Raw genomic sequence first — 72089 nt, forward strand, 5'->3', positions numbered from 1 at the left:
TGCACGTTGTTGGCGGCGTACCACTCCATGGCCTTTTTACCGTAATGGCAAGATGCCAAATCCGGCCAAAACAGTACGGAACAACCGTGTTTCTTCAGGAAAGGCAGCAGACGTATATTCAAACACTCTTTCACGTAAATTTCTTGATTGACAGTCCCGGAAGCTATGAAAATGCTGCTTTTCAAGCCACAGGTAAAGATGGCTTGCCAAACCAGATATTTCTTTGCGAACTTTGACAGTTTTATGTGCTTGAAAATATCCGCTACCTTTCCCCTTCCTTTTGCCGTATAAAACTCCTGTCCCGGAAGCTGCTTATAGTCGGCTTTGACGTAGGTTTCGTCGTCCATTACCACGCAGTCAAACTTCGTCAGCATCGTCGTGTACAGCCTCCGGGATCGCGCTTTGGCCGTCGTATTTTGTTTATCATCGCGATTTGGAGTCACTACCTTCTTATAAGTCGATAGTCCGACTCGTTTTTTGGCTCGATGCACGGTTGTAGACGATACACCCAGCTTATTTGCGCCATCTCGGAGAGAGAGGTTAGGGTTTCGCTTGAAACTACCGACAACTCTCTTTGTCGTCTCAGCGGCTTCCGGTTTTCGATTTCCCCCCGATCCAGACTTCCTGGCTGTCGACAAACGTTCCCCAAACAGTTTAATTGCATTTGTAACGGTTGATTTAGCAACTTTTAGCGATTTTGCAAGCTTTGCGTGCGGGTAGCTCGGATTTTCGCGATGCGCGAGCAAAATTTTGATACGCTGCTCTTCTTGCTTGGACGGCATTTTGACAACTGAAGAGTGAATTCCAAAATCAAAATAGGAGCAACATTTTACACACACACCTTCAAAATGAGGTATGTTCAGGTTTTTTAAATGCAAAATTGAAAGAAATACGTCAATTTTATATTCACCAAATTTTGACAGTATCACCCCTTTGTACTGCATGAATTGGTTGCAATAACGTAAACGAATGATCATAAACTAGTTTGGTTACACGTTTACGTTATTGCCACCGATTCATGCAGTGTGTATGCACTGCCTATTTTATTGTATACCAAAAAGCGCAACTAAACTCTTACTGCTGAAGTATTTTTTGCTGGGATATAATTTTGAGTTTCCTATTTTATAGCATTGTTGGTAAGAAGGAAAACTGCCTTACCTTTCATGCATCAATACTGCATGAATTGGTTCACAAACTAGTTTGATTACTCGTTTGCGTTATTGCCACTGATACATGCAGTGTGGTTGCACTGCCTACTTTATTTTATACCAAAAGCGCTGCTAAACTCTTATTGGGTTTAGTCACCATTCTATGTGGTGGGTATAAAAATATATGAAGGCTCTATCTAAATCGGAATTAAATATATTCTCTGTGTAAACTATCGAGTCAATTGTAGGAAACTCCCATTGAAAATGGGTCTAAAATATGCAACATTCTACCATATATCCCCAACTCTGGCGTATAATAAGTTTGTCATTCCGTTTATAACACATTGAAATGTCGATTTCCGTCTATATAAAGTATGTTAACATATATTCTTGATCAGCGAGAAATTCTAAGGCGATATAACCATGTCCGTCTGTCTGTCTGTCTGTTGTAATCACGCTACAGTCTTCAATAATGAAGCAATCGTGCTGAAATTTTGCACAAACTCGTCCTTTATCTGCAGGCAGATCAAGTTCGAAGATGATATAGATTTGATATGGTCCCCATATAAACCGACCTCCCGATTTGGGGCCTTGGGCTTATAGAAACCGTATTTTTATCCGATTTGTCTAAAATTTGAAATCTAGATGTATTTTAGAACCATAAAGAGGTGTGCAGAAAAAGGTGAGTATCGGTCCATGTTTTGGTATAGCCCCCATATAGACCGATCTGCCGATTTTACTTCTTGGGCTTCTAGAATCTGTAGTTTTTATACAATTTGCCTGAAATTGGAAATCTAGAGGTATTTTAGAACCATAAAGAAGTATGGTGAGTATCGGTCCATGTTTTGGTATAGCCCCCACATAGACCGATCTCCCGATCTTGGGCTTCCAGAATCCGTAGTTTTTATCCACTTTGCCTGAAATTGGAAATTTAGAGGTATTTTAGGACCATGAAAAGGTATGCCGAAAATGGTGAGTATAGGTGCATGTTTTGATACAGCCCTCATATAGACCGATCTCCAGATTTTACTTCTTCGGCTTATAGAAACCGTAGTTTTTACCCAATTTGCCTAAAATTGGAAATGTAGAGATATATTAGGACATGAAGAGGTGCGACGAGAATGGTGAGTATCGGTCAATGTTTTAGTATATCCCCATATAGACCGATCTCCCTATATTACTTTTCCATGTTTTGGTATATCTCCCAAATAGATCGATCTCCCGATTTTATTTCTTGGGCTTTTAGAAACCGTTGTTTTTATCCAGTTTGCATGAAATTTGAAATCTAGAAGTATTTTAGGGACATAAAGAGATGAGCCGACATTAGTGAGTATCGGCCCATGTACACTGATAATGAAAATTGCTTGAAACTGAATGTATAATTTCCAGATTTTACTTCTGGTAATCATTTAAATAATGGGGGTAAAAATCTACAGATTTTAGATTTCAAATACAGGCGTTATTTCATCGTTTTCTGGCACCCTTGTAAACGATGTTTATGGTTTCCATAAAACTCAAACAAATATGGTTCTTGTAAATCCCGGCCCGGCCGAACTAACTGCTGTATATACTTGTTTTTACTAACATTGTGTTTCATCCCAGGGAGATTTTGTAGAAGTACAAAAAATTGTCTCTAAATCGGTTAAGATATAAATATTTGTATATGGGAATATAAACCTTCATAATAACTCCCAACCAATTTTAAAGAGTTGAGATGGTAACACAAACAACCCGCCCTACTTTTGACTTTCCTTACTTGTTTTATTTATTTCTTGAAAATAAAAGTACAAAAAATATAAAAAGAATATGTGGACTGGTTGTCAGGATCCTGGTCTATTGAATCTGATATTTTGCTTACTTAAAATAATGAAACCTTTAAGGGTTGTACGAAATCCAATTTTTGGATTGAACGAAAACAGAAGTAATGTAATTTTACATGTACCTACACTGTTAGAAAAATATGTTTTTCATATGTTCCGATATAAACAAAATGTGTTTCGGGTACAATTTTTAAACACAATATATTTAAGTGCAAACATGTAATGTTCCTAAACTAACACTAAATGTTTGGGACACATACGTTAATATGTTAGAATATATTATGTTTGGGGCATGAATGTTTCATAAAAATAATATGAGTGAATTTAAATATATATAAACTTACAAATTTCGAGTAAACATATATATGTTATGATATTTTATTCAGAGAGCGACAGAGGAAACACGGCGAGAGAATCAAAAGAGAGCAATTTCTGTGAAAACGCTTGTATGTTGTTTCGGAAAAATGTTTAATGATAAGGTCAAAAATTTGATTTGCTTAAGTCTAAATATTATTTAAATTGAATATTAGAATGAGTATTCGGAGTAAAGAGAATAGACAGTCGGAACCAAGAAAATGAATTATTAAAGAAAATTAAGAGGCAAAACAAGGTCATTTTAGAGCGATAATACCAACTTAATACCGGCTTTAAAGGTAAAAATGAAATTAAGTACGTTAAAATGCATATATGTTTTAAATGCATTTAAAATGGTGTCAAATACTCGACTCCACGTTCTTTTTGTTAGAGTTTTTGAATTCCTTCCAAAATTTCAAACTTTTTTACCAAAAACAGTTTCTTGTTATTTTTGCAATAAAAAATTTTATCCAAAAGCTCAGTCCATTTCGTTTATACCAAGCACAGTTTCTGACTGTAAATCTTTAATAACCCACATTTCGAAGTTTCATTATAAAAATTTAATATAGTATAAATATAAATGTGTAAATTAAAAAAAATGGTGTTCCGTCGGAGCAGGGATTGAATCCACGACCCTTTGCATGCAAGGCAGACATGCTAACCACTGCTCCACGTGGCCAACAAATGTATGTTTCTGTTAAATCATGTTATGTTTGCATGGACTCGTGGGCGCTGCAAACTATGCTATATAAATGTAACTTATAACGATAATTGTCTACAGGTTACTATAACAACTACGTAGCCCAGGGGATAGTGTGTTGGCTTACAAATTGTATGGTCCTCGGTTCGATTCTCCTTCCAGGCGAAAGGTAAAATTTCAAAAAATTATAAAATTGAATAATTTCTTCAACATTATTTGTATTACAAAAAAAGGTGCCAAGAACTAAAAAATTTCATGGAAGTGAAAATTATGTGAGGGAATGAGCACAATCTTCTTTGGGGAAAATTCTTCCAAGCATATAATATTTTTAGGCTCAAAATGCTTCCAAACATATAATATGTTCACATAAAACAAACATATTAATGTTTCGGCAGTATCCAATAATATATGTACTTCCTGCAAAATATGTTTGGAACATATGTTAGAGAAGCGATTTTTTTGAGGGTGTATATAGTATTCTAAAAATGTTTTTTTTTTTTTGAGATTCTCCCTCGTAGCAGCCATTTATATTTGTTAGTTTTTCACAAATGACTAAGTGTAGTTGATAATACTTTGTGATTACTATGTGCAAGTAAGTAAGTACAGCATGCATTTATACTCCTCCACAGGATATACCACTGACATAGTAGCGAAGAACATTGTAGACTGTAGAAGAACATTGTACACAGAAAAGGTAAAGAAGAGGAATGTTATTGAAAATTTTTACTCTCATTGTTACTTCGAACACTGTGCAATGGGAGCATTGATTTTCTCTGTGATGTTTCTTTGGTTAATCCCGTAATCACATTTGTGACATTTAATTTGGTTTAATATTTGTAAGTGGCGTTGTTGTTGACGTCTTTGTGATATCTCTGTGGTTCACTCCTATGCTACAAAAGAGACATTCTCATGGCTTGTAATTCGATGGAGCAATGTTCTATGTCAAATTCTGCGACGCCAAGGTCCAACTTTGAATAAAGTCTTTCTTAACACAATGCAGATTTAAGAATGACAATATTTAATGCTTGCTGAAGGTTACCAGCGGCGTAAGTCGAGAGCACTTACGATTTAAAGCATTAACGGAGCCCTTATTTTAGTGTCAATACTCATACAATTGGCAATACTCTGAAAGACCTCTTCCTTCTTTACAAAAACAGTTGATACTCATTCATCATTCATTGCACAAACAGGCCTTAAAACAGGTCTTTATTTGATCTTTATTTTGCAGAATTTGAAGCAACGCCTGTTTCTTCATTCAGGTCTGTTAATTAATTGTGCCAAATTTGTTGTATATAATATAATTTTATATAGTAAAAAATAAAAAGAATTCTGAACAAATTGAGGGTTTCTTTTTATACCCTGCGCCACACTGTAGAACAGGGTATTATAAGTTAGTGCATATGTTTGTAACACCCAGAAGGAGACGAGATAGACACATGGTGTCTTTGGCAATAATGCTCAGGGTGGGTCACTGAGTCGATATAACCATGTCCGTCTGTCCGTCTGTTTGTGAACACATTTTTGTGATCAAAGTCTAGGTCGCAATTTAAGTCTAATCGCCAGCAAATTTGGCATATGTTCCTAATTTGGGTCAGAATAGAACCCTATTGATTTTGGAAGAAATCGGTTCAGATTTAGATATAGCTCCCATATATATCTTTCGCCCGATATGCACTAATATGGACCCAGCAGCCAGAGTTTTATACCTATTTGCTTGAAATTTTGTACAAACATAACAATTAGTCGTATAGTCAAGTGTGCAAAATTTGATTGAAATCGGTTCAGATTTAGATATATCTCCCATATATATCTTTCGCCCGATATGGACTACTCATATGACCACAGAGGCCAATTTTTAACTCAGATTTAGTTGAAATTTTGCACAGAGAGTAGAATTAGCATTGTAGCTATGCGTGCCAAATTTGGTTGAAATCGGTTCAGATTTAGATATAGCTCCCATATATATGTTTTTCTGATTTCGAAAAAAAATTTCTCAAACATTTTCTTTGTAAAATCGCCACTGCTTAATCGAAAAGTTGTACAAATGACTCTAATTTTCCTAAACTTCTAATACATATATTTCGAGCGATAAATCATAAATAAACTTTTGCGAAGTTTCCTTAAAATTGCTTCAGATTTAAATGTTTCCCATATTTTTTTTTTACTAACATTGTGTTCCACCCTAGTGCATTAGCTGATTTAAATTTTGAGTCTATAAATTTTGTAGAAGTCTATCAAATTCTGTCCAGATCGAGTGATATTTAAATGTAAGTATTTGGGACAAACCTTTATATATAGCCCCTAACACATTTGACGAATGTGATATGGTATCGAAAATTTAGATCTACAAAGTGGTGCAGGGTATAATATAGTCGGCCCCGCGCGACTTTAGACTTTCCTTACTTGTTTATATATGAAATTTGGAATAGGCCCTATAAAAGGTATGTAAAGAAGGCTTTTTTAAACTACCTTCATAAAAAAGGCATTAAATTGGCATTATTATAAACTCCTTTTAAGAAGTCGGAGCCCTAGGTCGGCAATGACATCCTGTGAAAAAAAAAAAAAATCAATGAAAATGTAATGGGTCGTCAAAATTTTGTAACAATCTTGGCGGCTTTTAAGTATAATGTACATATTTGACAGCCTTCCCCGGAAATAAAGCAAGGTCAATAAATTGGAAAGATTTCTCAAAGCAGTGAAGGGTGTGTAGTAGCACGAGTATCAATCTTTCATATTTCAATAATTTTTATATATTTCTCGGTTTGAATGTTTGGGATAGAACAAGGAAAACTATAGCTAGTTTTCCCTTTACAACATTGTAAGCCAAAATGTTTGATTAAATCCTTTAAATTTGTTGGACGCTATACCCACAGAAAAAATTTCCGTAGTTAAACTAACGCTAAATTTAAGGTATTTTTATTTGTTTGAAGTTAAATATTATTATTTTCTTCGAAATTTCCCACAGCTCAATGAAGTTTTCCTTTTGTTAAGTATGTCTCATATATTTGATGAACTAAACGTGGGTATAAAGTTAAGTGACCATACACATAAGTTCAATATGAACTAACGCAAAAGAAAATTTTCTTATGATTCCCAAAAATAGTAAGAATGAACTACTGCGTGGTTAAAATAACCATGATTTGGCGCCAATGATTTTTTTCTTTATTTTTAGTAAATTTTTTTCTTCTGCGAGAGGATGTAATTTCGTGAACTGCAGTTAAAAAGTACAACAAATCATTAAATTTTCATGGTTTAAACAACGCTTTGTGAAAATGTCAAAATGTGGGATATTATTTTGTTCAATTTTCGCACGAGGTAGTTCATTCTTCCTATTCTTACTTTTTTTCTGTGCACAGAAAAAAAGTCCGTACACTCAAAAAAAGTGAACTCTCTATTTCACTAAAGCCAATTTAACTATATTTTAGTTCATGGAATTATTATGTTTGGAAAAAGTTTATTTTACTCTTATAATTTTGTGTGTACGTTAGTTAAATTAACTAAAACCGAGGAAAAAATATACTCAAATGAAGCATAAAGATTAACTAAATTCGTGTCTTCCACAAAATATTTCACAATTTCTTTAAATTTGTAAATTTTACCGAAAATGCGTCCATCATGAACTTCGTATGTCACTAAAGACATTCTTGCAATTTTAAACTCCATGGTTTTCCTTCAAACTACAAAATTTTCTTTAACAAGTGAAAAAACTTAGTTATGTCGAATAAATTTTCTTGAATTTGTCGAAAAATATTTACTTTTTTTATGACATCGGCGTGATGACAACGTTTGTAATACTGCTTAGTTAACATTTTCTACAAATATTCAATTTTTTTAAAATTAACCGAAAGTTTTCTTTCTGGTGGGTTCATTGTTTTTTCAGTGTAGATAAACTAACGATCAATTTAAGTTTTTTTTTACACTGCAAATAATTATTTGTTTGTAGTTCAATTTTATTAACTTTTCAATTTTTTTGTTTTTGAAAAGTTCCTTTTGTAAGTATTTCTCAAACATTTTATAAAGTGCAATGACCGTACACACAAGTTCAGTATGAACTAAAGCAACAGAAAACAAGTAAGTAAAGTCTAAAGTCGGGCGGGGCCGACTATATTATACCCTTCACCCCTATGTAGGCCAAAATTTGTGTTACCATCTCAACTATTTTACATTTGCTGGAAGCTATATAACATAAAGGAGACAATTTTTTTACTTCTACAAAATCTCTAGAACTAAAATTTAAATCGGCTAACGCTATCCAGTTAATTGGAGGACACTTCCATTGAAAATGGGTCTAAAATGTGTAACAGTCTACCATATTTCCCCAACTCTGGTGTACGTATATATGGGAGCTATATATAATCTGAACCAAGTTTGACTAAATTTGACATGTATAGTTAGAAAAATAATTCTGCTATCTATGCGAAATTTCACGTAAATGGCAGTATAACTTTGGCCCCCTGGTCATATGAGTGCAAATCGGACGGAAGATATATATGGAGGCCATATCTAAATCTGAACCGATTTCAACCAAATTTGGCACAATTACCGATACTACTAAACGTGCTCCTTGTGCGAAATTTTAAGCAAATCACGGCAAAACCCTGAATTTTGAGGCCATATAAGTTAAAATCGGACGAAAGATATATATGGTAGCTATATCTAAATCTGAATCGATTTTGACCATATGTGGCACTTACAATAGAATCTTTAAAAGTACCACTTGTGCAAAATTTGAAGTAAGTCAGGGCAAAACTCTGGCTTTTGAGACCATATGAGTGCAAATCGGGCTAAAGATATATATGTGAGATATATCTAAATCTGAACCGATTTTAACAAAATTTGACACACTTAACGATACTATTAAACGTACCCCTTGTGCAAAATTTGAAGCAAATCAAAATTTGAAGCAAAACTCTGGCATTTGTGGCCATATAAGCTCAAATCGGACGAAAGATATATATGGGAGCTATATCTAAAATTGAACCGATTTTAATCAAATTTACCAAGCATTGGTAGAATCTCAATTGTACCCTCTGTGCAAAATTTCACGAAGATCGGTAGTAAACTTTGGCCTCTATGGTCATATGAGTCTAAATCGGACGAAAGATATATATGGGAGCTATATCTAAATCTGAACCGATTTAGCTGATATTTTGCAAGATTTTCGAGATTCATAAAATATTTGGATGTACGGTATTTCAAGAAAATCGGTTGATAAACACGCTAACTATGACCAAATCGGGGATAAATATATATGACAGCTATATCTAAATCTGAACCGATTTTTTCCAAAACCAATAGCGATTGTCTCTGTCCCAAGAAGCGGCCCTATGCCAAATTTGAGGACGATCGGACTTAAATTGCGAGCTGTACTTTGTGCACAAAATTACATATACAGACAGACGGACGGACAGACAGACAGACAGGCGGACATCGCTAAATCGACTCAGAATTTAATTCTAAGCCGATCGGTATACTAAAAGATGGGTCTGTGACCACTATTTCTTGGCGTTACATACAAATGCACAAACTTATTATACCCTGGACCACAGTAGGGGTGAAGGGTATAATGATTCCCAAAAGTAGTAAAAATGAACTACAGTATGGTTAAAATTGTCATGATTTTGCGCCAATGATTTCGTTCATTATTTTTAGTTCACTTTTTCTTCTATGAGGTGTATGGGGTGCAATTTCGTGAATTGCAGTTAAAAAGTACACCTCGTGCACGTTTTTCTTGTATTAACAACGCTTTTTCAAAATCTCAAGATGCGGCCAAAAATTTATTATTTTAATATACGAATGCGTTAGCATAGAAAATATATGGATCTGAAATAAAGTTGTTATCCTTGTCCAAAAGTCCTTCGCCTCTATAATTACACTATTCACTGGGCTAAGTAGCTGTTATTGTCACCAATAGATAATTATCCATATAAGTTATATTTATATACCATAGCTTGCGGCGCCTAGGAGCCGATTAAACAAACTTTATTTAACAGAAACATACATTTTGTTGGGCACCGAGGAGCAGTAGTTGTTACGTCCGCCTTGTATATCAAGGGTCCTGGGTTCGAGCCCTGCTTCGACCGAACACCAAAAAGTTTTTTTTGTTCTTTTTTTTACATATATTCCAGATATGTTCGGAAGACTCCGAAAAGGTGTTCAACATTACATACTACTATATTAAATTTATGATATGAAACTGTAAACTGTGTCTTATTAAAGACGTGAAGTCAGAAAAGAACAGTGCTTGATATAAACGAAATGGACTGTGTTGTTGGTTCAAAAATAATTTTTTATTGAAAAAAAAATGTAACAACCGATTTTTTTTGACAAAAGTTTAAAATTTTCGAAGAAATTCAAAAAAATTCTAACAAAAGAAACACGTTTTCGGTACACGTTTTCCAAACGTTTTTTTTTTTCTTTGCGTGTATAAAGCCTTATCTTGGATCGCAGCCTATTTCCACAGATAAAACCAATATTGACAAAATTTCGTTTACACTATTTCACGAATTAAATGAAGAAGTAGGTTTAGAAAAAGTTTCCGATAAATTAAAACTTAAACATATTTTGTTATATTTTAGAGATTTTGCTGTAAATAAGAAGACATCCAGACAGAATTATTTTAGACAGGAAAGCTTAAAGGCTTTCGTATTCTTTGTAGATACATAAATACAACCAAAACTCTAGGAGGGAAAGCGCATTTGAACGCTTGTTCAGTGTTTAGGACAAGTTGTGTTAACTTGTTTAACATGTTTCAACTTAAGTACAATTTTGTATTTTTAACAGTTTTTATTTCAAAGGAAGCATTCTCCATCAAAATACACTCAACTTAATGGAAACTACAAGCATTACTACCCAGCAAAAAAGAGCTTCCAAAAAAGTAGTTTGGATCCCCAATCTGTGATCCGGAAGTAGTGCAAATTTGGATCATCTCCAATGAATTTTACATGGGCTTGTCATAGTATGGAAGTACTCCCTTTTTGGATCCTTTGCATTGCGTTAGAAGTTGTGCCTTGGAAGTTCATTTGAATGAAGAAATTTAAAAAGCGAAAAAAAAAATTTTTCAACAAATTTCACTTTTTTTCATCCGTATTTTTTATTACATTACATTATTATTTTCCTATTATCTAATTTTTATAATTTGAAAAACTTTTTCGACCCGACCAAGGGTTAAGTCATATTGTCCTTTTAATTAAGTGATTTGACTTAAAAATGGGTATCTTAACACGAAAGAAAAAATTTATAGGCCAAGGTCAACTTGACTTTAATAATTCAGAAAAATTCTTTAAATTTAATGAAATTGTCTTTAAATTTGTTGTCTTTTTGCATCTTGACTACAAAGCAAAAAATCGTTCAAATATAGGACATGTTTTTCAAAACTTTATTTTAAAGAAGTTTTTTACTTCAAACATAGCATAAATTCTACTGGAAGTCGAGTCCTAATTTGGAAAATAACGTTGCCGTTAACTCGTTTTTAAAGGACTTTGATAGCATATGAAGAAAAAAGCTGAGAAAGCGAAAAATTAAAATTTGCTTCCTAGAAGCAAGTACACAAAACCTAAATTTAAAAGAGAATTGTGTCTTAAAAGTATCCTTACTTGTATTCTCCGCTTCTTTGGCTCGGAATCAATACCAAATTGTTTAAAGTAAAGACAAAATCTTTGGAACCGAGTATGCTTTTTTTCAGTGTAGGATGGAGGGGTATATTAACTTTGTCATTCCGTTTGTAACCGATCCCCAGATTTGAACTCCGGAGCATTTTGGAGGAGGATCCGATACGGTTGAAATTCGGTTTGTGGTGTTAGTATAGGGTCTCTAACAACCATGCAAAAATTGGTTCATATCGGTCCATAATTATATATAGCCGATCCCCAATCACACACTCACAAGGTTGCCACTCGAGCCAAAAATAATCTACCAAGATTTCATTTCTACTGAAAATTTCGTCAACATTTTATTTCTATAGAAAATTTTATCAACATTTTATTTCTATAGAACATTTTGTCAAAACTTTATTTCTATATAAAATTTTATTTCTTATCACTTAATTACAAGGACAATACGACTTCATCGAAAACTTTGTCGACTTTTGGACAAGGAAAAAACTTTATATCAGAGAAATGCGTCTTCTATGCTAAGCGAAATTTGCATTCGTATGTTAAGGACATGAATGAGGATGAGGAATGTGGTAATTCCGAAACAGCTGTACATCCAACTATCTTGCAGTCTATATGCCTTTGCCCAAATAAATTTGACAAGCATACTTTTCCTCTGTTGGTTAAGCTACACTTGTAGTTTAGTCAATGCATGGTTTTAAGCTGAGATCAAGAACAACAATAATGATTCAAGTGAAACCAACAATAACAAACAATACGAATTTTCTTCAAAATAAATTTCCTTAAGCGAAAAAGCAAATGGTAAACGATGGTCCAAATGATTTGTCCAAAATTTCTTTTGGGAATAATGAATTATTTGTTGCGTGTATAATCACACTGACTTAATGCAACAAAGGGTTCACAAAATATAGAGCCTCCATAGAAGCAACGATGTTGTCATAGTACCATAAAATCAATTGCCAATATATTCGATATGCATTTCATTGTATTGGTGATGTTCACATCAAAATCAACACTTTTGGATTGTTAATATCAGTTATATTATCCATCTATATATCTTCTCTATAAACATTCCTATCTTCAAAATATTAGCTTCGTATGACTTTTCATTGCCAATTCAACATAAACTTGCTACTGCTATGAAATAACACCACATGCACAAGCCTAATATTCCCACTCCAACATCCTTAAATAACACCTTTGGCATGTTCTATGTCGTTTTTGTTTTCAATGTAGTTGTCATTCTTAAGCTTTTTCATTGTCGCTATGTGGATTAAATAGTATTTTCCACTACAAACACCCGGCATAAGGACAGCAGGCAGACAGGCAAACAGTCTGGTAATCGAGGTGACAGCAAAAGCGGCATATACCAGAGCCTTGCGCCGACAGTTGCAAAGGTTGAAAATGTTATGCCATGACACTTTACTTAGCTCTTGTTCACAAGTTGTTCTTCTAAACGATTTCATCTACGTTGGCTTTGCAATAAATGTTGCAGTTGTTGGTTGGCATTTTGCCCTTCTAGATGCTTGTGTGGAACACAAGGAGTAAGTTTCTGAATGTTAACCGACTGGAGTGGGAGATTGAGTTTCATCCTACCGATATATCTGGGTTTGCCTTTGACTATCATAATTTTGAGATGGGTAAAAATGAATCATACTGAAAAATTAATTTTTGTTATCGACCGATTGTACAAACAGTTGGGTATGAATGGTTCCTCAAGGTAAAAATGTAATTTTCTGTGAAAGTAAGGCGCGAATGCTAACCACAAAATGGGAAGTAGACGCATGTATATCGTTATATACTGGATACGTCCGAAACTCATTATTACTGGGAATATTAAAAAAATCTCTGATCATAATCGGTTCGATTGCGCCTAAGGTTTAATTGGGGTATATCCTTTCTAACATTTCCGCCGGTAACTCACCAATAAATGATTCAAACTAAAGCGGGCTTGTCTGCATAGACATGAGCTTCAACTTAGCCCCACAAAAAATAGCCTAAAGTCGTTAAGTCTCACGATCTAAAAATAGGTGTATCCTGTGTAATGGTCCCCGATTTCTCGATTGGACTTTTTTTTTAATTCTAGACCGTAATTTGTATCCAATTTGTCTGAAAATCGAAGTCTAAAGGTATTTTAGGTTCACCAATAGGTGTGTTGTGCCAATCACCCGATGTGAAATCTGGAGAATCCAGACATTTCAAGTTTTATGTTTGACAATATTGGGACCCCGTGGTGGGCTGTTTTATCATAAGTAACAGAAAGAAAGAGTATATTGTTTTTGTGGGAAAATGAATGCACTGACAAAAATATTTATGTGATATTAAAGAATACGAAGTTAAATGATAGGATGCTCTATTTACAAAATATTAAGGACAAATTTCTTTAAAATAATAAAATTATAATTAAAAAAAAGTTTATAATCTTTGCCTCAAAATTTTTATTTTTATTTATTTTTATATCCTCCACCATAGGATGGGGGTATATTAACTTTGTCATTCCGTTTGTAACACATCGAAATATTGTTCTAAGACCCCATAAAGTATATATATTCGTGGTTGTGGTGAAATTCTGAGTCGATCTGGGCATTTCCGTCCGTCCGTCCGTCTGTTGAAATCATGCTAACTTCCGAACGAAACAAGCTATCGACGTGAAACTTGGCACAAGTAGTTTTTATTGACGTAGGTCGGATTGTATTGCAAATGGGCCATATCGATCCACTTTTACGTGTAGCCCCCATATAAACGGAACCCCAAATTTGGCTTGCCGAATGAGCCTCTATGAGCAACAATTTTCATCCGATCCGGCTGAAATTTGGTACATGGTGTTAGTATATGGTCTCTAACAACCATGCAAAAATTGGTTCACATCGGTCCATAATTATATATAGCCCCCATATAAACCGATTCCCCGATTTCGCTTGCGGAGCCTCTAAGAGAAGCAAATTTCTTCCGATCCGGCTGAAATTTGGTACGTGATGTTAATATATGGCCTCAAACACCCATGCAAAAATTGGTCCATATCGGTCCATAATTATATATAGCCGCCATATAAACCGATCACCAGATTTGACCTCCGGAGCACCTTGGAAGAGCAAAATTCTTCCCATTCGATTGAAATTTGGTACGTGATGTTAGTATAGGGTATCCAACAACCATGCAGGAATTGGTTCCTATCAGTCCATAATAATATATAGCTCCAATATAAACCGATTCCCAGATTTGACCTCCGGTGCCTTTTGGAGAAGCAAAATTCATCCGATCTGGATGAAATTTGGTAAGTGGTGGTAGTATATGATATTTAACAACCATGTGAGTTGAAATTTGTGGATGACAGTCTTTCGTAGAAGTTTCTACGCAATCAATGGTGGAGGGTACATAAGATTCGGCCTGGCCGAACTTACGGCCGTATATACTTGTTATTTTTTATAGACACACTGTGGAGCAGGGTATTATAAGTTAATGCATACGTTTGCAACACCCGGAAGGGGACGAGATACACATATGGTATCTTTGGCAATATTGCTCAGGGCCGGCCCCTGAGTCGATCTACCCATGCCCGTCTGTCCTTCCGTTCGTCTGTCTGTGAACACATTTTTGTAATCAAAAAACCAGAATTTTAGATGTAGCTCCCATAAATATCATTCTCCCGATATTCACTCATATGACCACAGAGGTCAAAGTTATTATCCGATTAATGTGAAATTTTGCACAGAGAGTAGAATTGATATTGCTATGCATGCCAAATTTGGTTGAAATCGGTTTAGATCAGATATAGATTTTGTCGATCGAGTCAAATTTAAATAATCTTAATATATAGCACCCAATGCATTTGACGCATTTGATATGATATCGAAAATGTGGATCTACAAAGTGGCGCAGGGTATAATATAATCGGCCCCGCCCGACTTTAGACTTTCCTTACTTGTTTTTATTAAATTTAATTAAAGTTGTATGTCCTTGAACTAAGGCAAATTTTCCTTAAAGTAAAGAAACACAGTTTTGTTTTAAGGAAATTGTCCGTAAATTAAATGAAATATTGAATATTTAGATTTAAGATAAAAACGCTTAAAATATATGATCACGCAGAGAAGAAACATGATTGTCACAATCATATTCGAAGAGCAAAATAATATGATAGGAGCTATTTTTGCGGCAACCATGTTGGCTCAGTGAACATGGTTCTAAGAAAAATAAAATTGTCCTTCTTCTGAATAAATAAACACAAAACACAGTAATTCCGTATTCTCCGTCCATTCCAAGAAACAATCAACACACGACTGACGCGCAAATTGAAAATCGTGTGTACCTGCTCAATGTTCTTATAAAATTCTTTTCGCTGCAAAAAAATTAAAAAATTAAATGGTCACGAAAACAATGTACATGGTCTTTATGGCCATGTAAAGGTGCTAGACATGTCTATACGTAACCTATAAAAATACTTTTTTCTCTGCAAAAAAAGTAAAAAAAATTGAATGGTCATGTACATGATTTTCCCGACCATATAATGGTCTCAAATTCTATCATTTAAATAATGTTTGCGGCATTTGAGAACCATTTAAATGCTTATTGCCAACATATATTTTTCTCCGCCTGAAAATTATTTTTACAAAAACAAAATATATGGTTTTCGCGACAATTACATGCTTTATATAGGCATTAAATGGATGCGGCTACCATGTCCAAATGTGTTTTTTCTGTGCGTGATAAGACTAACTTTTGAGGATTTAGCATCTTTGGTTTAATTTTTTTTTGGAATTAGGACAACCTTTTTTATTTTGATGTATCCGTTATAATTTGAATTTTTAAACTGGCATTTGTTTGTACATGAATAGCTTTATTAATATACCACGTAAAGAGAATGAAAATTCTATTATTGAGACTGTACGCCAATTTGAATTTTATTGATCGTAGATTTAAAGCCAGATAGATCGCTAAAAATATCTTTATTTGAAAGAAGCCGTATCTTTGGCTCGAAATCAATACCAAAATCTTTAAGGGAAGGTCAAAATCTTGGGATCCAAGTAAACTCTTTTTTGAGTGTGTATCCCAGTTTTGGCATTTCGATAGCGCGTTGTTGAAATAACGAAAATTTACTGAATGTTTGGATTTGTAAGTACCATTTGCGAATTCTTCGTTCAAGAACGAACTAAAAACAAAGAACAAATCATGCGAGCTATTTCTTACTATTTTGTATAGGGGCATATGAATTTTTTTTTCTACCTTAGTTCGCATTGAACTGATTTCTACGGACATTGAAATTGACACCCACGTTTAGTTCATAAAATTTTTGAGACAAATTTGGAATAAAGAACATTTCTTTAAACTTGTAAACGATTCTTAAACAATTAAAAAAAAAAACAAATTGTTTTGATCAATAAAACTAAGTTAATATTAATATTTGGAAACTTTGTTGGACAGCTCAGAATTTTCATAATGTACTTAAACGCAAAACATATTACAAGAATATACACGCAAAGAAAAAAAAACGTTTGGAAAACGTGTACCCAAAACGTTTTTCTTTTGTTAGAGTTTTTTGAATAGCTTCGAAAATTTTAAACTTTTATCACCAGAAAAATTCGTTTGTTACAAAATTTTTATTTTTTTCAATAAAAAAAGTTAGTTTTGAAACAACAACACAGTCCATTTCGTTTATATCAAACACTGTTCTTTTCTGACTTTAGGTCTTTAATAAGACACATTTTACAGTTCAAAATTTAATATACTACAATGTAATGTTGAACATTTTTTCGGAATCTTCCGAACATATCTAGAATATATGTTAAAAAAAAAAAAAAACTTTAGTCGAAGCAGGGATCGAACCCACGACCCTTGGCATGCAAGTCGGATGTAGCAACCACTGCACCACGGTGCTAAACTAAATGTTTGTTTCTGTTAAAAAAACTTTGTTTATTCGGTTCGTGGGCGCCGCAAGCTATGCTATATAAATATAACTTATATGGATATTTATCTATTGATGAGCATAACAGGTACATAGCTCAGTGGTTAGTGTGTTGGCTTACAAAGTGCATGGTCCGCGGTTCGATTCTCCGTCTAGGCGAAAGGTAAAAAAAAATTTAAAATTTATAAAATCGTATAATTTCTTCTACATTGTTGGTATTACAGGAAAAGGTGTTAAGAACTAAAAAACATCGTGGATGTGAGAAAGATGTGAGGGAAAATGCAATTAGAGGCAAATGCATTTTTTGAGTTTGTCCTTATGAAATTGTTTTTACATCCTGGAAAAGAATAAACGTTTATCACAAAAAGTATATACTTTTCTCCCAAATACACTTCCTTACAGCGAAAAGCAAATGAGAAACGAACTTTGTTTGTCTAAAATTTCGTTTGGGAGGAAAGAATTATTTTTTTGCGTGTATATAAAGAGTATAATGGACTATGTATGTAAATGTGGTAGAGAATTTTCCATTTGTAAATGTTGCAAATATCCCAATTTCAATATTATTCAGCATATCTATGAGCAAATCATACGGTATACCTCTGATTTTAAACATACTCTTATGCTTACTCTCACCCCACTCTAAATTGTACAAAATAAAGTCAAGTGCACTGAAAAAGATATTGTCGTGAGGCCAAAGATTTCATGTCCGTAAAATACGAATGCAAATTTTGCTTAGCATAAAAGACGCACTTTTCTAATATAAAGTTTTTTCTTTGTCCAAAAGTCGATAAACTTTTGAATCACGTCGTATTGTCCTTATAATTAAGTAATTTGACGTAAAAATGTGTATCATAAGATGAAAGACATTTTTTTTTTTGGGGTAAGGTCAACTTGACTTTAATAATTCAGAAAAATTCTTTAAAATCAATGAAATTGTCTTTAAATTTGCTGTCTTTTTGCATCTTGACTCCAAAGCAAAAAATCGTTAAAAAATAGGGCATGTTTTTCAACACTTTATTTTAAAGACGTTTTTTACTTGAAACATAGCATAAGTTCTAGTGGAAGTCGAGTCTGAATTCGGAAAATAAAGTTGTCGTTAACTCGTTTTTAAAGGACTTTGATAGCATATGACGAAAAAAAAGCTGAAAAAAAAACGAAAAATTAAAATTTGCTTCCTAGAAGCAAGAACACAAAACCTAAATTTAAAGGAGAATTGTGTCTTTAAAGTATCCTTACTTGTATTCTCCGCTTCTTTGGCTCGGAATCAATACCAAAATTGTTAAAGTAAAGACAAAATCTTTGGAACCGGGCATGCTTTTTTTCAGTGTAACATGGAAAATATTTTGGTTATAGTTCTATTGGATTTGATTGTGTTAAAGGATGGGATTGTGATTCCTATTCAGTTGCTCGAGGATAAGTATGTTCGAACAAACGATATGCCACCATATTTGCAATATCTTTCCATAAGTTCAAGTTCCGGGTGCCAACAACAACTACGACAATAATTCTATGGAATGTTATTGGGCTTAGCAATTTTGTGGCTTCCACTTACTGACTATAGCTGTTAGCTGGAATTGCTAACAACTATTACAGAAGCATTGCTACAAATTGTAATTTGAAATTGGAATTCTCCTAATCGTAATTGACACTTAACATTGTGCGCAGAATGTGTCCGTCCAACGTTCGTTCGGTCTTTGTCTTAATATCTCGGTGGAAGAGCCATGGGACAAAACATACAAAGGTAGCTTTGGATTGTGGTAACCTCCAAATGGTATTTACAAGTGAAAGAGGATTTAAGAGGTTAATTAGTAACGTGGTAAAGAATCCAAAAATTTTCGTATGGAATTTTTATATCATTTTCATGGTAGAATAGGGATCAAAGGTTGTTTGTTCATTTCCAAAAATAGTAAAATGAACATGAAAACTCAATAAATAGTTACTTCAATAGAGACAGATGGGACATTCAAAAAGTTTCTAAATAATTATCAAATAAATGATATTTTTTTAAATGTTGGCTGTTGGCATGTTGGCTCAGTGAAAATGGTTCTAAGAAAAATAAAATTGTCCTCATCTAAAATGTTATTATATTGATAAAAAGAATTTTGTTTGAATCAAAATACAATGGTAACGATCTAAAATGTTATCGTGTTCGGCAAAAATGTTTTTCTTCCAATTAAAATAACATGGTCACAACCTAAAATGTTTTGATCTTTATGAAAAAACTTTTTTCGTCGTCGAGAAAAAAGACGCCACTTGAGAAAAGAATGCACAAATTTAACTTTATTTATTTATAAACTAATTTATTGTTTATTTGTAGTTATAATGTCGTGCAAGCAAACATCACATAGTTTTACACACTCTATTTTGGTTCAATTTCACCAATAAGTAATCATTCCATATTTACTTCGTGTCCATCAAATGTACCAACGCAGATATCATGTAACTGCAAATAAAAATAAATTATACCATACATCAAAATGCAGAACAAAAAACAGCTAAATTTTTTTCAATTACACTTTCCTTTTTTGTGTTGACATAAAACCACGTGCCACTTCTGAACAAATAAATTAACACAAAACACAGTAATTCCGTATTCTCCGTCCATTCCAAGAAAAAATCAACACACGACTGACGCGCAAAATGAAAATGGTGCGTACCTGCTCTTTTCGCTGCAAAAAATTAAATGGTCACGAAAACAATGTACATGGTCTTTATGGCTATGTAATGGTTCTAGACATGTTTATACGCAACCTACGCAAAATACTTTTTCTCTGCAAAAAAGTTAACAAATTGAATGGTCAGGTACATGATTTTCCCTACCATGTAATGGTCTCAAATTCTTTCATTTAAATAATAGAACATGTTTGCGACATTTGAGAACCATTTAAATGCTTATTGCCAACATATATTTCTCCGCTCAAAATTTATTTTTACAAAGACAAAATACATGGTTTTTGCGACAATTACATAACAGGTTGGCTGATAAGTCCCCGGTCTACCTAAGAAAAACACATTTTTTGTCAAAATTCGTTTTTATTATTCAACATAGTTCCCCTCAAGAGCGATACAACGATTATAACGACCTTCCAATTTTTTGATACCATTTTGGTAGTACTCCTTCGGTTTTGCCTCAAAATATGCCTCAGTTTCGGCAATCACCTCTTCATTGCAGCCAAATTTTTTCTCTGCGAGCATCCGTTTGAGGTTTGAGAACAAGAAAAAGTCGCTGGGGGCCAGATCTGGAGAATACGGTGGGTGGGGAAGCAATTCGAAGCCCAATTCATGAATTTTTACCACCGTTCTCAATGTGGCACGGTGCGTTGTCTTGGTGGAACAACACTTTTTTCTTCTTCATATGGGGGCGTTTTGCCGCGATTTCGACCTTCAAACGCTCCAATAATGCCATATAATAGTCACTGTTGACGGTTTTTCCCTTCTCAAGATAATCGATAAAAATTATTCCATGCGCATCCCAAAAAAAAAGAGGCCATTACTTTGCCAACGGACTTTTGAGTCTTTCCACGCTTCGGAGACGGTTCACGGGTCGTTGTCCACTCAGCCGACTGTCGATTGGACTCAGGAGTGTAGTGATGGAGCCATGTTTCATCCATTGTCACATATCGACGGAAAAACTCGGGTGTATTACGAGTTAACAGCTGCAAACACCGCTCAGAATCATCAATACGTTGTTGTTTTTGTTCAAATGTGAGCTCGTGCGGCACCCATTTTGCACAGAGCTTCCGCATATCCAAATATTGATGAATGATATGACCAACACGTTCCTTTGATATCTTTAAGGCCTCTGTATCTCGATCAACTTCATTTTACGGTCATTCAAAATCATTTTGTGGATTTTTTTGATGTTTTCGTCGGTAACCACCTCTTTTGGGCCCCCACTGCGTTCACCGCGCTCATTTCACCACGCTTGAATTTTGCATACCAATCAATTATTGTTGATTTCCCTGGGGCAGAGTCCGGAAACTCATTATCAAGCCAAGTTTTTGCTTCCACCGTATTTTTCCCCTTCAGAAAACAGTATTTTATCAAAACACGAAATTCCTTTTTTCCATTTTTTTTCACAATAACAAAAGTTGCTTCACAAAAGACGCTCTATCTCACAAACTAATTGACTTACAGACGTCAAATTTTGACACGAATCATTTGAAGGTTGGTACTATATAAAAATAATATGCATTTAATACTAGCGACGCCATCTATGTGTCAGGCCGGGGACTTATCAGCCAATCTGTTACTCTACACTAAAAAAAAAAGCATGCTCCGTTCCAAAGATTTTGTCTTTAAGCGGAGAATACAAATAAGGATACTTTTAAGACGCAATTCTCTTTTAAATTAGGGTTTTGTGTACTTGCTTGTAGGAAGCAAATTTTACTTTTTCGTTTTTTGCAGCTTGTTTTCTTCATGTGCTATCAAAGTCCTTTAAAAACGAGTTAACGACAACTTTATTTTCCAAATTCAGACTCGACTTCCAGTAGAAATTATGCTATGTTTCAAGTAAAAAACGTCTTTAAAATAAAGTGTTCAAAAACATGTCCTATATTTGAACGATTTTTTGCTTTGTAGTCAAGATGCAAAAAGACAACAGATTTAAAGACAATTACAATAATTTTAAAGAATTTTTCTGAATTATTAAAGTCAAGTTGACCTTAGCCCAAAAATTTTTTCTTTCATGTTATGATACCCATTTTTAAGTCAAATCACTTATTTATAAGGACAATACGACTTCATTGAAAACTTTATCGACTTTTGGACAAGGAAAAAAAATTATATTAGAGAAATGCTTCTTCTATACTAAGCAAAATTTGCATTCGTATTTTAAAAACATGAAATCTTTGACCTCACGACAATATTTTTTCAGTGTAGATAAGCATTAAAGGGACATGTTTTTTCTGTGCGTGTTAAGTGCCTTTTACTACACTCGCAAAACAATGAACTCACCAGAAAGAAAATTGCGGTTAATTATAGAAAATATAGATTAATTTTAGAAAATTTTAACTTAACTGTATTACAAACGTATATGTCTAGCCGTATAGTCACAAGTAAATATTAAAAAAAAAAATTTTTTGGAGTTCAAAATTTCAAAAATATCTTTAGTACCATACGAAGTTAATGCTACAAGTTAATTTACAAATTTACAATAAATTTGGTAAAATTTAGAAAATTTAAGAAATTCAGATATATTTGATGGGAAACATGAAATTAGTAAATCTTTATAATTCATTTGTTTATAATTTATCCCCTCGTTTAGTTCATTTAACTAACGTACACAAAAAATTACCTAAGTCAAGAAAACTCTCTCAAAACATAATAATTTCATGAACTACAATGGAATTAAATTGGCTTTAGTGCCATATGGGGTTCACTTTTTTAAGTGTATACGGCTTTTGCAAATAGAACCAAGCAAACGAAAGATATAATTATCTTATAGAATAAAGTAAAAGACTATATTTTTCCATTTGTTATTCAATAGCAAAAAAACCGGAAATAAATTAAAATTTTAAAATCAGCTCAGATTTGTTCGATTTGGCCACCTTTGCAGTATGGGTCAAACGACTTAAATCTCACGCATAAAATTGTTCTAAACTGAAAATTTAACTAGAATTTAACTAAAAGTAGTTAATTATGGATCTTTCCAAAAATATCAAATATCGACATGCCGAAATTTACGTTTCCTTTTGAAATAATCTATAGCTACAAAAATCGTTAATAAATTTTTTCACAATTCAAACAAATCGGAAATTTTTCCACAATTTGAAAAGAATTTATTATGGCAAATATATTTTCTTTTTGACGAATAATGGAAGACTAATTTTTGTGGCATCGGCTTTTGTAATACAATTTAATTAACATTTTCTAAAATTAAGCTATACTTTTCATCCTGGTGGGTTCACTTTTTTGAGTGTATTATATATCTGAAACGCTTTACCTGACCGATTACTACTTCATTCCAACTACATAAAATGAAATGTTTAGTTTTTAATTAAATTTACATTTTAATTTATATTCCTATACGGATCAGCATTGACTTAAAGGGAAAGTGCTTATAGTTTACATATCTCCAACATGACTATAAAATGTACTTAATTTAGTGTAAATATAAATTTATGCCATAAACATCCATCTTAAGGATTAGTTTGTCTGGTATTGTCATTGCCAAAGTATTTAATTTTATGGCCCAACGATAAAAGTCACACACGCTATAAGACAGGAGATAATGTTCTTCGAGCTCAGTCATTCCATCAATTAGTGTTTCACATAAAATACGTACTCCTGTCACACACGTGTAATCAACTGTTTAAAATAAATGCATTTCAATAAAACCAACTCAGACCCTTTTAGACGCCCCCCATTCCTTGCCTTCCCCTCCCTTACCATCGCCTAGCGTCATCCCATCATTAAACTATGCATCCAGGTCTTAACAAACCACAGACTCAGTTACACAACGAACCAACAGGGCAGGCAGTCAGGCATTAATTTCATTAATTTATCACCCGACTAAATACCCGATATCTGAAAGTGTCACATAAAATTGATTTGTACACAACAACAAAATGACAACATCTACAGCAGCAGCAGTAACAGCAACAGCAGGAGAAATATCCAAACACAGCAATAATGGAAGACAACAACACAACCATTCTTCCCCATTAAGAGCTTAAGAGAGTCCAATCCAACAGGAAGATGGTAGGATAGAGTGAGTAAATGTGGTTGACAGACGGTGGGGGATGGGGGGCCCAAATCAGACCAGACTGAATGAGCAAACGAATGACTGAATGAATCCCACAAAAGTAATCAGCACTGGAGTAAATTACTGTCAACTTTTCTGGAGGTGATTTGTTATAAACAATGTGTGAGCATTATTCTTCTTGGCTGTCTTTGTTGTTGTATTGTTTGAAGTGGTTGAGAATCCTTGGGTGCAGAGAGATATACAGTGGTTGCTATAGTCGCATTAGCACTTGTAATAAGAGTTTCGAGTTTTAAAATTTTGAAAATATTTAGAAAAGTCTATTTTTCAATGTAATATCTTCTACACTCATTAAAGCAAATAAAATTTGAATTAAAATTAGAAATATAGAAAGCTTACGTAGCTTTCTCCACACATTGCAAAAATGATTTAATGATTGGCTTGTGGTAACTACACTGAAAAAAATATTGTCGTTAGGTCAACGATTTCATGTCTTTAAAATACGAATGCAAATTTTGCTTAGCATAGAAGACGCATTTCTCTAATATAAATTTTATTTCCTTGTCCTAAAGTCGATAAACTTTTCAATGAAGTCGCATTGTCCTTATAAATAAGTGATTTCACTTAAAAATGGGTATCATAACATGAAAGAAAAAATGTTTGCGCTAAGGTCAACTTGACTTTAATAATTCAGAAAAATTCTTTAATTTAGTGAAATTGTCTTTAAATTTGTTGTCTTTTTGCATCTTGACAACAAAGAAAAAAAAAAATCGTTCAAATATAGGACGTTTTTCAACACTTTTTTTTTAAAGACGTCTTTTACTTGAAACATATCATAATTTCTACTGAAAGTCGAGTCCTAATTTAGAAAATAAAGTTGTCGTTAACTCGTTTTTAAAGGACGTTGATGGCATATGAAGAAAAAAAGCTGAAAAAAACGAAAAATTAAAATTTGCTTCCTAGAAGCAAGTACACAAAACCCAAATTTAACAGAGAATTGTGTCTTAAAAGTATCCTTACTTGTATTCTCCGCTTCTTTGGCTCGGAATCAATACCGAATTTTTTAAAGTAAAGACAAACTCTTTGGAACCGGACATGTTTTTTTTTTCAGTGTAGGGTTGACTTTCCGCCGTACATTCCGGGATTTGTCGGGACAAGCAAAAACAGTCACATTTGAATTTCAATTTCATATAAAATTTTATTTATTAAATAAAACAAAAACATTATAGGCCTATTTTTTATATATTATGTGAATATCATACATTGCAAACACAAAAAATCCACTTAAAATATAAAGTTATTTAGCCAACCTCATGTTTGCCAACTAATTTAGTTACTTCATAACTACTAAATGGTCCTTATAAATTCAATCGAGATAAATCGACAAAGTTTATTTCAATTTTCCCCTTCTCCAACCAGATATCGAAAAATCATATACAAATTTAAAAATCATGTATAAATTTAATCACCTCCTCCCACGTTCCCTGTAAATTTCAAGTAGATCGGAGATGTTTAAATTTTGCTTATTGTTTTAAAGGGACGTCACTTTCCCCGATATAATATCGATAAACACCGTAGTGAATAGCACCCCTAACCTTCCCTGAAAATTCGTGAAACTTCCCTTCGTTCATAACCTTCCTCCACTGCCTTTGTAAATTTCAAGAAAACTTAAGAATTTTTTTTTTTTTTTTGCAGTTTTAGAGGAGGACCTACTCCCCGACCAAATAACGAAAAGTGATGTAGCGTATCTTTTGCACCCTCAAAAAATCGCCTCTCTAACATATGTTCCAAACATATTTTGCAGGAAGCACATATATTATTGGATACTGCCGAAACATTAATATGTTTGTTTTATGTGAACATATAATATGTTTGGAAGCATTTTGAGCCCAAAAATATTATATGCTTGGAAGAATTTTCCCCAAAGAAGATTGTGCTCATTCCCTAACATAATTTCCACTTTCACGAAATTTTTTAGTTCTTGGCACCTTTTTCTGTAATACAAATAATGTTGAAGAAATTATTCAATTTTATAATTTTTTTAAATTTTACCTTTCGCCTGGACGGAGAATCGAACCGAGGACCATACAGTTTGTAAGCCAACACACTACCACTGAGCTACGTAGCTGTTATAGTCACCAGTAGACAATTATCGTTATAAGTTACATTTATATGGCATAGTTTGCAGCGCCCACGAGCCCATGCAAACATAACATTATTTAACAGAAGCATACATGTGTTGGCAACGTGGAGCAGTGGTTAGCATGTCTGCCGTACATGCAAAGGGTCGTGGGTTCAATCCCTGCTCCGACCAAACACCAATTTTTTTTTTAATTTACACATTTATATTTATACTATATTAAATTTTTATAATGAAACATCGAAATGTGGGTTATTAAAGATTTACAGTCAGAAACAGTGCTTGATATAAACGAAATGGACTGAGCTTTTGGCTAAGATATTATTTTTTTATTGCAAAAATAACAATTTTGTAATAAAAAACTGGTTTTGGTATAAAAGTTTGAAATTTGGAAGGAATTCAAAAATTCTAACAAAGGAAGAACGTGGGGTCGAGTATAAACATACATAAATAATTTTATAATATAGGCAAATTAAATAATAATTAGGCTTAAATTAAGTAATATTTAGACTTAAGCATATACAATTTTTGGCCTTATCATAAAGCAGTTTCCGAAACAACATATAAGCGGTTTCACAGAAATTGCTCTCTTATGATTCTCTCGCTGTGTTAATTTGATATCTTTCGTCGACCCTCCCGGTTTTTATCTCTATTTCTTTCTCTATACTCTCTCTCTCTCTGTCGCTCTCTGAATAAAATATCACAACATATATATGTTTACTCGAAATTTGTAAATTTATATATATTTACATTCACACATATAATTTTTATGAAACATGCATGCCAAACATAATATATTGTAACATATTAACATATGTGTTCCAAACATTTAGTGTTAGTTTGAGAACATTACATGTGTGCACTTAAATATATTGTGTTTAAAAATTGTGCCCGAAACACATTTTGTTTATATCGAAACATATGAAAAACATATTTTTCTAACAGTGTGTAAACGTCCCAGAAAATGTCAAGCAAATTATAAGCCTAAAGGGGCGGCCTCTCTTCCGTCCAAATTAGAGGTGTGCACGTGACACGAAATTGTCGTGATTCACGAAAAATTTCGTGATTCGTGCGTGAGTCGTGAGTCACGCTCATGACAACAGCGTGAGTGTGCGTGAGCGTGATTAACAAACCAAAATGTCGTGCGTGAGCGTGAGTCACGAAAATAATATCTTCGTGAGTGTGCGTGAGTAACGAATTACACTCACGAAAATATTCCTGCTCACCAACATAAAATGCTTAAGAGTTAAATTCAATTACAATTTTAGTGACACCTGGGATGTTAAGAGTTTAATAACACTCTCGATTTTAATAATGCTCATGTTTTAGACACTACGGTAAGGTAAATTAATCTTAAATTATTCGTGAGTCACGATATTTTTCGTGAGTCACGGTATTTTTCGTGAGTCACGACGTTTTCGTGCGTGAGTGTGCGTGAGTACAATTTTTCTTTTCGTGAGTGTGCGTGAGCGTGAGTCCTACCAAAAAATATCGTGCGTGAGTGTGCGTGAGTATGATTTTTCAGTCGTGAGTGTGCGTGAGCGTGAGTAAACTATTACTCACGTGCACACCTCTAGTCCAAATATCACAAAATCAGGTATCAACTATTAATATCAAAACCTCTCCCCAGTACTCTGTAAATTTCAAGTAACTCGGCAAAGTTTAATTGTTTCTCTCTATGTAGTTACTTAAGAGAAGCGGATGTCTCCCTATGTCCTTTTATTTTTATTAAAAAATTAGGAACCTGATATAAATTTTACCATGTTTCGTAATAAGCAATACTTATAGGTATTGAAAATATAAATTGTTATCAATTTGAATAAATTTGGATAAATTTCCTTATCACGAAAAAAGGTGCCCATATTTGACAAGTTTATTTTTCTAAATTTGCATAAATACCACGTATAACGACTACTGTGATAAAGTCCATTTCCTGTGTACAGGCTTGGAAATTCCTACTGGAATCTTTTTTCGAGTATGCAATTGCCGTTTTTAGAAAGTCTGTAGCTTCGCGCTCATAAACGATTCTTTCTTTTAACGCAAAAGTTTGCATTATAGACATAACATTACTTATTTCGCAAGGTACTAAAGGATATATTTTTACCATGATTTTCTGTGTGATTTTCTGAATATTACTCAGAATATTTTTTAAGAAATAATGTTAACTGCTGACCAACATAAAATTAGTGTTTCGATAGCAAGTAATTGAAATTCCAAGATTTTTCTCAAATTTTATGAATGATTCGGGACACTTCCTGGAGACGAAATTCCGGGACAATCCAGGCGAATCCCGGTCATCTGGCGAGCATAGTGGTAACACTTGCCGATGGAAAGGTATCTTAACCCTAGACAGTCATCCTTCGTCAAAATGACGACACTTAATTTTAAATGCAAGTTTATGCGATTCTTTAGGTCTAGGCCTATTGATGTTCGGTATAGTATACGGGGCTCGATATTGGAAGAGGTTGATTCTTTTGTTGATCTTGGCATTGTTATGGATCGTAGGTTTAATTTTAATGGTCATATTGATTCGATAGCGAGTAAAGCGTATGGGGTTCTAGGATTCATAAAGCGTTGGGCGAAGGAGTTTTCGGACCATTATGTTACAAAGAGGCTTTTTACTGCCCTTGTTAGACCCATTCTAGAGTATGGTTCTATCGTGTGGGATCCTCAGTATGAAGTTTACATTGATAGGATAGAATCGGTTCAGAAGCAGTTCTTGTTGTTCGCTTTGAGACATCTTCATTGGAACAGTGATTTTGTTCTTCCTTCACACACTTCTAGATTGAGGCTGATTAATTTGCCTACTCTTAGGAGCCGACGGACGATGTTGAGCTCCATGATGATGTATAGGTTAGTTAGCGGGGATATTCCATGCTCGGAATTGATATCTAGGATTAGGATAAATGTTCCTTTTAGGGCATCTAGGAATTACCAGTTTCTTTACATTGATTTTCAACGTTCGAATTATGCTTCTGTGGAGCCTATTCGTAAGATGTGCATTATTTTTAATTCAATCTATCATCTAGTTGACACTAACCTTAGTATTGATATGATGAAGTCTAAAATTTTAGCATATTTGGATAACTAATACATTAGTTTTATTGAATAACCTAATATTTGATCTTGTGTTTTAATATATCCGGCCGATGAGTCCTCCTCTGGTCAAATCCCTCTGCCTCCACCCCGCCATGGTCCGGATCATGGTGTGTAAGCTGTCCCTACGTCATGGGGACGAGGCCCTCACGGTCGGAAGAAGCGGGAAAGTGGGCGATGGGACCGTTCGTAAAAAAAAACAAAAAAAAAAGAAATTGCATATTTAAGTCACTCTAATTCAAAGATTTTATGAATTTTTGTTTAATATTAATTCAAAATTAACAAATAAAAAATTCAACTAAATTGTGGTACTCATTTTTCGATGACAAAGCATCTTAAAACTTCTTAACATCATCTTCTAAATTGTAAGTAAGTCCATGAGGGATATCTAGTAGAAAAAAGGAATGTCGATTTAATACGTATATATTCAGTTCTTGGCCGGTATATATAGGGAAGAAATAATTTTGGTAGATTATTTTTGGCTCTATTGGCAATCGTGATTTTTTTGTGATTGGGGATCGGTTTTTTGGCATGGTTGTTATGGGCCATATACTAGCGAAATGTACCAAATTTCAACCGGATCGGATGAATTTTGCTCCTTCAACAGGCTCCGGAGCTCAAATCTGGGGATCGGTTTATATGGGGGCTATATATAATTAAGGACCAATATAGACCAATGTTTGCATGGTTTTTACAGACCATAAACTAACACCACGTACTAAGTTTCAATCGGATCGGATGAATTTTGCTCCTCCAAGAGGCTCCGAAGATCAAATCTGGGGATCGGTTTATATATGGGCTATATATAATTATGGACTGATATGGACCACTTCTGGCATGGTTCTAAGAGACCATATACTAACATCACGTAACAAATTTCAACCGGATCTGATGGAATTTGCTTCTCTTAGAGGCTCCGCAAGCCAAATCTGGGAATCGTTTTATATGGCGGCTATATATAATTATGAACCGCTGTGGACCAATTTTTTCATGGTTGTAAGAGACCGATATGACCCATTTGCAATACCATCTGACCTACATCAATAGCAACTACTTGTTCCAAGTATCAAGTCGATAGCTTGTTTCGTTCGGAAGTTAGCGTGATTTCAACAGACGGACGGATTTCAACACCACGACCCAGAATATATATACTTTATGGGTTCTTAGAGCAATATTTCGATGTGTTACAAACGCCCCATCCTATGGTGGAGGATGTAAAAATGAATCAAAAGAACCACCTACACGTGAATTTTGCATAAAGAGTAGAATTGACATTCTACCAATGCTTGGTAAATTTGATTGAAATCGGTTCAGATTTAGATATAGCTCCCATATATATCTTTCATCCGATTTGCATTTACATGGCCTCAAAAGCCAGAGTTTTGCCGTGATTTAGTTCAAATTTTGCACAAGGAGTACGTTTAATAGTATCGATAAGTGTAGCAAATTTGGTTGAAATCGGTTCAAATTTAGATATAGCTCCCATATATATCTTTCATCCGATTTGAACTTATATGGTCTCCAAAGCCAGAGTTTTGCGGTAATTTGGTTCAAATTTTGCACAAGGAGTACGTTTAACAGTATCGGTATGTGTGCCAAATTTGGTTGAAATCGGTTCAGATTTAGATATAGCTCCCATATATATCTTTCGCCCGAATTATACTTTAATGACCACGGGGGCCAAAGTTAAACTCTCATTTACGTGAAATTTTGCAGAGATAACAGAATTATTATTCTAACTATGCATGTCAAATTTAGTCGAAATCGGTTCAGATTATATGTAGCTCCCGTTATATGTACACCACACACGGTTGAAAAAGACTGTTTTTCATATGTTTGGCTATAAACATTATATGTTTGGAACACAAATTTTTAAACACAATATTTTTGAGTGCAAGCATATAATGTTCATAAACTAGCATAACATGTTTGGGACATATATGTTAATATGTTAGAACATATTATGTTTGGGACATAAAATGTTTGTAAATATAATATGCTTGAATGCAAACATATATTAATTTAGAAATAGCCTATTAACATATATGTGTTTAGTAGCTTGGAGCGCTATTTAACAGGGAGCGATATTGAATTAAGTTGGTGGTTGTTGCTTGTTATTACAAAATTAACATTTTATTTTTCCTTGGGCAATTGATCAGCTACTTCTTTGATCCTTACAAACTGTGTGGTCCGCTGTTCGAGTCCCCGTCCGGCAAAAGGTAAAATTAAAATAAAAAAAATCATAAAATTGAATAATTTCTTCTACAATGTTTGTATTACAGAAAAAAGTGCTAAGAACTAAAAAATCTCGTGGAAGTGAGAAAGATGTCGGGGAATATACAATTGGGCAGAAACAAAATTTTGAGCATTCAGTTCGAAAACCTATGTTGTTAGCACCTATATTACCTGTTTATTTTCATAATTCATTATGATTGTAAATATATAAATAAATAAATAAAATTTTGAGCACAATATTGTTTTGGAGAATTTTTTTTAAGCATATAATATTTTTGGGTGCAAAATGCTTCCAAACATATTATATGGTCACATAATAACATATTGTTTTTTGGAAGACAACATTATTGAATTTGGATGCAAATATACAAAATGTTTGGAACTTAGACTACCCAAACATATATTGTTTAGGCCAATATGCTTTCAAACATATTATATATTGGAAGAGATCAAACATATAAATGTTTGGGCAATACCCAAAAATGTATATGCTTGAAGCAAAATATGTTTGGGAGTATATGTTACAGAAGCGATTTTTTGTGAGCGTGCAGTTGAGAAAATATGTAGACCCATTTTCAATGGGATTTTCCTCCAATTGACTGCATAGTTTCCACGGAGAATATATTTAATATGATATTTAAGTGTGTCAAGTTTGATCTAATTTGGTTCAGAATTAGATAAAGCCTCCATATATTCGTTTTTCCGGTTTATACAAATATGGCTAAAATCCCCACACTCTACACAAAATTCTGTGATAATTTCCCCATATCTTAGTCATATCCTACACACTGTAATGCCGGACTTTCTACACAACGGTTAAGTTTTAAATAAGTCTCCAAGTCGCCCGACTTGACCAAATACTATATCACAACCCACACTTGACCACATATCTTAGCAAGATCTAACCAATATCCTTGTAAAATCGTCACTGCTGAGTAGCAAAAATTGTAAATGTTACTCAAATTGTCCTATATCTCGAATACATAAGTATTGCCTGATAAATGGCAAATGCTCTTTTTTGTACAATTGCCTCAAAATTTCTCTCGCTTCATATTTCCCATATTTTTTAATTAATATTGTGTTTCATTCCAGGACGTTAGCCGATTTCAATTTTAATTCTAGAGATTTTGTAGAAGTACAAAAAATTGTCTCCATTATAAGTATTTGTATCTGGAAGTGCAAACCTTTTTATAGCTCCCAGCAAATTTGAAGTAGTTGAGATGGTAACACAAATGTTGGTCTACATGGTGGTGAAGGGTATATATAGTCGGCCCCGCCCGACTTTAGACTTTACTTACTTGTTTATTTTTAAGTATAATTTAGTATACGTTAAACCACAGTAAGAATTAACAAAATGGAACAACTTATTCCGAATTTAACGAAAAAGGGTTAAAACATTTCTAAAAAAATTGAGAATTTTTTAAACTATTTGAGCTCAAAGATTTCAGATGAACATTCCGACGCTAATCTGAAACGTTTGAAATCATAAAAATATATGAAAATTATTTATTGACAAAATATCAGAATTTTGTATTCACTTCCAAAACTTTGAATTCGCATTACATCTTAAGAAGTGACGCAAATTCGGAACAGCAGCTTTTAAAATGGTGGACATCCGTCATATGACAAGTCCATGTTAAATTAATCGCTTCTGCTATCATTTTGTACCGATTCCGGATCCAAAAAGACCATTTTCACTACTTTTGTGAAAAGTGTTACCGTGTAGCCAATATTGATTGAAATTTTGTTACAATAATTACTATTTAATTCAATTTAATGTATTGATTCCTATAATTTGTAACAAAATATAAATACTAATTTCCCCATTCAATGTTTTTTAATATAATTCGAGAGCCTTGCTAAAAAGAGATATGTTTGTAGAACTATACTCTGTAAACCACATTTTACAGATCCTTTCCAATCACTGTTTTAACATTGACAAGATTTCTCTTCGTTGTTGACGCCAGTGGGAATATGGGATACACCATAGCCTTCATTGTTGTTAGTGTTTTATAAAAAAAAGTAAACATTTATCACCCGAATAACTCAAATTCTACACAAGATATCTTAGGAAAATGCTCTTTAAACTTTTTCTTCAGAGGCAGCCAACAGACAAGGAAGAAGGTGTAAACCAGGCCAGGCATAACGACATCCAGCTTTACTTACAAAAATTTTTTGAAGGTGATGTTAAATATATGCATCCACATCCACATCACCTTTTTTCACCATGTATTTCTCCAGGTTGACAAGACATTAAGTGGAAAAAGCAGCAGAGAACAGAAAACAATCACGCGACAAGCATGGCGAGAATTGTTTATTGTTGGCGACCCATACAGCGTATCATGAATTATGTGCTCTTGAAAATGTTGAACACTTCATCTGGCCCTTCAATGTTGGACTTCGCCTTTTTGTTTTCCCATCTCATGCTTTTTGGATAAAGTAATTTATGCATCAAATGACACTTTGTAGCTACTTGGAGGCTGAGCAGAAGCAGTTCTTATCTGAGTGTACCGTCGTCACCAGCAGCATGGTTACACGCACAGAAGGGGTTATTTATGGGAGTTGTTATAATTTTGGTTTTCCTTCATTTGTCCAGGGTCCAATATCTTTAAATTTCCATAATGGATGTCATTTCTCAAGATAATTGCTTACAATATTGATGATTTTTTCGAACATTAATGGATGTATTTTTGTGGGGGAATTTTTTTTCTTTTGACGTTCCAATGGAACTCGAAGCATTTTAATAGATCCTGGAGTGAAGTAGGGATTTACGCCTTTTGGATATATTATAAAACAATTTTTCAATAATTTTAAGTAGCTGGTTTTTCAACCAGCAATCCAATTATTAATCAATGATGAATTAATAAATTTTGCATGCATATCGAAAGAAATAAATAAATAGTTTTAGCACTTTCACTCCGGCATGCATTGATGACATCAACAACAACATGGAAATTATCAAAGTATGGACTACAAAACGTATGAAAGACAAATGAATTCACTGCGACGGATAACGCTTAACCATCGTGATAGTGAATATACTTCGTTCGTAAGGGATCTGGATGTGATATTTGACAAAACACTTTCCTGGAATAGGCGTGTAGATAGCACTGTAGGTATGGTTTATGGGATGCTTCGCTGCTTATGGTCTAATCAGGTCTAAATCTCTATAGAGGTACATCGAATGATTGCCAATGGGCATTTAGTTCCCCGAATTTTATACAGCTGCGAGATATATAAGAATTGTGATGTGGATCATATGAGAAAAATTAAAACACTGACAAGCAATAAAGCCAGATTTGTTTTTTGTGTAAATAGATTTGAAAGTATCTAAAGTCATGAAATAGAATTATATGGGAATTATATACTGAAACAAGTATATACGGCCGTAAGTTCGGCCAGGCCGAAGCTTATGTACCCTCCATCATGGATTGCGTAGAAACTTCATCTAAGCACTGCCATCCACAATCGAATTACATAAGTTGCGGTAACGCTTGCCGATGGCAAGGTATCTTAAAACCTCCTAACACCATCTTCGAAATTGTATGTCCATACGTGGTATATATTAAATCAAAAAAGATCGATCCTATACGTATATAATTCAGTTTGACAAAGTAGACAAAAAATTTTGACAAAATTTTCTTCAGAAAGAAAATATTAAAAAATTTTCTATGGAAATAAAATTTTCACAAAATTTTCTATAGAAATAAACTTTTGACAAAATTTTCTATAGAAATAAAATCTTGGTCGATTATTTTTGGCTCGAGTGGCAACTATGATTATGAACCGAATAAAATTTTGACAAAATTTTCTATAGAAATAAAATTTTGACAATGATGAAAATTTTATTTTGAACCGAATAAAATTTTAACAAAATTTTCTCTAGAAATAAAATTTGGACAAAATTTTCTATAGAAATAAAATTTTGACAAAAATTTCTATAGAAATAAAATTTTGACAAAATTTTCTATAGAAACAAAATTTTCGTAGATTATTTTTGGCTCTAGTGGCAACCATGATTATGAACCGATATGGACCAATTTTTGTTTGATTGGACCTATTTTGGTATGGTTGTTAGCGACCATATACTAACACCACGTTCCTAATTTGAACCGGATGGAATGCATTTTGCTCCTCCAAGAGGCTCCGGAGGTCAAATCTGGAGAACGTTTTATATGGGGGCTATATATAATTATGGACCGATATGGACCATGTTCCAACATGTACAACCGGATTGGATGAAATTTGCTTCTCTTGGAGACTTCGCAAGCCAAATCTGGGGATCGGTTTATATGGGGGCTATATATAATTATGGACCGATGTGGACCAATTTTTGCACGGTTGTTAGAGACCATATACCAACATCATGTACCAAATTTCAGCCGGATCGGATGAAATTTGATTCTCTTTGAGCCTCCGCAAGACACAATCTGGGGATCGGTTTATATGGGGGCTATATATAATTATGGACCAATGTGGACCAATTTTTGCATGATTGTTAGAGACCATATACCAACACCATGTACCAGATTTCAGCCGGATCGGATGAAATATGCTTCTCTTAGAGGCTCCACTAGTCAAATCTGGGGATCGGTTTATATGGGGGCTATATATAATTAAGGACCGATATGGACAAATTTTTGCATGGTTGTTAGAGACCATATACCAACATCATGTACCAAATTTCAGCCGGATCGGATGAAATTTTCTTCTCTTTGAGGCTCCGCAAGCCAAATCTGGGGATCGGTTTATATGGGGGCTATATATAATTATGGACCGATGGGAACCAATTTTTGCATGGTTGTTAGAGACCATATACCAACACCATGTACCAAATTTCAGCCGGATCGGATGAAATTTGCTTCTCTTTTAGGCTCCGCAAGCCAAATCTGGGGATCGGTTTATATGGGGGCTATATATAATTATGGACCGATGTGGACCAATTTTTGCATGGTTGTTAGAGACCATATACCAACACCATATACCAAATTTCAGCATGATCGGATGAAATATGCTTCGTTTAGAGGCTCCACAAGCCAAATCTGAGGGTCCCTTTATATGGGGGCTATACGTAAAAGTGGACCGATATGGCCCATTTGCAATACCATCCGACCTACATCGATAACAACTACTTGTGCCAAGTTTCAAGTCTATAGCTTGTTTCGTTCGGAAGTTAGCGTGATTTCAACAGACGGACGGACGGACGGACGGACATGCTTAGATCGACTCAGAATTTCACCACGACCCAGAATATATATACTTTATGGGGTCTTAGAGCAATATTTCGATGTGTTACAAACGGAATGACAAAGTTAATATACCCCCATCCTATGATGGAGGGTATAAAAAGCATGCATGGTTCTAAAGATTTTGCTTTACCCTGATGATTTGGATATGGATTCCAAGCCAAAGAAGCGGAAACTAAAGTAAGGGCACATTTAACACATTATTTTCTTATACATTTGAGTTTTGTGTGCTTGATTCTAGAAAAAAAAAATTAATTTACTTATTTTCTTTTAGGTTTTTTCTTCATGAGCTATCAAAGTCCACTAAAAACGTGTTGGAACATCAATTCTTCTTATTTTGTGTAATTAAAATTTCCGAATTTTTTGAAAAAATTCCCAGCAAAAAAATTGGAGTTGTTTTAAAGACACAACTTTAAAAGCACTTCCAAAAATTTCCTCCCAAAGATGTTCATTATTTTACATGTACGTGAAGACAATTTGTAAATAGCTAAGCCACAAACCAAGCAGATATTTTGGTATCAGGAGAAAGGTCGTGACTAAAGGGTGATTTGTTAAGAGCTTGATAACTTAAAAAAAAAAAAAAAACGCATAAAATTTGCAAAATCTCATCGGTTCTTTATTTGAAACGTTAGATTGGTCCATGACATTTACTTTTTGAAGATAATTTCATTTAAATGTTGACCGCGGCTGCGTCTTAGGTGGTCCATTCGGAAAGTCCAATTTTGGGCAACTTTTTCGAGCATTTCGGCCGGAATAGCCCGAATTTCTTCGGAAATGTTGTCTTCCAAAGCTGGAATAGTTGCTGGCTTATTTCTGTAGACTTTAGACTTGACGTAGCCCCACAAAAAATAGTCTAAAGGCGTCAAATCGCATGATCTTGGTGGCCAACTTACCGGTCCATTTCTTGAGATGAATTGTTCTCCGAAGTTTTCCCTCAAAATGGCCATAGAATCGCGAGCTGTGTGGCATGTAGCGCCATCTTGTTGAAACCACATGTCAACCAAGTTCAGTTCTTCCATTTTTGGCAACAAAAAGTTTGTTAGCATCGAACGATAGCGATCGCCATTCACCGTAACGTTGCGTCCAACAGCATCTTTGAAAAAATACGGTCCAATGATTCCACCAGCGTACAAACCACACCAAACAGTGCATTTTTCGGGATGCATGGGCAGTTCTTGAACGGCTTCTGGTTGCTCTTCACTCCAAATGCGGCAATTTTGCTTATTTACGTAGCCATTCAACCAGAAATGAGCCTCATCGCTGAACAAAATTTGTCGATAAAAAAGCGGATTTTCTGCCAACTTTTCTAGGGCCCATTCACTGAAAATTCGACGTTGTGGCTCGTTAGTAAGTCTATTCATGATGAAATGTCAAAGCATACTGAGCATCTTTCTCTTTGACACCATGTCTGAAATCCCACGTGATCTGTCAAATACTAATGCATGAAAATCCTAACCTCAAAAGAATCACCCTTTAGTACATAAAGTACATATATTCTGGGCCGTAGTGAAATTCTGAGTCGATCTACAAATATCCATCCGTCAAATTGCCTCTATCAACCATGCAAACATTGGTCCATATCGGTCTATAGTTATACATAGTCCTCATATAAACCGATCCACATTTATGGCCTTCGGAGCCCGAAATTGGGTTGAAATTTTGTACGTTGTGTTAAAATTTGACATCTAACAAACATGCAAAAATTGGTCCATATCGGTCCATAATTATATTTAGCCCTCAGATAAACCGAGCCCAAGATTTTATTTCTTGAGCCTCCTGGATAAGCAAATTTCATTTGATCTTGCTAAAATTTGGTAACAATCACGCAATAATTGGTCCATATCGGTTCATAAAAAATATAGCCCCCATATAAACAGAGCCCCATATTACACTTCTCACTCTCTAAGTACCGCGCAAAAATTGGTTCATATCGGTTCGTAATTATTTATAGACTCCTCTTTATATACCAGAACAGAAAAAAAAAATTCACGAAAATTTTTCCAATTAAACATTTAATGGATTCGACAATTTTTTTAACTGAAATAAAAATCAATCACACAAATTAATATCAAGTAATTTTTTAATTGACTTTCAATAACAAAAATAATTGATACTATGATTTCTGTGATTGAAGGCATTTCAATTAAAAAATTTATTGGATCAATTAATTTCGTGATTGAATCAGAAATTTTGTTTTGTGTGAGTGCAACTGCCGTTGAAACGGTGGACATCCGTCGTATGACAAGCCCATGTTAAATTCGGATTCAAAAAGAAAATTTTCACTACTTTCTGGCGACGCTTTTTTTTCTTGGGTTGTTCGAAGTCTTATTCCATTTACTATGTGTTAGACAAATAAAAACCTTGATGATGGTTTTCTATTGATGATAATTTCTTAAGAAGAATACTTTCCATCACATAATCATCTTCAGTTTGTGGCTCAATTGTATACGGCATGGAATTTATGAACTTCCTAATAACTGCTGAGATTTACGAGGAATAATTTAAACAACTCTCACCACTTAATTGCTAGACTTCATTTCTTTATCCCTTAAGAAAATCCCATTTGAAGGAACTCATCCAAGCATTCAATATTCACGTAACACTCAAAGCAACCACTTCAGAAAGGGAGAATCATGGGATTGCTTGTCGGGCATACTGCACAGTAACCGTAAAAAGCAATTATATTGAAACCTCTTGAGAAAGTTGTGAAATGTGAAACCTTGATGATGGTTACATTATATCACATCTACCTCTAAGGGCATTAAAAGCAACAAAACAAAAAAAAAAAAAACAAAAAACGAATGGCTTACAATGAAGAATCCTGAATCCTTTCACAACGATCTGCTTTTTGTTGTTTTTGTTTTTCTCCGATGTTGTTGGTGACATTTGCACAAATACTTTGAAGAAGGCAACATTTTAAAGAAAGGACTTTTGTTATTTGTGGCATGGTTTTGCTTTATTATGGAAAACAGTGGCCATGCTGTTGCAAAGTAACGAGCCCTGTTATACCTTTCTGTGAAGGGAATTATTGCGTTAATGTTGCTGAAAAGTGAATGGCAGGGGATCGTTGTTTGTTTCTTTTCACGGCCATTGAAGCGACATCCTTTTCTGTCATAATCCACGAAACGGTTACTTGAGTGTGACACAATACAATGACTGTCCTTCCTCCTTTTCTCGTCCATGAATTATGTGAACAAGGCAAAGATCTGTATGTAAATACAGTGGTGGTGAAAAGTGGGCAACGTTTCTTTTTATTTAATCCATTAGATTCATTTACATTTTGTAAATATATACGAAAAATAAATTCTTACAAATTTTGTTTTTATTTATAAAATTCAATTGCAAAATTACTAAAGTTGCTTTGCGTGTTATTTTTGGTACACTGTGTGTTTGTATATGTAACCCACATATTTAAGTCACTGTATAGGTATATCAGCAGTATATCCCTCAAAGTGCCACTAGAAATAATTAATTGTTGTTTACTCATTTTACGCCATCGTTAAAGCACAGTGTATAAATCACGAAATATTAAATTTACACTCAAGAAAAAAAGTGAGCCAACCTCGAAGGAAAATGTTGGTTAAATTTTAGAAATTTGACTGTATTACAAACGGCGATATAACAAAAATAAGAAATCAGTTTTTGAGAATTAAAAAAAAAATATTGCACTGACAAAAAAATATTGTCATATTTCTTGTCCTTAAAATACGAATGCATTTGCTTAGCATAGAAGACGCATTTTTCTGATAAAAAGAATTTTTTCTTTTCCAAAAGTCTACAAACTTTTCAATCAAGTCATTTTGTCCTTATAATTAGCTGATTCGGCTTAAAAATTAGTATCTTTATACGAAAGAAAATCTTGTTTGACTAAGGTCAACTTGTCTTTACTAATTCCGAAAATTCTTCAAAACCAATGAAATTGTCTTTAAATTTGTTGTCTTTTTGCATCTCGACAACAAAGCAAAAAAGCGTTCAAAAATAGGACATGTCTTTCATAGACGATTTTTACTTCAAACAAAGCAAAATTTCTACCTGAAGTCGATCCTAAATTTGGAAATTTAAGTTTTCGTTGACACGTTTTTAAAGGATTTTGGTAGCACATGAAGAAAAAAATGTTTTCTAGAATCAAGTACTCGCAGCTCAAATTAAAAAAAAAATTGTCTTACTTTACTTGAATTCTTTGCTTTTTTGGTTCGGAAAATCACTCCCCAATTATCGTTAGTGTAAAAACAAAATTTTGAAACCGGGTTTTTTCAGTGTAGACATAATCAATTTTTTTACTTGTTAAAGAATTTTTTAGAAAGGAAAGAATCGGTGTTTAAAAATTGCAAAACTGTCTTGCAAAACTCTTTTATTTAAAAATTTTGGGAAATTCTGAACTATCCTTCACTAAAAAATGCGTGTCCTAGAATGTAGGTTATGCAATCTTTTATATTGGGCCAATATTTTGTTCAGTGTCTGGGACATACGAATTGCATATATCTTTATGTTTAATTTATGTAAATTTTTTTACTTTATAATGGCTAATCATCGCGGAAACCCAAATTCAGTAACTGTAAATTTTCATGCAAGCGAAGCAACTCCTTGACTATATTCAGTCAAATTTTTTTGATGTGGGATGCCGTAACGCCCCCGTCGTATTCATCGACCGTCATCGGACAAATGCCCTAAAGATAGTATGTTATTGTTAGTAGACAAACTGTTTGGCCACAGACCATAGACATTCCAACAGGACTCAGCTCCATCGCACTTATCAACCGTCTCCCAAGATTGGCTGAAAATTCAACCCACAATGGCTACCACCGTGATGGGAGCCACCGTGGTGCAATGGTTAGCATGCCCGCCTTGCATACACAAGGTTGTGGGTTCGATTCCTGCCTCGACCGAACACCAAAAAGTTTTTCTGCGGTGGATTATCCCACATCAGTAATGCTGGTGACATTTCTGAGGGTTTCAAAGCTTCTCTAAGTGGTTTCCCTACAATGTGGAACGCCGCTCGGACTCGGCTATAAAAATGAGGTCCCTTGTCATTGAGCCAAAATAGGCCAAAATACTAAGTACAGATCCACTATCGTAGAGAGTGGGATGGCTTTGTCGTTTTGATGGCAATAATTCGTACCAAAAGTAGCCAAGTCGAACAAATCTAAACTGATTCTGAATTTTGATGCTATTTCCGATATGTGTTGCTTTTAAACAAAAAAAAAAGATTTACTTCGATGTATTACATGCAGCCATGATTACCACTCCTGCCAAAAATAATTTACCAAATGTGAAGAAAATTTTACCAAAACTCTAAAAAGTTTATTTTTATACCCACCAAAATAGAATGGTGATGGGGGTACACACAAAAAAATAACTGCAAATAAATATTAACAACTTTATTTGTATGGAGAATCTGATGATGCTCAACAAATTTGTCTATTGAACATGAGGCATTTGTTGCTGAAATGTGTTTGTAGATGCTTCACAGAGGAAATAATAGAAATATTCTGAATTTTCAACAAATTGCTTTGTTGCGAAAATAGTTGACTGCTATCGATATGAAAACAAAAACAAAAATACAAGACTGGTTACGGGCACATCGCTGAGAATATGTACGAAAGCTAAAAGAAGTATGCGGAGAATACCGTTAGAACAAAACGAGTATGAGCACATGCACGTGTATGATAGCAAGCAAAGTGCTCACTCATCAGAGAATACAGAGACATTTATAAATGTCTGTGAAAAATGTATATTTTTCAATATGGTAGTTTCTTAAATGTGTTTTTGTATGAGATAAATAATAAAACCATATTAATATCGGGATTAGAGTTATTACAATTTAATTAACTAGAATATATAGCACTGGGCAAAAAGTTGTCAAAATGCTTGCTAGACCCGGGACTACTCAAATTTAAAATTGTCAAACATTTACAAAACTGAGTATAGGATTTTCGACACAAAAATGTTACATGTTCCCCGTCCAAAAATAACATTTTGGTCATATTCCTTCTGTACTTAACAAAATATCTCCAAAATTGTTCCGGCAATTTTGCAATTTTGGTGCAATTCATAACAAAATTCTGTCAATTTTAATTTCAATTTAATTTTTTATCAATACACCAATAAATTTGTTACAGGTCATTGATAGACTGCAACAAACCACAAACAAATTTTTTCGTTCAAATTCAAAAATATTTGTTGAGGATTAAACGTAACGTTCAACAACAAATATTTTGTACTGTTGGATGCTCAACAAATTACTTACAAATTATGTTATTGAGAACACAAATTATTTGTTGCCTTCTGATGGTAACGATTGCTAACAACTTTTTTGTAATAATGGTTATTAAAAGTACTAATTAGTTTGTTGCAGGAAAATTAACAAATTTTGTTATTGGTTTTCCAACAAAAGTTATTGGTTCTCAAACTTATTTTTATCTGTGTATAATACGTTTGTCATTCCGTTTGTAACACATGGAAATCTCGATTTCCGAAATTCTAAGACGATATATGCATGCCCGTCTGTCTGTCTGTTGTAATCACGCTACAGCCTTCAATAACGGCGCTATCATCCTGAAATTTGACACAGATTCGTTTTGTGTTTGCAGGCAGGTCAAGTTCGAAGAAGGGCTATATCGGTCCAAGTTTTCATATAGTACCCATTTAAAACGGACTTCCCGATTTGGGGTCTTGGGCTTATAAAAACCGCAGTTTTTATCCAATTTGCCTGAAATTGGAATTCTAGAGGTATTTGAGGACCATCGAAAATGGTGATTATTGGTCCATGTTTTGGTGTAGCCCCTATATAGACCTACGTCCCGAATTTATTTCTAGAATCCGGCTGACCTCAAAAATGTACATATACTGGTAATGTAGACTTTTTACCGGTTATTTTGGTAAGGTATCGATATAGACCGTTTTTATACCCTCCACCATAGGATGGGGGTATATTAACTTTGTCATTCCGTTTGTAACACATCGAAATATTGCTCTAAGACCCCATAAAGTATATATATTCTGGGTCGTGGTGAAATTCTGAGTCGATCTGAGCATGTCAGTCCGTCCGTCCGTCTGTTGAAACCACGTTAACTTACGAACGAAACAAGCAATTGATTTGAAACTTGGCACAAGTAGTTGTTATTGATGTAGGTCGAATGGTATTGCAAATGGGCCATATCGGTCCACTTTTACGTATAGTCCCCATATAAACGGACCCCCAAATTTGGCTTGCGATTGCTCTAAGAGAAGCAAATTTCATCCGATCCGGCTCAAATTTGGTACATGGTGTTAGTATATGGTCTCTAACAATCATGCAAAAATTGGTCCATATCGGTCCACTTTTACGTATAGCCCCCATATAAACGGACCCCCAAATTTGGCTTGCGATCGCTCTAAGAGAAGCAAATTTCATCCGATCCGGCTGAAATTTGGTACATGGTGTTGGTATATGGTCTCTAACAACCATGCAAAAATTGGTCCACATCGGTCCATAATTATATATAGCCCCCATATAAACCGATCCTCCGATTTGGCTTGCGGAGCCTCTAAGAGAACCAAATTTCATCCGATCCGGCTGAAATTTGGTACATGGTGTTAGCATATGTTCTCTAACAACCATGCAAAAATTGGTCCACATCGGTCCATAATTATATATAGCCCCCATATAAACCGATCCCCCGATTTGGCTTGCGGAGCCTCTAAGAGAAGCAAATTTCATCCGATCCGGCTGAAATTTGGTACATAATATTGGTATATGTTCTCTAATGAACATGCAAAAATTGGTCCACATCGGTCCATAATTATATATAGCCCCCATATTAGCCGATCCTCCGATTTGGCTTGCGGAGCCTCTAAGAAATGAAAATTTCATCCGATCCGGCTGAAATTTGGTACATGGTGTTGGTATATGTTCTCTAATGACCATGCAAAAATTGGTCCATATCCGTTCATAATTATATAGCCCCCATATAAATCGATTCCCAGATTTGTCCTCCGGAGCCTCTTGGAGGAGCAAAATTCATCCGATCCGGTTGAAATTTGCAACGTGGTGTTAGTATAAGGCCGCTAATATCCATGTCAAAATTGGTCCATATCGGTCTATAGTTATATATAGCCGATCCCCAATCACACAAAAATTGGTCCATGTTCATATTAAAGGTTGCCACTCGAGCCAAAAATAATCTACCAAAATTTTATTTTTATGGAAAACATTGTCAAAATGTTATTTCTATAGAAAATTTTGTCAAAATTTTATTTCTATAGAAAATTTTGTCAAAATTTTATTTCTATAGAAAATTTTTTCCAAATTTTACTTCTATAGAAAATGGTGTCAAAATTTTATTTTGTCAAAATTTTATTTCTATAGAAACATTAAACTTAATTATATACGTATTTAATCGGCCTTTTTTAGTTTAATATATACTACGTATGGACTACCTTGTAATTTAGAAGACGGTGTTAGGAAGTTTCAAGATACCTTGCCATCGGCAAGTGTTACCGCAACCCAAGTAATTCGATTGTGGATCACAGTCTTCTGTAGAAGTTTCTACGCAATCCATGGTGGAGGGTACATAAGCTTCGGCCTGGCCGAACTTACGGCCCTAAATACTTGTCTCTTCTTGATGGTACACCCAAAGAAAAAATATTTTCCTCCGTTTAGAGCAAATTAATCTGAATGTTTGATAAGCTATTCAACGATTGTCTCTAAAACTTGTGTCAAAAGGAAGCTTTGCTTGTCTAAAATTTCGTTCCTCAGAAAAAAACTCTTCTTTCAGTGTATAGCAGACGCACTGCTCATGAAAATTGCTTGAAACTGAAAGTACAATTTTTAAATTTTACTACTCGTAATCATTTAAATAATGGCGGTGAAAATCTACAGATTTAAGATTTCAAATCAAGGCGTTATTTCATCATTTGCACGATATGTTTATGATTTCTCTACAACTCAAACAAAATTGGCTCTTATAAATCCAGAATCTGATCTAGTCTTCATAGGTAGAATCTTAAAATTTATCTTTGGGAAGGGTACTGGATGAACTGATTTGCTTGGGAGACTATTAGTCATCAAACCTCCTGAAATTCTATATATTGTCAACTAAGCCGCTACGACGAAGAGTTTTCAAAGTAAACTATTAGTGGGTATTTAAGATTCGGCCCGGCCGAACTTACTGCTGTATATACTTGTTTTTACTTTAGAAGTTTATTTCAGTATTGCCAATAAAATTTATTATGATCTCTCCTATTAGTGAACATTTTTTGAATGTAAAAATATCTCTTAAATTGTAAATATGTCGAATTTTAAATGTTTTAACGAATTTAGCTTGCAGTAACAAGGGAGAAATTACTTACAAACTTTACATTCCAATCACGAACATTTTTTTTTTCGTTTTATTTTTTATTGTTAGTTTCTTTTTTAATCACTCAACTGCACTCAATGATGATGATTTGACTTTGGCAATGGAAAAGTGATATATATGACAATATTTATGAAGTCAAAGTCGACTATCGACCTTTTTATCAAAATTTTATTTCATTAGAATATTTTTTCAAAATTTTATTTCTATCCAAAATTTTTCCAAAACTTTATTTCTATAGAAAATTTTGTAATTTAATTTTGTATTTTATGTAGATACAAAATCCCAGAATATGGTTAGTGGAACTAAGCGAAATATTGGAAATAAATATTAAAACAAACCAATAATCGATTGTTTCTATGACGTGAAGCCGAAAAAAATAATAATCAGAAAATTTTATTTCTTTAGAAAATTTTGTCAAAATTTCATTTCTATAGGAAATTTTGTCACAATTTTAATATGGTGCTTGGAATATGATCGTGACACCCAATGAATTACTGCAAAATCTAAATAACGAGTCAATAAATTTTTTCCATAATTTATTTATTTGGTAACACTTCGTGCAGCCTATTCTATAAATTAAAATTGTGCTTTTACTTTTTGATGTTGAATGACAGGTTTTTTTGCAAGATACCAAAATCGTAACACTGTAGAAAACATTTTTCTTTGTATTTTTGTTATCCTTTATTATTATTGTAACAGAGTCTGTGAATGAGGAGCAGCCGCAGGCAATGCTGTTTTCATTTCCTTCTTTTACCAAAAGTGGCGACCAACCGTGTCAATGGCAGAAGGAGTCTCGCTTATCAAACTGCATTCGTCAAATGGAATACAACCACCTGAGTGCAGAAAGTTGACAGACGGCCAACTGAAAAAACAATTAAAGTGCCATTTTTAATGTTTGTTCTTGTGGTTGCTTTTGATATTCCACATTTGAGTAATATTATGCATGCTTTTCATCATTCCAAAACTCTACAAATGTGTTTTGTTAATTCAAAATTAAAAGAAACACAATGCCAACGTTAAGTAGATCTTGAAACTTGATTTCATTTTCTTAACAAATAATAATAATGAGCTTCGATTTTTTATACCCTCCATCATAGGATGGGGGTATATTAACTTTGTCATTCCGTTTGTAACACATCGACATATTGCTCTAAGACCCCATAAAGTATATATATTCTGGGTCGTGGTGAAATTCTGAGTCGATCTAAGCATGTCCGTCCGTCCGTCTGTCTGTTGAAATCACGCTAACTTCCGAACGAAACAAGCTATCGACTTGAAACTTGGCACAAGTAGTTGTTATCGACGTAGGTCGGATGGTATTGAAAATGGGCCATATCGGTCCACTTTTACGTATAGCCCCCATATAAAGGGACCCTCAGATTTAGCTTGTGGAGCCTCTAACAGAAGCATATTTCATCCGATCCGGCTGAAATTTGGTACATGGTGTTAGTATATGGTCTCTAACAATCATAAAAAATTGGTCCGCATCGGTCCATAATTATATATAGCCCCCATATAAACCGATCCCCCGATTTGGCTTGTGGAGCCTCTAAGAGAAGCATATTTAATCCGATCCGGCTGAAATTTGGTACATGCTGTTAGTATATGGTCTCTAACAATCATGCACAAATTGGTCCACATCGGTCAATAATTATATATAGCCCCCATATAAACCGATCCCCAGATTTGGCTTGCGGAGCCTCAAAGAGAAGCAAATTACATCCGATCCGACTGAAATTTGGTACATGATGTTGGTATATGGTCTCTAACAAACATGCAAAAATTGGTCCACATCGGTCCATAATTATATATAGCCCCCATATAAACCGATCCCCAGATTTGGCTTGTGGAGCCTCTAAGAGAAGCATTTTTAATCCGATCCGGCTCAAATTTGGTACATGGTGTTAGTATATGGTCTCTAACAATCACGCAAAAATTGGTCGACATCGGTCCATAATTATATATAGCCCCCATATAAACCGATCCCCAGATTTGGCTTGCGGAGCCTCAAAGAGAAGCAAATTACATCAGATCCGGCTGAAATTTGGTACATGGTGTTGGTATATGGTTTCTAACAATCATGCAAAAATTGGTCCACATCGGTCCGTAATTATATATAGCCCCCATATAAACCGATCTCCAGATTTGGCTTGCGAAGCCTCAAAAAGAACAAATTACATCCGATCCGGCTGAAATTTGGTACATGGTATTGGTATATGGTCTCTAGCAACCGTGCGAAAATTGGTCCATATCGGTCCATAATTGTATATAGCGCACATATAAACAGATCCCCAGATTTGGGTTGCGGAACCTCTAAGAGAAGCAAATTTCATCCGATCCGGCTGAAATTTGGTACATGGTATTGGTATATGGTCTCTAGCAACCGTGCAAAAATTGGTCCATATCGGTCCATAATTATATATAGCCCCCATATAAAACGTTCTCCAGACTTGACCTCCGGAGCTTCTTGGAGGAGCAAAATTTATCCGATCCGGTTCAAATTAGGAAAGTGGTGTTAGTATATGGTCGCTAACAACCATACCAAAATTGGTCCAATCACACAAAAATTTAGTCCATATCGGTTCATAATCATGGTTGCCACTAGAGCCAAAAATGATCTACCAAAATTTTATTTCTATAGACAATTTTGTCAAAATTTTAGTTCTAGAAAAAATTTTGTTAAAATTTTATTCGGTTCATAATAAAATTTTCATCATTGTCAACATTTTATTTCTATAGAAAATTTTGTTCAAAGTTTATTCGGTTCATAATCATGGTTGGCACTCGAGCCAAAAATAATCTACCAAGATTTTATTTCTATACAAAATTTTGTCAAAAGTTTATTTCTATAGAAAATTTTGTTAAAACTTTATTTCTGTAGACATTTTTGTCAAAATTTTCTTTCTATAGAAAATTTTGTGAAAATTTTTATTTCTTTAGAAAATGTTGTGAAAATTTTATTTCTATAGAAAATTTTGTTAAAATTTTATTTCTGTAGAAAATTTTTTCAAAATTTTATGTCTACTTTGTCAAACTGAATTATATACGTATTGGATCGATCTTTTTTGATTTAATATATACCACGTATGGACTTACATACAATTTAGAAGATGGTGTTAGGAGGTTTTAAGATACCTTGCCATCGGCAAGCGTTACCGCAACTTAAGTAATTCGATTGTGGATGGCAGTGTTTAGATGAAGTTTCTACGCAATCCATTATGGAGGGTACATAAGCTTCGGCCTGGCCGAACTTACGGCCGTATATACTTGTTTGCCTTTAAAATATACAAAAGATTACGATTTGAATAAAAAAAGAATAATTTCTTGATGACAAAGCAAAAAAAAAAACGATTCTTTCCTTCGCAAAAAAATTAGACGAACGAAATTTCATTGCATTATGTTCAAGTTGTATCTGCAACTAAATCTTTACTCATGGCAACCGATGCTCCAAGAAGTTATCTTTGGTGTATAAATGTACACCAACACAATTTCATTAAAATTGAGCCAACGATATAAAATAATTAATGTAGCGAACAATGTTCATTGAAACAATGAAAATGTTCGCGACGACGTTGGATCGAAGTTGGATTGAACAAAAAATTTTACGACGTAAACCGAAACATTGTAAACTATGTTACGGCGACGTATGTTAAACCGAGGAATTGCTGTATAACCAATTCGTTAATATAAAGAAGTTTTTTGCCAGAGTAAATAACACTGAAAAAAAGCATTGCCGATTCCAAAGATTTTGCCATTTACACTAAACATATTGCTATTGATTACGAGCTAAAGAAGTGGAGAATGAATGTAAAAATAAAGGCACAATTCTCTTTGTTTACGCTTTGCGTACTTGATTCTAGGAAACACAGTTTAATTTATTCGTTTTTTTCAGGTTTTTTCTTCATGTGCTACAAGAGTCCTTTAACATTATTGTAAAGATAACTTAATTCAGACTCGAGTAAAATTTATGCGGTGTCTTTAAAATAAAGTTTTGAAAAAATCTACTATTTCTATAGGTTTTTTGCTCTGTTGTCAAGATGCAAAAAGACATTAGCTTAATGAGCAAAGGTGCAACCTTTTACAAAAAAAGGATTAAGATGCAGACCGACAGAAAAATCAAAAATCAAAATCAGGATACGGGATATATTAACTTTGTCATTCCGTTTGTAACCCATCGAAATATTGCTTTTAGACCCCATAAAGTATATATATATATATATATATATATATATATATATATATATATATATATATATATATATATATATATATATATATATATATATATATATATATATATATATATATATATATATATATATATATATATATATATATATATATATATATATATTCTGGGTCGTGGTGAAATTCTGAGGCCCCCATATAAAATGTTCCCCAGATTTGATCCGATCCGGTTGAAATTTGGAACGTGGTATTAGTATATGGCCGTTAACAACCGTGCCAAAATTGGTCCATATCGGTCTATAGTTGTATATAGCCGATCCCCAACCACACAAAAATTGGTCCATATCGGTTCATATTCATGGTTGCCACTGGAGCCAAAAATATTCTACCAAAATTTTATTTCTATAGAAAATTTTGTCAAAATTTTATTACTATAGAAAATGTTGTCAAATTTTTTTTCTATAGATGTTCTATAGAAATAAAATTTCATTTCATTTATTTATTTATAGTCCAGAAGCCCCACCGGGCCTAAATGATTACAAGTACTACAAATGACACTAAACTAAATTTGACTAAATTTTCTATAGTAATTTGTCCAAATTTTATTTCTATAGAAAATTTTGTCCAAATTTTATTTCTATAGAACATTTTGTCAACATTTTACTTCTATAGAAAATTTTGTCAAAATGTTATTGCTATAGAAGGGAGCCACCGTGGTGCAATGGTTAGCATGCCCGCCTTGCATACACAAGGTCGTGGGTTCGATTCCTGCTACGACCGAACACCAAAAAGTTTTTCAGCGGTGGATTATCCCACCTCAGTAATGCTGGTGACATTTCTGAGGGTTACAAAGCTTCTCTAAGTGGTTTCACTGCAATGTGGAACGCCGTTCGGACTCGGCTATAAAAAGGAGGTCCCTTGTCATTGAGCTTAACATGGAATCGGGCAGCACTCAGTGATAAGAGAGAAGTTCACCACTGTGGTATCACAATGGACTGAATAGTCTAAGTGAGCCTGATACATCGGGCTGCCACATAACCTAACCTAACCTAACCTATTGCTATAGAAAATTTTGTAAAAATTTTATTTCCATAGAAAATTTTGTCAAAATTTTATTTTTATAGAAAATTCTGTCAAAAATTTATTTCTATAGAAAATTTTGTCAAAATTTTATTTCTATAGAAAATTTTGTCAAAATTTTAATTCTATAGAAAATTTCGTCAAAATTTTATTTCTATAGAAAATTTTGTCAAACTGAATTATATACGTATTTAATCGGCCATTTTTTTAGTTTAATATATACCACGTATGAACTAACTTACAAATTTAGAAGACGGTGTTAGGATGTTTTAAGATACCTTGCCATCGGCAAGTGTTACCGCAACCCAAGTAATTCGAATGTGGATGACAGTCTTTAGTAGAAGTTTCTACGCAATCCATGGTGGAGGGTACATAAGCTTCGGCCTGGCCGAACTTACGGCCGTATATACTTGTTTAACTTTTGATCTTGTGTTGCCATACAGTTGGTCGGTTGTATTGTGTGTTCTGAAAGCGAGTTGAATCTCGCCATTGTCATACATTTGAGATTTTGAATCTTTCAGAGAAACCAGGGATAAGAGTGGCAGATTTTATATTTTTCGCTCCTTTTTTGGCTCCTATGCACGTTGTAATAAATCGTTTATCGCCTTCTTTGGCAAGTCATTCTTTTATAAAATGTCTCATATCTTTTGCTTATTTTGTTGATGATATATCTTTTCTCTTACAACTCTACGTATGCTTTTCACAACTCTACGTATGCAATTTAAAATTAACCGGTTTATTGGTTTGGATTTGAATTAACTCATATATATTAGATCTTTAGATTCAAGACAAAACCGCTTCAAATATACATATTATACTTTTCTTACTTGTCTCAATTATTTCTGAGAAACGGGGCAAAATAGTTAGTCGAACTTGTATTTCCCAGGGAAGTGTCACTAAACAAGAATTTTTGGAATCTCATATCCAACAAACTAACATACAGGAAATAAAATATTCACATGATATCCCTGCAACCAAATGATCGGGCCCACTTTGATCCTCGCCTTATTATTGAGCAGCTCATGTTAATACACGCTTAAGAAAACTCAAATCACTTCATGTTTATTGCATTTTAACAATAAAATCTCTTTCTTTAAAGTTAAAACTAAAATATCTTTCCTAAGAATTACTTAATAAATATTTAATAGAAATCTTGGAAATTCAGGGTGATATTGTGTTTCCTACATTCTCATTTGACATTACAATGCCAGGATGCATTTGCCTGGCATGGAAGATTTTCGGCAGTAAACAAAAACGTCCAGATTGACAATAGAACCCAAAGTTGACAATAATACAGAGGGGATATTAATGCTTGTGATATATTGTTTTGTCATCTAGCCATTTTCCTAACCCACAATGAAATGTCAAGAACATAAATCGTAAGACTAATCATTGGCTTCAATTTTGGCTACCGAATAGATTTCTATGCCCAGTTTACCAAAGGCCAAAGAATAAAATAACAAAAAGGCGATTTGCTTTGTTTTAGTCATGCCTTGAAGCGATTGGACGCACAAAAGGATTTCTTACTTGCAGAGCATGTGGATTTGGAATGATTTGCCAGAGGAATACAGAAAAGATGCCGCAAATTTTATTGGGAAATTTAAAAGACTGTTCAATTCAATGCAAAAAAAAAATACAAAAAGAAACAAATTCTTAATATTTGCTGACTTTTGCAAATATTGAATGGAAGTAACCCAAGTAAGTGTCTTTTTGCCAAACCATTCATTCTTCATTCAGGGGTCCTGGCATGCCCTTGTCCTCTTGTTGGGAGAGTTCATGTTTTGTCGTTTTGATTTTATGTCCCTCGTATTGTATTGTTCCCAAAGAACAGTTAAATTGAAAATGTCGGCTTCAACATCAAAGGATGCATTACGAAGACATTGGAACGATTTATGACTTCAGCCTCTCCATGGTGGCTGCCTTTAGGAAACTTGAGTTGTACTTTTTTGGTGAAACATTCACATTTTGGCCTTTTTCTAAAGACTAATTTCTTTGGATTTTATGTGTGTTCATATTTTGTTTGTTTTTCGTTCTTTTTTGCAAATTACTTAGGTATTGTTCTTTTTGATTTAGTTATGGTTGTAGATTCGTTGCCTTTTTCAAATTTCTAAGAATTGAATGATCTATGCGTGACTTTTGTAAATATTTCAGAATTTGGCTTCTATGAAAACCTCAAGAGCATATTGCAAATATTTTGAATTATGTGACATTAAAATCTATATTGAAATTTAAAGAACTAAACTAGGAATTATGAAAAAGGAAAACTGTTGGTTTCGAATAATAATATTTTATATATTGGGAAAAGCTTGCCAATTACACCCGAAATAATCAAATTGTCATACGGTTTTAACGAAACTTGTAATATTTACCCCCATTTTCATGAAACTCCGTTAGTGCTACGTTAGCTAAGGAACTTTTAAACCGCGATATCGACATATCTGTCACCTTGCCTATATATTCCATATGCCAGTTAAGAACTTAACTGCCGAAAATTTTTCAGTTAAAATTAAACAGTGAGTAAATATTTCCATTTTTCTTTCTGCTAACTGGCAGTTAAAGCTTAACGGAGCTACATGAAAATGACCGTTATTATGGGAAATGAATTTGAATGTATTACATTTTTCTTCCTGTTTCCTCATGTGGCATGAGTTCAAATTAAGTTCCCAAATTCAAACTCGACTTCAATTACCCAGAAAACACAAGGTAACCACAACACATTACAATTTGCATTACCAGAAGTAAAATTATCATTACACATTGGATTACATTGCGACGAGTTGTGATGACTAACTAATAATGGCAATAGTAAATAATTATTTTGTGATGATTGTACTCAAAAAAAAACAGGTTTTTTGGAATGTCGGTTTTTCTCGGTTCTAAAAAACCGGACAATTTTTTAAAACCGGTGGGCGGTGGTTTAAAAAATAAATAACCGGCGTAAGCGGTTCAACCGGTTTTTCCCAAATGTAGTAAAAACGCTTAATTTAATATAAATGAAGGAAAAAACATTTCAATGTTTTGATGTAAAAATTAAATTCCTTTGCTCTAATTTCGGTAAATTCCTTTGCTCTAATTTTCGGTAACCGTAGATAAATATTAAAATATTGGATTTGTTATTTGTTGGGTAGCTTTTTGGGAAAATTTCTTAAATGTTATTGATGACATTGTTGAAGAGCCTCGACAACTAAAAATTTACTGAAATTGACTTTCGAAGGATCATTTTGTTGTTTTTCAAAACATTCACACACAGAGCTCATTTTCTACAAATAAGTACACCAATTTAAGTCGAATAATAATTTTGTTAACAAAATATACACTCCCAATTGAATAAGCACGAATTGTTTATATTTCATTGATTTATCTCTGTGATTTCTTTAGAAACCTAAAGCATTTTATTTAACAGCTTGGACGAATACTATCGTGGAATTGCGCAGACAACACATTCGGGAAGTTATCTTATTTCATTGGAACAAGATAACTTCCCGAAACACCGGTTCTGCCGAAAATGACATTTTATACAAAACCTACAATCGGTACAAAGCGAATTTTAGGATGCGAAATTTACAAAATATTAAAGACAAATTTCTTTAAAATAACAAAATTTTAATTAAAATAAAGTTTATAATCTTTGCTTCAAACATTTTTTTCATTAAATTCAGGACACAAATTTGCGTCCCTCCGTTAAAGTCGCATGTCTTTGAACTAAGTCTAATTTTCCTTAAAGTAAAGAAATACCTTTTTTATTTAAACAAATCGTCCTTAAATTAACTGAAATATTGAAACATTAGATTTAAGATAAAAACGCTTCAAATATGGGCTAAGTCTTATTTTCAGGATTTAGCGTCTTTGGTTTAAAGTTTTTTTTTTTTTTTTTTGGAATTAAGAAAACATTTTTTACTTTGAAGTATCCGTTATAATTCGGATTGTTAAGCTGACATTCGTTTGTACGTTAGTACCTTTATTAATAAACCGCGAAAAGATAATGCAAATTTAATAAATGAGATCTGTATCCTAATTTTATTTTTATTGGTTCTAGATTTAAAGCCAGATAGGTCGCTAAAAATTTTCTTTATTTTAAAGAAGCCGCATCTTTTGCTCGGAATCAATACCAAAATCCTTAAGGGAAGGTCAAAATCTTTGGATCCAAGCAAACTTTTTTTGAGTGTACTCGTATTAATCTTAATTCTAACTTATTTCAACAATTAAACGGAAAGGGTGTTTACCTTTACATGACCATGTCTGTGAGTCCAAAGATTTCATGTCCTTAAAATGCGAATGGGTTTTTTGCTTAGCAAAGAGGATGCATTTCTCTGATATAAATTTGTTTTAGTTGTCCAAAATACTATAAACTTTTCTATAAAGTCGTTTTGCCCTTATAATTAAGTGATTCGACTTAAAAATGGATATATTAAAATGAAAGAAAATGTTGTTTTCTTCAAAATGAATAAAATTGTCTTTAAATTTGTTGTCTTTTTGCATCTTGACAACAAATCAAAAAAAGCGTTTAAAAATATGATATGTTATTCAACACTTTATTTGAAAGGCGATTTGTATTTGAAATTTAGAATAATTTCTGCTTGAAGTCGAGTATGATTTTTAAAACTTAAGTTGCCGTTAACTCGATTTAAAGGACATTAATAGCACACGAAATAAAAAAAACTCCAATAAATAAAAAATTGTTTCCTAGAATCAAGTAAGCAAAATTTAAATTGAAAATATATTTCTGTCTTAACAGTATCCCCACTCCAGTCTCCGCTTCTTTGTAAAGAAAAAATCTTTGAAACCGGGTATAATTTCTTTCAGTGTACAAATCAAAAAAAGTTTAAAAATAAAAAATGTTTTTCAACAATTTACTTTGAAGAAGTTTTAAACTTGAAAAATAGCATAATTTTCACTTGAAGTCGATTCATAATTTGGACATTTAAGATGTCGTTAACACGATTTGGCCAAATAAGTTCCCAAAACCCACAATAGGTCACAATCTTGGCAAAATTTAGCACATTTCCTTATAAAAACGTAAATACTTTTAGATTTATTTTGTCTTTTGACCCAGATTAACAGGTTGGCTGATAAGTCCCCGGTCTAACAAAGAAAAACACATTTTTTTGTCAAAATTCATGAATTTCAGCCTACTGTCGATTGGACTCATGGAGCCATGTTTCATCCATTGTCACATATCGACGGAAAAACTCGGGTGTATTACGAGTTAACAACTGCAAACACCGCTCAGAATCATCAACACGTTGTTGTTTTTGGTCAAATGTGAGCTCGCGCGGCACCCATTTTGCACAAAGCTTCCGCATATCCAAATATTGATGAATGATATGACCAACACGTTCCTTTGATATCTTTAAGGCCTCTGCTATCTCCATCAACTTCATTTTACGGTCATTCAAAATCATTTTGTGGATTTTTTTGATGTTTTCGTCGGTAACCACCTCTTCCGGGCGTCCACTGCGTTCACCGTCCTCCGTGCTCATTTCACCACGCTCGAATTTTGCATACCAATCAATTATTGTTGATTTCCCTGGGGCAGAGTCCGGAAACTCATTATCAAGCCAAGTTTTTGCTTTCACCGTATTTTTTCCCTTCAGAAAACAGCATTTTATCAAAACACGAAATTCCTTTTTTCCATTTTTTTCACAATAACAAAAGTTGCTTCACAAAAGACGCTCTATCTCACAAACTAATTGACTTACAGACGTCAAATTTTGACACGAATCATTTGAAACTTGGTACTATATAAAAACAATATGCAATATGCATTTAATACTAGCTACGCTATCTATGTGTCAGACCGGGGACTTATCAGCCAACCTGTTAACCTGTTATAATCTTTTTATATTCGTTTCTTTTGCTTTTTTGGTCTACTTTTTAAACAATTAAAATGCACTTCATTTTTTTATCCTGATGTTTCGTAGGTTTGTTTTCAACTTTCTCAAAGGATATTTTACATACATGTGGCTAACTCGGCTAATTACAAAAAATGTTGGAGATTCTTAAAGAGGTCGATTAAACAAAACATGGAGGTCGAAACATCTGTCGCTCAAAACGAAACTGCGTACTTTCAATGCATGCGTTAAATCTATTCCACTCTACGGGAGTGAGACCTGGCTCTATTCTACCACAACAACACAGAAATTACAAGCCTTCCTCAATGGATGCCTACGAATCATTTGCTGCATCCTTTGGCAAAATAAAATTGGAATTATGGTATAGGACAAACGAAGAACCTATAAAAAGACAGACACCCAGACGAAAATGGAAGTGGATAGGACACACTCTACGCAAATGTCCCAGCAGCATTTCAAGAACTGCACTGGATTGGAACCCTTAAGGAACCAGACGCCCACTACGGCCGAGAAACTTTTGGCGAAGATCTATCTCTATGGAACTGAAGAAGTTGAATAAGTATTGGGAAGAAGTAAAAGTTATTTGTCATAATAGGATGGAATAGAATTTTCATGTAAATGCCCTATTTCAAAGAGGTAACTATGCATGGTTTACTGTTTCCTTTATTATTCAATATTTTTATTTAAATTTGGTTCTAGATAATGCTCTGTGATATCTTTTGGGAGTGCGAATATCGGCCATATAGAATACACATAGAATTGACATAAAATTATTCGCTGATGATATTGAAAGTACTTTTCTTCCCCACAAACACACTCCGCACAGAAGATCAAAGCAATCAGAAATACTTAAATGAAAGGTGACACATAATTAAAATAATCTCATCCGAAACCAAATGAGACAACAGGGTGCAAAAAGATTTAACGAAGTGTCACATAATATTTAACAATAATGACACAACTTCACAGTCACTGTCATGCACGCATGGAGCCATCTCACCCAATATTGTCACTCATTCAAATCATGTCATGGATGGACGGGCGTTTGAATTGGTTGGATGACTGTTTGGGTGTGCATAATGAAATCAAATCAAAGGCGAAACATTTATAAGGGAAAATGACAAACAAAAAAGGGAGGATATTTTCAGTTAACGCCTCACTACCCACAGACATGACAATGAAATGAACGAAAATAATACCAACCTCAAAATGTCACATTTGGCTACAAAGAATGGATAAGTGGATAATCAGTATATTTTCCAGAAACTCTTCAATGCTTCATCTGTTGTTCAAAATAGAGGAAAATTAAATTTGAAATCTCTAGCTATAAATTTGTCCGATAGCACATTGATGGTGTAATGCCATTACTCCACCAATGGAATCTTGTCAATTGTGTTGGACTGTTGCTGTCTAAATGTCACTGGCTGTGAAGACTGATGTTCAATCCGTTGACAGTTATGATGTCCTGAGAATATATAAAAGCGTCATATCAAAAGAATCAAGTCAAACTCTATTGCCAACTGGCTTAATCGGAGTCATTTGAAGTTGATATTCTTGGGTGTTCATAGAACAAAATTCCAGAGATTAACATTAGGTACAGCGTAGTCTTCATAAAGTTTACAAATTTTAATTTTAAAAGAATATGCAACTTTTTTCTAAGGGTACGTGTACAATTTCGTTTCTGATATTTTTTGATGTGGTCGGCGTATAAGTTTGTTCAAATACTAATCAAAAACGTGTAGTTGCCTGATAGGGATGTTTTCCAAAACGTTTGGGGTGATGTATAATGACTAATACATACACTCTCAAAAAGTTTTCTTTACTGAAAAAACAATGAACCCACCACGAAGAAAAAATTTGGTTTTACAAACGCTGACATCACACCGATGTCACAAAAATGAGAACTTTTTTTACTAGTTTAGTGCTATATATATTCAAGATAGACGCATTTGAAGTAAAATTTACAATTTTAAAGAAATAATGAACTATTTGGTGAGAAGTACCAATTTAGTAACTCTTTATACTTCATTTGTGTACTTTCCGTTTTTTAGTTCATTTAACTAACGTACGTTAAAAATTATTAGAGTAAAGGGGATTTTCTACAAACATAATAATCCCATGAACTAAAATAAAGTTAAGGGTTTACTTTTTTGAGTGTTGGATCCAAAGATTTAGATCTTTCCTTAAAGATGTTTGTGTTGTGTTTAAAACAAAGATATTTTATAAGACGCTATATTTTTAAATCTGGGCTCATAAAAAATAATATAAGGATATACCATATATCACAATTATCATTTCCATTATTATTTTGTGATAAATTATCAAAGTAATTTAGGTAAACATAAATGCCAGTTCAAAAATCTAAATTATAACAGACACTTTGAAGTAAAAAATATGTTCTTAATTTCAAAAATACTTTAAATCAGAGATCAAAAATCTTAAGTTAAGTATTTGAAGCTTTATATAGTTAATCAATACACCAAAAAAAAAAAAACATTCCTCCGAAACGAAATTTTAGACAAACGAAATTCCCCTTTCTTATAATGTATTTTTTTTTATCAAATTCATTCCATTGTGATACCACAAGATACCAATGAGTGTTGGCCGCTTCTAAAAAAAAACCAGTAAGGAAAGTCTAAAGTCGGGCGGGGCCGACTATATTATACCCTGCACCACTTTGTAGATCTAAATTTTCGATACCATATCACATCCGTCAAATGTGTTGGGGTCTATATATAAAGGTTTGTCCCAAATACATAAATTTAAATATCACTCGATCTGGAAGAATTTGATAGACTTCTACAAAATCTATAGACTCAAAATTCAAGTCGGCTAATGCACTAGGGTGGAACACAATGTTAGTAAAAAAATATGGGAAACGTTTAAATCTGAAGCAATTTTAAGGAAACTTCGCAAAAGTTTATTTATGATTTATCGTTCGATATATATGTATTAGAAGTTTAGGAAAATTAGAGTCATTTTTACAACTTTTCGACTAAGCAGTGGCGATTTTACAAGAAAATGTTGGTATTTTGACCATTTTTGTCGAAATCAGAAAAACATATATATGGGAGCTATATCTAAATCTGAACCGATTTCAACCAAATTTGGCACGCATAGCTACAATGCTAATTCTACTCCCTGTGCAAAATTTCAACTAAATCGGAGTTAAAAATTGGCCTCTGTGGTCATATGAGGGTAAATCGGGCGAAAGCTTTATATGGGAGATATATCCAAATCTGAACCGATTGCAACCAAATTTGGCACGCATAGTTACAACGCTAATTCTACTCCCTATGCAAAATTTCAACTAAATCGGAGCAAAAAATTGGCCTCTGTGGGCAAATGAGTGTAGATCGGGCGAAAGCTATATATGGGAGCTATATCTAAATCTGAACCGATTTTGCTGATATTTTGCAAGTTTTTCGAGACTCATAAAATATTCGGATGTACGGAATTTGAGGAAGATCGGTTGATATACACGTCAATTATGACCAGATCGGTGAAAAATATATATGGCAGCTATATCTAAATCTGAACCGATTTTTTCCAAAATCAATAGGGATCGTCTTTGAGCCGAAACAGGACCCTATACCAAATTTTAGGACAATCGGACTAAAACTGCGAGCTGTACTTTGCACACAAAAATACATCAACAGACAGACAGACAGACAGACGGACAGACAGACGGACAGACAGACAGACGGACATCGCTAAATCGACTCAGAATTTAATTCTAAGCCGATCCGTATACTAAAAGGTTGGTCTATGATTACTCCTTCTTGGCGTTACATACAAATGCACAAACTTATTATACCCTGTACCACAGTAGTGGTGAAGGGTATAAAAATAGTCGTAAGGCCAAAGATTTCATGTCCTTAGGTTAGGTTGGGTTAGGAGGCAGTCCGAAGTATCAGGCTCACTTAGACTATTCAGTCCATTGTGATACCACATTAGTGAACTTCTCTCTTATCACTGAGTGCTGCCCGATTCCATGTTAAGCTCAATGACAAGGGACCTCCTTTTTATAGCCGAGTCCGAACGGCAGTGAAACCACTTAGAGAAATGTCACCAGCATTACTGAGGTGGGATAATCCACCGCTGAAAAACTTTTTGGTGTTCGGTCGAAGCAGGAATCGAACCCACGACCTTGTGTGCAAGGCGGGCATGCTAACCATTGCACCACGGTGGCTCCCATTTCATGTCCCTAAAATATGATAGGGAATTTTGTGAAGCATAGAATAGCATAGGCGCATTTCTCTGTTGTAAAGGTTTTTTCCTTATTCATAAGTCAATCATTTTTTCAATGAAGTCGTTTTGTCCTTATAGTTGAATTAGACATAAAAATGGGTATCTACCATAAAAGAAAATTTTGCCGAACGAAGGTCAACTTGGCTTTATTAATTCTGAAAAATTAATGAAATCGTCGAAATGTAATATTTTTTTCCTAAAATCAAGTCGTAAAACACAAATTTAAAAGAGAATTGTGTCTTAAGGTTGTCTTTGCTTCAATTCTCCGTTTGTTTGGCTCGGAATCAATACCAAAACTATTAGTGTAAAGCCAAAATCTTTGAACCAGGGCATGCTTTTCTCCAGTACATGTTAAGCTCATTGACAAGGAATCTTATTCTTATATCTGAGCCCAATGACGTTTCACATTACGATGAAACCACTTTTGGAGAAGTTTGATACAATCAGAAATGTCACAAGCATTAGAAGAGATAAACGAAACACCAATAACCTTTTTGGTGTTCAGACGAAAATGGGATTGAACCCCACGACGCGGTGTACGGGGCACCAGCCACTTAATATCCTAAGGGAGTCTGTAATAAGGAGACCTTAACCTAACTTACTTTGAACTTGGCATAATTTCAACGTGGAGCAGAGGTTGAATTTATACTAAAAAAATATTGTCGTGAGGTCAAAGATTTCATGTCCCTAAAATACGAAAGCCAATTTTGATTAGCATAGAAGACGAGTTTCTCTGATATAAAGTTTATTTCCTTATCTAAAAGGATAGTTGTACAAGAAAGAAAATTTTGTTGGACTATGGTCAACTTGACTTTAATATTTCTGAAAAATAAAAATTAGAAAAACGAACAAATTCGAATTTGCCTCTTTGCATTCAAAATTCAAATTAAATTACTTACTTGAATTCTCCGCTTCTTTGGCTTGAAATCAATAGCAAAATCATTGGTGTAAAGACAAAATCTTGACCGGGACCGGGCGTGTATTTTTTCAGTGCACTCAATGACAAATAAATTTATAGAAAAAATAATCTTTTTTCAGTGTATATAAAATCTCTCTCCATTTAGCACCACTGAACACAGTAAGTCTACAATGTGGTATAGTTATAAAATCTCTTGTTACTACTTATGAATCATAGAGGTTTCACACAGCTTGAGCGAATGTGTGTGCCTGAGTGTATAACAACTAGCTGAGAGAATCGTTGACTGTGTCATATGACATTTTGTGTCAAGTTGTCATTTAATGTCATGTCAATCATTTTACATTTCCACATCACAAAATTTCCCAAACAATTGTAACTTATAAGTTATAAAGAAAATGAAACAACAAAAACGTCTGATATGATTACAGCAACAAATTGACTGCGTGTACGGATTGTGCTTAAATTGAATGGCATACCAAGCAACAACGGCAAAAACATTAGCTCTCCCAGCAGGATTCCATTTTTAAGGATTATAATCTAAAGTCTGTGTATGTCAAACTTTTTCAGTGACGAAGGCACTGTCGTTGACATTTTACAACGTCATTTTGTATGCATGATTATGCTAATACATGTCATGTCTCATGAACTTGACACTTTATTAAAAAAAAAAAACAAATTCAAATAATAATAGTAATTATATTGTCTTATAATAAAAAAATATGACATGTGTCATGATTGTGGGTTTGAATATCAACAAATGTTTTGAAAATGTCAGTGATTTACAATTTATGTAAGTACATAGGTTGTCCTTGCCATTCTTTGTGAAATACCACAATGGAAAAAAGCGGGGATGTACTAAATAATAACATTGATCAGTGTTGTTAAATGGAGTGGGATTTTATGTACCTTAAAAAAAAAAAAAAAAAAAAAATTATATAAAGTTTTTTTTAGTCATAAAATTTTTGACAATTCATGCACCCTCAAAAAAATCGCTTCTCTAACATATTTCCCAACATATTTTGCAGGAAGCACATAATTATTGGATACTGCCGAAACATTAATATGTTTGTTTTATGTGAACATATTATATTTTTGGAAGCACTCTAAGCACAAATTATTCAATTTTATAAATTTTACCTTTCGCCTGGACGGAGAAAGTCAACACACTATCCACTGGGCTACGTAGCTGTTATGGTCATCAAGAGACAATTATTGTTATAACTTATATTTATATAGCATAGTCTGCGGCGCTCACGAGCCGATGCAAACAAAACATTATTTAACAGAAACATAAATTTGTTTGCCACGTGGAGCAATGGTTAGCATGTCCGCCTTGCATGCAAAGGGTCGTGGGTTCTATCCCTGCTCCGACTGAACACCATTTTTTTTTAATTTACACATTTATATTCATACTATATTAAATTTTATAATGAAACTTCGAAATGTGGGTTATTAAGGATTTACAGTCAGAAACAGTGATTGATATAAACGAAATGGATTGAGCTTTGGGATAAAATATTATTTTTTATTGCAAAAATAACAATTTTATAACAAAAAACTGTTTTTGGTATAAATGTTTGAAATTTTGGAAGGAACTCAAAAACTCTAAAAAAGAAGAACGTGGAGTCGAGTATAAACATACATAAATAATTTTATAATATACACATACATTTATTTAGGCGTGAACAGTTTTTACTAGCATTTAAGACCATTTTAAATGCATTCAAAATTTATCGTGCTTTTTACTTAATTTGATTTTGACCTTTTATGGCCGGTATTAAGTTGGCATTATCGCTCTAAAATGGCCCTGTTTTGCCTTTTACTTTTCTTTAATAATTTATTTTAAATAAAATAAATTTTTTCAATTGTTTTAGCTGCAAAACTCGAACTTAAGCCTTTGTCCGCAGGCAGGTCAAGTTCGAAGATTGGCTAACATATATCGGTCCAGGTTTTGACATAGTCCCCATATAAACCGACCTCCCGATTGGGGGTCTTGGGCTTATAGAAATCGTAGTTTTTATCCAATTTGCCTGAATTTTGAAATCTAGAGGTATTTATGACCATAAAGTGGCGAACCAAAAATGGTGAGTATCGATCCATGTTTTGGTATAGCCCCCATATAGACCGATCCCCCGATTTTACTTCTTGGACTTCTAGAATCTGCAGTTTTTATTCAATTTACCAGAAATTGGAAATCTAGAGGTATTTTAGAACCATAAAGAGGTTTGCCAAACATGGTGAGCATCGGTCAATGTTTTGGTATGGTCCCCATATAAACCGACCTCCCGATTTGGGGTCTTGGGCTTATAGAAACCGTAGTTTTTATCTACTTTGCCTGAAATTGGAAATCTAGAGGTATTTTAGGTCCATAAATAGACGTGCCGAAAATGGTGTGTATCGGTCCATGTTTTGGTATAGCCCACATATAGACCGATTTCCCGATTTTACTTCTTGGGCTTCTAGAATCCGAAGTTTTTATCCAATTTGCCTGAAATTGGAAATCTAGAAGTATTATATGACAATAAAGAGGTGTACCGAAAAGGGCGTGTATTGGTTCATGTTTTGGTATAACCCCAATAATAACCGATCTCCGGATTTTATTTCTTGGGATTATAAAAACCGTAGTTTTTATCCAATTTGTATAAAATTCGAAATCTAGAATTATTTTTGGATAATAAAGAGATATGCCGAAAATGGTAAGAACGATTTACCAATTTAACTCCTTGGGTTTCTAGAAACCGTAGATTTTATCCGATTTGCCTGAAATTTATCTTCTTGAGAGTATAGAAGGCGCACCGATCATGAAAATTGCTTGAAACTCAATGCAAAATTTCCAGATTTTACTTCTCGGGTGAAAATCTACAGATTTAAGATTTCAAATCAAGACGTTATTTTATAATTTTCTTGCACACTTACAAGAGATGTTAATGATTCCTCTAAAACAAAAATGGTTATTACAAATCCAGAATCTGATATAGTCTTCATAGGTAAAATCTTTAAATTTATCTCCGGGAAGTGTATTGGTTGAACTGCTCTGCTTGATTTGTCCTCAAACCCCCCTGAAATTTCAAAGGAAACCCTAATATTTGATTCATGGTGGTGGGTATTTAAGATTCGGCCTGGCCGAACTTACGGCCGTATATACTTGTTCATTTTACTGTCCCAACTCTAAAAAGAGTATAGTGCCCTTTCGTTATTTTTGTGATGATCCCTTTGTAATTTTTGTTTATTTTCTTGTTTTTTAATTTCCTTTACCTGAATATTTTGACTTACCCCTCGTACGTTCCGATTTCTTTTAACGAACCAAGAAAAATATTGTGCCCATAATGCCAAAATGATAAACAAAACACATGTCCACACATACATAAAATGCTGCTCTCAAGGCGAAAACACATGCTGTTTTTTGTTTTTTCAAATGTCTATTCTCTTGGTTCCGAATGTCTATTCTATTTACTCCGAATACTAATTCTAATATTCAAATTAAATTATATTTAGACTTACGGCCATTTTCATGTATCTTCGTTAGGGTTTAACTGCCAGTTAATAGAAAGTAAATACCAAATATCTTCTCTCCGGTTAACTTTAACTGAATAATTTTCGGCAGTTAAGTTCCTAACTGGCATATGGAATTTATAGGCAAGATGGCAGCTATTCCCATGATAAAAGTTCGTTAGTTAACGCAGCACTAACTGAGTTTCATGAAAATTGGCGTTAAGCATATAAAATTTTCGGCCTTTTCATAAAACAGTTTTCCGAAACAACATACAAGCGGTTTCACAGAAATTGCTCTCTTTTGATTCTCTCGCTGTGTTATGTTGATATCTTTCGTCAAACGTCCCGGTTTCCATCTCTATTGCTTTCCCTATCCTCTCTCTCTCTCTCTCTGAATAAAATATTGCAACATATATATGTTTACCCTTAATTTGTAAATTCATATACATATGTTTAAATTCACTCATATTATTTTTATGAAACATTCATGACCCAAACATAATATATTCTACACTGAAAAAAAAGCATGCCCAGTTCCAAAGATTTTGTCTTTACTTTAAAAAATTTGGTATTGATTCCGAGCCAAAGAAGCGGAGAATACAAGTAAGGATACTTTTAAGACACAATTCTCTTTTAAATTTGGGTTTTGTGTACTTGCTTCTAGGAAGCAAATTTTAATTTTTCGTTTTCTCATCTTTTTTTCTTCATATGCTATCAAAGTCCTTTAAAAACGAGTTAACGACAACTTTATTTTCCAAATTAAGACTCGACTTCCAGTAGAATTTATGCTATGTTTCAAGTAAAAAAAGTCTTTAAAATAAAGTGTTGAAAAACATGTCCTATATAAAAAGATAACTAATTTAAAGACAATTTCATTAAATTTAAAGAATATTTCTGAATTATTAAAGTCAAGTTGACCTTAGCCCAAACATTTTTTCTTTCATGTTATGCTACACATTTTTAAGTGAAATCACTTAATTATAAGGACAATACGACTTCATTGAAAAGTTTATCGACTTTTGGACAAGGAAAAAAACTTTATATTAGAGAAATGCGTCTTCTATGCTAAGCAAAATTTGCATTCGTATTTTAAAGACACGAAATCTTTGACCTCAGGACAATATTTTTTTCAGTGTAGGTTAGCTTAGGTTAGGTTAGGTGGCAGCCCGATGTATCAGGCTCACTTAGACTATTCAGTCCATTGTGATACCACATTGGTGAACTTCTCTCTTATCACTGAGTGCTGCCCGATTCCATGTTAAGCTCAATGACAAGGGACCTCCTTTTTATAGCCGAGTCCGAACGGCGTTCCACATTGCAGTGAAACCACTTAGAGAAGTTTTGAAACCCTCAGAAATGTCACCAACATTACTGAGGTGGGATAATCCACCGCTGAAAAACTTTTTGGTGTTCGGTCGAAGCAGGAATCGAACCCACGACCTTGTGTATGCAAGGCGGGCATGCTAACCATTGCACCACGGTGGCTCCCTTTTTCAGTGTAAAATATTAACATAAGTGTCCCAAAGATTTAGTGTTAGTTTAGGAACATTACATGTTTGTACTTAAATATATTGTGTTGAAAAATTATGCCCGAAACACATTTTGTTTATATCGGAACATATGAAAAACATATTTTTCTAACAGTGTGGGCATTCTAAATTCAACCACAAATGACGGTCGTACCACTTAATTAAAAGGGCAAAATGATTTTATTTGGACAAAGATTTCTTTTGGACAAAGAAAAAAAATTATATTAGAGAAATGCGTCTTCTATGCTATTTCGTATTTTAAAGACATGAAATCTTCGGCCTCTATTGTTTCAGTGTGTAAAAGAATCGAAGTTTACTTCAAAAAGTATGTAATATTTGCCAAACAAATTTCATATTGGAAACGATATTTGTTTGTCTAAAATTTCTTTTGGGAGAAAATTATTTTTTTTGCCAGGCCGGCTATGTTGGATTCAATAGGCAGATCAAATACCTATTGGTCACTTAACTCCTTTAGAGGAGTATATTAATAATTATGAACCGACACGAACCTATTTTCGCACGGTAGTTACATGTCCAAATTTCAAGCAGATCGAGTGAAATTTTTTCTTCATGATGCAATGGAAGTTAAATCTGGGAAATGGTTTATAATGAAGCTGTATATAATTATGGATCGACTTTAGACCAGCGAAGATTTCTTTAAAAACACATAAAAAGGTTTAAAAACAACCGTTGAATTGTTTGTCACAAACTCGGGTTTAATTGCTCTTAAAGAGAATACTTTATATGAAAGGGGAATTTCGTATGTCTAAAATTTTAAAAGACTATCACAGAGAAAGTACGGAATTATCACGGAATTATTCGACTATATCATACTCTAAACCACCACCATACATATATATGGGAGCTATATCTAAATCTGAACCAATGTTGATGATATTATGCAGGTTTGGTTGGTATTAAAGAAGGTTACCTCCTGCTAAATTTGACTAAAATCGGCTATATCTAAATTAGAATCGATTTCAATGGACTTTTGCAGACTTAAAGGGCACTAACGGGAACTAAATTGTGTTAATTTTTACGACTGTCGAAATCGGGCGGATCAAGGTAATTTGATCCGATATTTTTCAATCCTGCAAACAACATTTACATGGACAAACGAATACCAATGGCTAGATAGACTTAGAATGTGATGCTGGTGAGCACATTTTTGGAAGATCAAAGCTATTATACCCTGACCACTATGTGGTTTAGGGTACAAATTAGGGCTGTCACCCAGGATAAATCCCGTCCCGAAATCCCGGGATTTTCGTGACGGGATTAATTCCGAATCCCGGGATTTTTAATTTTCAATCCCGGGATCCCAAAAACTGATTGCAATTTGTTAAATTTGTAACTTTTTAGCATTATTTATTAATAAAATGGAATCTTCATTCAATGCAAACGGCCCCTAGATTTCATACTCGACATATTGAGTTAATAAACATTTATGGTACACCTTGAGTAAGAATTTATTGTACATGAGGTTTACTATAAAAAACACAATTTTATCAAAAATCGATACGATACGGTCCTCCTTTGAACAATGAGCTTATGTGAAATGGAATTCGTGCCAACTAAAATAAAAGGCAATGCTTAAAGGTCCATCGACAATATGACAAGATCGGGTTTATATAACAAAAATTTGGATGCCTTGATATTTTCAATAAGTTAATTAAAACAATGAACTACAAAAGGATTAACACATGTGTACGAAAATATACCTAATCTAAGCCAAATCCTTAAAATATTTTGCTGAGTAAGAAGTTGATATGAAATCGGGTTTTAATTTATTTTGTCATAATGTTTTGTTTTTCTTTTGTTCATTTGTTGAGTTGGACTAATTTTCTCTTATGTTCTTTTGTTAATAAAATTGAATTAAACTAAATTGATTTAATTCATAACTATTTTAGGCGCTGTAGATTGTTATTACTTAAAATATTTTAAAAATTCCCAAATTGGGATCCCGAAAAAAATTCGGAAAATCCCGGGATTCTATATTTTGAAATCGCGAATCGATTTTTAAAAATCCCGGGATTTTTAAAAATCGATCCCGAATGACAGCCCTAATAGAAATATACCTAAAATCGCGTAAAAAATGGAATTTCCGATAAACCGAAACCCGTCTTTTTAAGAAAACTGCTTATTTGGATACCCTAAAAAAAATATTTTATAAATTTAACCATATTAACACATGTGTTCCAAATATTCTATATTGATTTATAAAAATTAAATGTCACATAAAGATTTTGTATTAAAAATTCACTCCGTAAAACGTGCATTTTTATGTCGGATTGTAAGAAAAAATAGACATTTTTGTATTTCTTTATTTCCTTGCAAGTTGTTTTCATATTGAGGTTTTATGCTAACCGCCAATCACGTTTTTCTAACACACACAAGATTACTCCCACATATAAAATTGAATACCCTGACTAATATTGGAAAAACAAACAAGATGGGATTTTTCTCCTCTTCTGAAAACTTTCGGACACGTCTTACAACAGTTTACTACAAAAGAGCAATTATGGCAGTCTGTGCAAAATGAATATAAAAGCATCAAATGATTTGTGCGAAAGCAGAAGAAAACAGAGATTCAAGAATATCGCCCGAACAATAGCTGATGGCTAACCAAATAGTAGTGCTTAGTCAAAACCCATATTACATACAAAACATAATTTTGTGAAAAGTTTCCGCCCCTTAAGGTATGGGATAACATACGTTTATTTAATGATCTCCAAGTCCGTTTGTTGTCCCAAAGGTTACATATGACATGCCACAATAGGAAACGGAAGTGAGTGTTGGAAAACGCCACATCCTGAGATAAACATGCACATGAGTGTGTGGCAAGTGTTATCAATGGCATTTTTGTGAGAGATATTCCTTGTGTCCCCGTAAGGATACATTAATGACACGCTTTCATATCTGTTGTTCCTTTGTTTCTGCCTCATTGCTTTGAACCTTGTTTATTACGTTTTATGTTACTTATGGCCAATTTCTTGGTATTGTTTTTTTTTTTTTTTGCTTTTTTCATTAATGCCATAAATTTTGTGTTGGTCATTGTCATCGTTTTGTTAAGTTTCATTGTATTGCGATTTTGCTAGAGAGTATCATTGTCCAAAAACTTTGATATGGGGAAGGACAATCTAATTTTAACAGGCTGGTCAGTCAGTCCAATGGCCTTTCATAGGCGTGCGTAATGACCAAAGAAAACGTGTGCATGTGTGCCACATGGAATTTATGATCATAATACCAAATGTTTGTATATTTGTGGGTATGTGCTACATTAAATATATCCTTAAATGCTATAGTGATATATATGGAATTGCTCTAAAACAGTGGTAATAAAACTTCAAATGGATTCACAATTCAATACTATTATAAGATGTACAAATTCCGGAATATGTGAGCATACGGCCGAAGGATCAACTTAACGAAATCTTAGATACTTTTCCCCATTACATGGATATACATAATTCCCCACAAGGCGATAGCTGGTAAAGGATCATTCGTCATTTGAGTGGCTAAACTGAAAGAACGTGCATCCAGAAAAAAGTGAACCCACCATGAAAGAAAATGTAGGTTTATTTTAGAAAATGTTAACTAAAATATTTTACTACATGACACAAATAACTATATATTTTTAATCAAATCTAAGAAAATAATTTTAAACAAATCGAAGAAAATAATTAATAATAAATTTGTTTCTGTTGTTTAAGAAAATTTCAGGAATAAATTGTAAAAATGCCCTTAGCACTATCTTCCATGTGCCGATATTTGGAATTGCAAAAATAGATTTAAAAAAAATAGATACTATCGGACTTCAATTTATACTCGAACTTCTAATCAAAGAGAACTATGTGCCAAAATTTAAATTTGTATGTTTTAGGACTAAGCAAATATCGCCAAATATGTTAAAAATTGTGCAATTCCGAATAAAGGAACATACTACTATTATATAAAGTTCAAGATAGACACAATTTAAGGAAACTTATGAACGAAATTTAAGTAAACTTCAACAATTTTACGAAAATATGAACTATTCTCACCTTTAGAAAATTTGTATACTTCCTTTCTACTCAACCTTTTCTCTCTTAATTTTAGTTCACATCATTAAAGCAAACAAATTTAATTAAAATAAAGAAAATGTTCCCACATTTGACAAAATTTAAATGAAATCAACAAATGTTCATGAATTTAAATAAAGTTAAATCGACTATAAAAATGTTACACAATTTTTTCTGAGGGTCAGGTATGGTAAACAAGAAAATACGACAGAAGGATAGGTTGAGGCGAGTATGGGAAATTCGCAAAAATGTTAAAAGCTTTCGGTTATGTTCTCACGCTGAAAAACGCCGGTTTCAAATATTTTGTCGATTTTTCGGCCTTCTTCATCATGTGCTATCAAAGTCTGTTAAAAACGTGTTAACGACAACTTACACTCAAAAAAATTTGAACCCTCTATTTCACTAAAGCCAATTTAACTTTATTT

This window comes from Haematobia irritans, chromosome 2 (genome assembly GCF_050003625.1).
Source record: "Haematobia irritans isolate KBUSLIRL chromosome 2, ASM5000362v1, whole genome shotgun sequence".
Taxonomy (NCBI): domain Eukaryota; kingdom Metazoa; phylum Arthropoda; class Insecta; order Diptera; family Muscidae; genus Haematobia; species Haematobia irritans.